Source organism: Musa acuminata, chromosome BXJ3-4 (genome assembly GCF_036884655.1).
Source record: "Musa acuminata AAA Group cultivar baxijiao chromosome BXJ3-4, Cavendish_Baxijiao_AAA, whole genome shotgun sequence".
Lineage (NCBI taxonomy): Eukaryota > Viridiplantae > Streptophyta > Magnoliopsida > Zingiberales > Musaceae > Musa > Musa acuminata.
This window is the reverse complement of record NC_088352.1, coordinates 1,875,749-1,936,696: the sequence shown is the minus strand read 5'-3', so window position 1 is coordinate 1,936,696 and position 60,948 is coordinate 1,875,749. Positions and strand designations below refer to the sequence as shown.

Here is a 60,948-nt window from a genome sequence, read left to right as displayed (position 1 = left end):
ATATGTAAACAAATATCATAGAGAGTTGTAAAGTGTCGGAAAAAAGAGAGAATTGTACAGTGTAGGAAAGAAGAGGGGTAGAGAGTACGTAGCAAGCACTATGCAAATCGATTCTGTCAGAGTGCAACCGTGAAAGTTTCTTAGAAATATCAGACCTATTAAAAATAATATTTTAAACAAATATATCATAATTAATATAATAAAATGATTTAAGTATTAACTTAATAATATAAGTCATCTTATCACAACTTCATTTGAAAGATTTCAAGTAGAGTGAGCTTCATGTGGGCATTAGATAGTGTGTTGGTAGAGTCAAAGCGTGGCGGAAGGTCTATCTCTTTTGGTTGCTGGTTTCGACTTCTAAGAGTTGAGTATGAAGGAAGTTTCCTTGGGCTCTCTTTGATGGTCACCATATGTCTGTGGTAGTTGTTTTCAGTAAGGAGGTAGCTGACTGTTTGCTGGTCTCGGTATGTTCCTTTCACGATGAAAGCACCTCCTTAGAGAGGTAGATCAATCGAAATAGTTTATCCTTTCGTATCCTTCAAACCAAAGAATATTGTACCCTAATCCCTACGAGGAGCTTCTTATATTTTTATCATGATATCGACGATATTAAAGTTTGACGTGAAACGATTACGTTGGATCCTTGGTGAGACGATTTTCTAAATTATCTCTCAAGTATTTAAACAAGTCAAATCAAATTATGATAATAAACAGTTAATAATTATGATGATATTTAGGATTGAGTAATCTTATTATTGCTTGTTGAATTTGATAATTTAGGTAACATAATTATCAATTAATTCGAGGATTGGGACTCATACGTAGTTCATTAGTGGTCATTCATCTATTTATTTATTTTAGTTGGCATACAAGAAAGACGACAAAGAAAAAAAAAGTCGCAATCGTCGTAGAAATCTTCAATCGAAAAAAGTTTCTCCAGCACAGTAACATAGTTCTACGATTTAGAATGCACGTCTTTCCGACCAAAATGCACTTTTGACGTAGCAACACCTCATACAAAGAAGACGATGACGATGATGACATTGATGAATAGGTCATCCTACTTTTTTCTCTTGTCCAAAGCTCTCGCCTTCATCTCTCATCGTTGTCGATGTTATCCATTTTCTCACAAGTCCTCTCCTTATCACTCTAAAATAAATATAGGGATGCTATTCGACAAAAAAATAATAATGAAATTTTTTTCAAAAAAAAAAACTTTTTATTATCTTAAGTTATTACACAATAAAAGTTTTTTCTCCCCTAAACGAACTAAAAGTTACGGAATAAAAAATAATGACGCATGCGGTCGCAGTAATCTCCGCCCGAGAAAATGACGAATAAAACCCTCAACGCACTTCTAGGGTTTAGGACGCAGGTACTTCCGGCCTAAACGCCCTCCTCTGTACGCAGCTACGCCACCTTCGCAAGGTTTTGCTGAAGAGAAGGAACGTACAAAGAAGAAGAAGAAGAAGAAGATGGCATTGATGAATAGGTCGCCCTACTTCTCTCTCTTACCCAAAGCCCTTGCCTTCGTCCCTTGCTGTCATCTGGCCGATGCTGCCCTTTTCCTCGCAACCCATTCTTACTCCGCCGCCTCCGGTGCTCCACAGAGCAGCTTTATGGCTGAATACCTGGTCAGCACCTGTGGCTTCGATCCTGATCAGGCGGCCAAGGCCTCGAAGCTCCTCGGCCGCGTCGAATCCCGCCACCAGCCTGACTCCGTCCTTGGCTTCTTTAAAAGCTACGGTTTTGACAACACCCAGGTGAAAAAGGTCATATCTGCAAACCCCCGGTCTCTTCTCCTCGACGTGGAGAGGACCCTGGCCCCAAAGTTTCGAGCTTTGCAGGATCTGGGCTTCTCCTGCTCCGACATCACCCACCTCGTCGGATCGAATAAACACATCATCAGCCAGCAAACCCAGACCATCGTGTCCAAGATCCAATTATTGCAAGGCCTCCTCGGGTCCAACGACTTTTTGGTGAAGTTGTTCAAGAGGAACAGGTGGTTTCTCGGGTTTAGCGCCGAGAAGAGGATCCAGCCTAACATTGAGATTCTAAGGGATTGCGGGATCACGGGTCAGAAGCTCTCAACGATCCTACGGCGCCACCCCCGCCTCATAATCCAGAAGGCTGAAGTCCTGAAGGCGTTAGTCAGGGATGACGAGAATTTGGGAGTAGATTGTGCCTCGGGGACGCCCATCCAGACTCTCAAGGTGCTCCACAGCGTCAGCAAGAAGAATTTCACGGCTCACTTGGAGTTCTTCAAGGGCTTTGGGTGGTCCGAGGATGATTTCCTTGCTGCATTCAGAAAGGCTCCTACGCTTGTGGCAGTTTCTTTAAAGAGTTTGCAGAGGAAGATGGAGTTCTTGGTAAATGAAGCTGGATGTTCTCCATCTTATCTTGCACTTCGGCCATTTTTTTTGTTGATGAGTTTGGAGAAAAAGTTGATGCCAAGGCATCGGATCGTGACAGGCCTGAAGTCTAGGGGAGTTTGCATCAGTAACCTTAGTATGGCTACATACATGATATATCCAGAGAAGAAATTTCTGGAGAAGTTCGTCAACTGCTACAAGGAGTATCCAGAACTCATTGAGTTGTATAATGTAGCCCCCAAAAACAGAACTGCACTTTGATCGTGGAAATGCATAATGCATAGCACAAGCTTTTGTACCAGCAAGATATGTTTCCAGGTTCCAATTTTCCACTATCTGCATAACATGATCTACAGTTTGCAACCAAATAATTCCTGCCATTTACTTCGTTTTCTGTGAATGTAAGATGAGTTTGGATGTAGTAAGAAAATGAAGAATGTCGAGAAGATTTGTGATGGTATTGCCGATAGAGTTAATTGCTTGTTGATAATCACTTGTGTAGACGCCGCATTGACACGAACTTAGCTGGTTTTGCCTAAGTCGTGCGGCACCCTTGCGCGTCCGTCCGCAAAGGTCAGCTTCCCCGAAGCCTCCCATTGTCCCTTAGGACCAACAAAAGAGAGAACGGGTTAAAGAGAACGCCTCAAACGGGATCCACAAGCAAACATGTCCGAAAAACACTTCATAGACAAAACAAATTACAAACAGACTTTACAAGCTCTGAACAGTGGCACAACAAAGGGTAAAATGGTCCATTACAGACCGAAAAGCTCTCGAGCGTGTCCACATGACACAACCTTTATTTACAAGCCTAAAGAGGCCACCAACCCAACTAAAATGGGACTATTAAGCCTTCGGCCGCCCCTTTACATGTTGTACAAGGCATGAACATGCCAATAGACACGGATAGATATAAGTATTACATCAAACACCTTGTTTAGAAGTTTGTCCGTGACATTCTCCCCCACTTATCCCTTCGACGTCCTCGTCGAAGCCTTTGTGAACACTGCAACTCTTCGCCTTTGCTGAGTCTTCAGTCTTCTGCTCCAGCTACAATGCACCTCCTGGCTCCCAGCTGCTCTCCGCTGCTGTTTTTGAGTAGTCGAACCTTTGATCCGCCATGCTGCTTCAACTCACCAATGACTCTGACTCTGGTGTGGGGTTGGCTGAGTTGTGTTGATCCTCGTTGATTCCTGTGGATCCACCAAATGAAGGAAAAGACCATTCTTACTGCGCCAGTTTCTCAAATTTTCCACATGCTACTTGAATTGGGTGGATGCTTGTTGGAGCTTTAACGAGCATCGCCTCGCAAACTTCTGAAGTTTCGGGTCCTTCCTCCACAAAATCTGCTCATTGACTCTTCTTTCAGTTCGTTGTCGCATCCAAGTAGGTTCGCATCACTTCCGCTTTCGATTGGCATTTCGTTGGGAAATGAAGCGGACAATCTACTCTTAGTAGCACTGATCACCGTTGGTGAGGATTTGACAACTATTGTCTTCCATTATCTTCGAAGGGTCTTTGAACTTGTGCAGAGCTCCTCTGCTTGATAGATAAGAGAATTGGGGTACTCGGTTTCGCCCATTCTCTTAAGGATTGAGAAGGCAAAGGTTACTTGACTTCGCCCGCCTCCTCGAGGTTGTACTTCACGCATCGAGCTGGTTACTGGCCTTCGCCTGCTCTTTGCTCACACTTCTGAAGCACTTGAAGTGTTTGCACTCCTTGCGTTGAGTTAGCTACTGTGATTCACCTTCTCAATGCCATTGAACTTCTGGAATGCAGGAAGTTTTCACCCCAACTTGGAGTAATTCTCTGATAGATGAGGTCGCCTCTGGGATTGTACCGTCTTCTCCATCAACCCTGCCGCCTACTCCACTGAGTAGCAAAGGTACAGCACCACGTACTGCCTGCTTTGTTCCTTGGTCGTGCACTCTTGCATGACCCGAAGTCCTTCACTTACGGCTATCTTGATGAGAAACTTGTTGACACCGGTCTTACGAAGTTTCTTGGCCTCTGCCCTTCAGCCTTGTCTCGGTACTTGGAGATTACCTCTGCATGCTCCACCTCCTCGGCCCCTTTCACGACCAAGCGCTCTCCCTCCGTGAGAGCAAGGGATCAATGACTTTGACGGAAGTCCCGCCTTTGCGGTACCATGGCGCTGCCATGCCCATGGCCCTACTATCCGTCGCCTCGCATCTGCATCCCTTTTCTTCACGATCAGTAGATATGTCTCCGTGGCACTCCTCTAAGTCCACCTCCATTCTAACTGATGCTTGATTTTGGGTAGCTAAGTCCCTCTGGACTCGTCGTCGCTTCCTCGCCCCTTTCGACCCCTTGCTTCAACACCTCTGTGTTCTCCAAGCAGTCTGTTTGGTCGATGGAAAGACAGACTGCAACTCCCATGCATGGCCTCTGCCATCGCGTTGTAGGGTTTGCACCAATTCTGTTCTCCTTAGCTTCCTTGGTAGCAACGTTCGCTTACTCGACCTTGTCCTCTGACTTGTCGGGCTCCCGTAAGCGAATATGAGCTCTGGAGCAATCCAACTCTCCAGCTGCTTCGATCATACCTCTGCATGATCAAGTCCCTCCCATGGGACTCACTGGTACTTGCATTCGAACTTTTCCCTTGGTGGAACCCAGCCCCCATATGCTGATGACCAAGGTTTTCATCCGATGCAAAATTCGGTGCACGCCCGGAAGACCCGCCTCTGCGGTACCATGGCCTTCACTCCTTGAATCCATAGCCCTTCTTGCCGTCGTGTTGTTCACCAAAGCGGAGCTCCCAGTAGCTCCCAGTAGCTCCCGATCATACCTCCATATGATCTAGTCCCTCCCGGGACTATGTCGTGTGTGTCGCATTGCCACGAACTGTTCCACCACGATCCGCTGCACCATGTCGCCTCCTGGTGACATCTCCATTGCATTCTGATCCTTGTGGAATAAACTCGAATTGTGAACCCTCCATGTGTGGCCTCTGCCAATACATCGCAGGGTCACCTCCATCTTCGATTTTGTTCGCTCCTTTGGCAATCGACCTTCATCCACCCACTCTTGGGTCACACCTAGATGAAGCACCGCTCTAGGACAGTCCGTCGCCTAGTAGCTCCCGAAGTCCACCGACTTCACTGTAATTTGTGCACCATTGTCTGGATCCTGGGCCTCTGCCCCTACCAGCACAATCTCCGCTGCACACCGCTTCCTTCATAGCAACTCGAATGGCAACACTGTGGCATATTCTTCAAGAGTACCTGCCTCTGCGTCCTCTTGCCCCGTGCTAAGGCCTTTTGAACTCAACTTCGCCTCCGCAAATTGAGTCGCCTTAGTTCCTCCATCAAATGCTCCTCCGAGATAAGGTGCATGTGTCCCGAAGCTCCCTTCGTCTTTGACACCATGCAAGATGAGTCTGCTCCGTCAGAATGAAGGACCCATGGAACATGATCTTACTCTTGCCTCTGCAAGAGTTCATGTCCTTGACCTCTGTCTAAGGAAAGCACTGTGCCTCTGCTCCATGTTCCAACTTCTATGCTGGCTCCCTTCAAGCGGCTTGAGTACTTCGCCAAGTTACACCCAAGTTGCTCCGCTCCTCGTTTTTGCATTGAGTCGATGGTGGCTCTCGCGCCCACCATTCCACGGGTCAGCCCTCCCTTGAGTCCGATCTCCACATCGACTCCAAGTGTGCCTTCATTTAAGTTGCTTTAGGTCGCTCCCCCACTTGATCTCGCAATGCATCCACAAATGCATTCTCTCAAGCGAGATCATGCGACGACTCCTCGCCGCTTGCTCAGTCCATCGAGCTTCGTGGAGTTGTTGTTTGTTGAGGTACTCCTCCTCAACATGTGAGGTCCGTCTCACATGATTCTCCCTCTGGAGAGCCGGGACTTATCCCTCCTGGATAACTGTCCCATTGGAGCAACATCTTTCTTCGTTTCGGAGACCACCATCCCCTTGGACTACTCCGATCTGCTGAACAAACTGTGCATTGTTCTGCCTCTTGCAAACGCACTTGCTAGATTGCGCCTCCACATCAATACAGCCACCGCTGCACCCCTCAAGGCCTAGCAACATGCTGAACTCGTTGCACACTTCAGCCTCCTCCGGACGTATCCTTCGCATGCCGAAGAGAAAGTTTCAATGCTCCATGGCGCCGAGTCTCGACCGCCTTGGGATGGCCACGAACAATCCATCGTCCGCATACAAGCCCATGCATGAGTACCGAATTCTTCGAGTTAGCAATTCCCCTCACCTCTGTGAGCTTTGCACAACTCTTTCGGTCGTTGAGCAACTCATTCCACTTTGCATGGTCTCGTCCTTTTGCCAAGCGCCTCGCTTGCCTTGAGCACCATCAAGTAAAGTTGTCAACGTTGAGCCGTAGCTCAAACTCAGCCATCCCAACCTTTGTGCGCTCCAAATTCTTCCAAGCTTGCCTGTTCTAGTGGTGCCTCTTGCGCGAAGGGTTGGCCATTCCTCTGAATGCCAAGATCAGATGCCCGCTCCTCTGAGCGACTCTTTTCCCTACATCTCCATGCCCGTTTTCCCTCAAACGGTCGCGCGTGTGCTGACTGCCCTCAACGTAGCCCAGCTAGGTCCCCCACGTTTGCATGTCAAGTGTTTCTATGAGTGCTTGTCCCGCTCTGATACCATATGACACGAACTTAGCTGGTTTTGCCTAAGTCGTGCGGCACCCTTGCGCGTCCGTCCGCAAAGGTCAGCCTCCCCGAAGCCTCCCATTGTCCCTTAGGACCAACAAAAGAGAGAACGGGTTAAAGAGAACGCCTCAAACGGGATCCACAAGCAAACATGTCCGGAAAACACTTCATAGACAAAGCAAATTACAAACAGACTTTACAAGCTCTGAATAGTGGCACAACAAAGGGTAAAATGGTCCATTACAGACCGAAAAGCTCTCGAGCGTGTCCACATGACACAACCTTTATTTACAAGCCTAAAGAGGCCACCAACCCAACTAAAATGGGACTATTAAGCCTTCGGCCGCCCCTTTACATGTTGTACAAGGCATGAACATGCCAATAGACACGGACAGATATAAGTATTACATCAAACACCTTGTTTAGAAGTTTGTCCGTGACAGCATGGAATTGTTATTCTTGTCCCATTCGTTTGAAGTCTACCGGAAGATATCAGACTTATGTAGGTTATTGGACACCTGAAGTTTTGAATTGATTTAACTATGGATATTTGGTAATTTAGGTTTCGAGTTTTTGGTTAATTTTTCAAATGATAAGAAGTAGGATTCTTTTGGATGGTATGGTAGGATGCTTTGGTGATTTTCAATTTAAGTGCTGGAATATACAAGTTGTCCTTTGCCAATTTAAGCATTTGAATACGGGGGTGGTCTAAATTTCATGCACTTCAGTTCAGACAGGCCAACTCCATGTGGTCCGGCCTGAGCGACCAAGCTCCACGCGGCTGCCTAAGGTCCTGCCCATTAAGACTGTTAGGGACTGGTTTGCAGTGTAATGAAGAAATGATTGTAAATTTCAAGGACTGAATTGTAAATCGATAATAACATTTTTGGACTCTGAATCCAATTTGGATGATCAATATAGTGTTAGGTGCCTCATAAAACCTAGATTCTCTTTATGCTGACATGTTGAAATTTTAATATGCTGTTATTAGTTCATATTTCTTTTGGCAATAAATTTTATATTGATGCGTCTATTGTAGCCTATAATTGATGCATATTAATATTTGTTAGAAGTGTCATAATGCATAAGTTGGACGCTTGAGCATGTGAAAGGATGTTGTTGCATGGCTGTGCAGCATGTTGATATATACATATATGGATGATTGAACAACAGTGTCATTATTATTAGGCAATTTTGAAAGGGACTAGTAGTCGTCAAACATGCTTATAAGATATTCCTTGCATCTATAGAAAGATGTATTTCTACTGTTTCCGGGCACCACTTGATCCTAGTAACGGACTAATAGCAGGGAATGTGATATGAATTTAGTCTATAAGGGGGTTGCTTCAACCTGAGCAGTCGGACGAGTTCCGATGCAGCAAAGTGCACTGATGGATGTGCTTTTCTCATGATGAATTTGGGAGATCTTTTATTCTAATTTATGCTATTTTTTCATTATTATTCTTATCTTTAGCTGATTGCATGAGACACAACTAGATTTCTTGACATCTTGTTTCTACTAAGATAATCCCTATCGATCTGAAAATTACATATTTCAGATGATCCATAGCTGGGGAGCTATGGATTGGAAGTGTTTGGTTTTAGCAAGGTGAAGATTGTTATCTGATATTTAATAAAAGTATAGTTAGATGTTTACTCCAGTAATAATGATAAGACTTGATGGGATGTATTTTCAATTATTGTCAATGAATATTATTACTGTGCTCTGTGCGTAACAGATGTCTGGATCATAAGTTTACAGAGGGTGTGATCTTCTCATTTTATGGGTTGGGTCGTATTGAGTGTTTGGTGCATAAAATGTTCTTATCAATCAAAAGTTCTTGATTGTTAGCTCCATTTACAGAGTGTTTGGTGCAAAAGAAGTGGATTAGCAGTGATCTTGGAAATTGCTATTTTAGTAGGTGTTACTGTCCAGAGGTTGTGTTGTATCGAGCATAAATTGTTCTTATCAATAAAAAAACTACTTGGGGTGTTAGCTCCATTTGCAGAGTGTTTGGTGCAAAAGAAGTGGATTAACAATGTTCTTGGAAATTGCTCTTTTAGTATGTGTTACCTTCCAGAGGTTGGCATCTGCAGTGTGCTAGTTTGATTACATTTGTAAGGATATGTTGAACAAATTGGAAAAAGGAAATATAATTCTAGGAGTTACTTTGCTAGGGAGAATTCAACCATTGCTAGCCTTCAGGTAATGAAAGAGAAATTAGACTTGCTGACTTCTTGTAGGCCAATTTCTCCCTTCCCAAAATGTATTTTGTCCGCTGTCAGATGACCACACCAATTTCAGCCTTCCTGAAATGTATTTTACCCACAGCCAGACTGAAGTCAAGATATTTCTAACAGTTAGAATCTTTGGTTATATTTATGATATGTAGTTATACTGGTTTATGTACTATGAAAATCCACATTTCAACTTTTTTGGCTTTTGCTACTATATGTTTCTTTTGCATCCTTTGTTCGGTGTCTTATTATTGTCAAAGCTGTAATAGCTATAAAACAAAAAGGTGATCTGGAAGTCTAGTTAATATGTCAAATTATGCAGGTTGTTTTTATGTTACAAACTTGTGCTTCAATGTGACAATAGAGCATCTCTAAATTTATTGCTTAATAGCAACATGTAATCTCGAATTTGATTCCAGCTCTTAGTTCTCCAGATTCTTATATATGCTATTCTGTTGTAGTATAGCATGCTAGTCTCAGTCATACGTCCGATTTTTTATCTTTTGGTGTGTTCCTTTTCTTAAGACTTTGTTGTATTGTTGTCTCTGGACAAATACATCAAAATAATATTTACCTGAGGTATTGTAGCATGCTAATCCCCGGTAAATGTTGTATGTGTCCTAGTTCCAATCTTTTGCTTTGTGCTTTTTCTCAGGTATTCATACATTATAGGCCTTGGTGAATTAACGCAGTGTCTCTGGCAGGTAGGCACTTGGTCAAATTAAACTGAAGCACTGCTTACACTTGTTGAGTTATCGGGATCAAGAGAAGTTTTAGATGACTTGCACCCTGACGCATGTAGAGATGTTTTCCTGACAAAGGCTTGACTCGTTATCAGGGAAGAATTATACATGTACTTTCCTGCCTCAGAACTAGTTGCTGGATAGGGTTACGTTCTTTCAGTAGGAAAAGACTGATGTTCTTTGCAAGGCTTGATAATTTTTATTTATGGGGTATTTTGTCTCTAAAAGGACTGAGATCCTTTCAACTTGTGGAACTATATATGTTCTAGGTTTTTTATGCGCTCTAAAATTGCTTGCTAAACAAGAAGATCAATTTATTTTTTCTCGTTATTATCAGGTTTTGTTGGTAATGCGGTATCATCCCAGCTTCCCGTATTTAAGATTTCTGATAGGTGAGATGTTGAATCTGCTCATTATGGCTTGCAATTATTGTTATTGTTGTGTGTTCTAATATACTTTAGACTAAGAAATGATGTAGATCTGAGCATAACTTTTTGTAATTAGATCAAACCAAGAATGAGATATCTTGTTTTACATCATATCAAACTGAACTTTCTTTTAAATTTGTTTCCACCATATTGATGGTGATCAAGTGAAGTATGATGTGGAATTTAAACTTTAAAGGCTGATTGATGTACACAGCACAGCTGTTCATTTGACGACTTATCAGTTGTTATTTCTGAAAACATAGATATTGGTCCTGTCTGCAGTCATTTCATTGATCTTATGCCCAGATTCTTTTCCCCTTCTTTTGCACCTATGAGATGCAAGTGAAGGGCAAATGGCATTCATTTCTTCACCGTATTTAGTGTCTGCAGCCATATTTTGCAGACACCAGAAGGAAATTTTGGTCATAGGCCTATATTCATGCTCATTGTTAGGTAAACAGGAGTTCGTCGGAGGGGAACTCTCTGATGCTGCAAAGTCTAAAAGATCCTACTACTACAGCGCACAAAACAAGGAATCAGTTAGCTAAAGTTTTCGAGCGTTTTCCGGAAGAAGGCTCACTTTTGTTATTATTTTTTTCCTAAAAGATGTCTCACGTTTCTCTCTTTTTATTTTGAATAATACCGAAAGTATCTCTTACCAGTCTCAATGATATTTTTCCCACTGGTTTCATAGATACCTTATAGACCGATCTATAGATGTGTGAATCCAAGTTGATGGATTGGTTTGTACAGTAGCATGATCTGATTCATATGATTTACATAGTAGTTTGGTCATCCAAATGAGAATCAAAAATTATTTTTTATAATATTTTGATCATCACAATAAAAATATTATAAATGACTCCAATAGACTCCTAACCTCAGTCAAACCAACTACACGCTTAAAAATTTAGTGCTGTAATGATCTTCGACCAACGATAATCAAAGATGAACAATTAAAAAAATACTATTTTTCAATATCTTTACACTTTATAAAAACACTATAACATTGTTTTAAAAGACTATAACTGAGAAATCCAAATACACTAGAAATCATTTGATATATCAAACTATGTATTTATAATAATTTAATAATAATATCATCCAAATAGGATTAAAAAATTAGTTTATTATAGTGTTTTTATTAGCCATCATAAGAAAAATATTGTAAAGCATACTGTAAGATGCATAATGATATCATAATGAGCTCCTAACCTCAATCAAACTAATTACAAGCCTAAAAATTTGATGTCATAATGATCTATAAGCAACAACAACTAAAGATGCATAATATGATGTCATTTGCAGTGTTTTTCACTACATAACCTCAATAAAAATACTATCATGTTATTAGAAAACAATGTAAGTAAGTCAAACAAAATCCAAATATACTAAAAATCATTTGATATATCATACTAGGTTTCATAAGTATTTATAATAGTTTATAAGTAATATCACCCAAATAGGGATAAAAATTTAACCTCTTATAATGTTTCAATCATCACAATAAAAAAATACCCTAAAATCTACTTGAAAATATTATAAATCATCTAAATGTTATGACATGTACAAATTCTTTTTCCAAGCTGGTATAAGAATTTGTGGAACTAATTACTAGCAAATCGGTAATGATATCTGACAACTGAAATTTGGTTTTGATGCATGCACACAACTCCATCGTATGCATATCAAAGCATACACATTTCACAAGTTATTAGCACCCCTTCAATCATTTTCATTATAGAAACTAAAACCTTGCTCTTTTTATTCTGTGCTAGTCAGTTTAATCTCATCACCACATCTCAGTGCATGGTTTAGAATGCTAACTTTATGATCAGTCTTTACATGGATACAACTCAGTCAGGTTTTTTGGGTTAGCGAAGTGCACTGATGATCCATTGTCTGTGCAGTACTAAACTTTCGAACTTAACTCTATTAAATGCAAATAGCCAAAGATCTTAATAGAGTTGTCTGTCACAGGATATTGTGTAGGTATGAAGAATTCCAAAAGGTACTTGTTTTGTCAGTAACCTGGAATTTCACAATAATCTAACGACAAATCATGGGAACTTATTTGGAACTTTCTTAAGCATATGATATATCAACTCGTACATCTCGTGTCTTTTATCTTCCTCCACTTAGATCAGACAACACAGTAGAGATCACACACACAGCAAGGGCTTCAAATCCTTGTTATAGACTGGATGGATTTATCTGCTGATCCAAACGAAGTAGTAAATCTAACAGTGTTATCATAAGAATATGATAAATTGAGATTGATCATGAATGTACCTGATGTTGAATCTCGGATTTTGATGATGAAATCAATTGATGAAGTCATAATCTAATCTATACTTTGAGAAAGTGATGCAGGACTAACTTTGATCAGAAAAGGTAAAACAATTAAAGCAAGAAGAGTCAAACGTTGGGTCGAAGTCAGAAATCGAGCATCGGGCCAAAGAATTGGACATTGCGTCAAGATCAAGTGTTGCGGGAGTCAACATGCCGAAGAATCGAGCAATATGCCAAAGGTTCAAACGACGCGCCGGAAGTTCGCTGAGAGTTCGAATGAACCAATGATATGCCAGACAACCTAGTTTTCTTGTCCTGTAATTGTTTAGGTCTTAATTATCATAGTTAGGTCGTAAATTGAGTTAGTTTTGGGTGAAACCCTATTAACTCAATTAGGGGCCCATTGGGCCTAATATGGAGTTAAGATGGGCTCATAAGGAGACCCATTCAGTAACCCAAGGTTAGGTTAGGCGATGGTACCGTCAGACCAAGCGATGGAACTGCCTATGAGCTGGAAAAGTGAAGTACACTTTTTCCAAGTTATATGGCGATAGTACCACTCAAACTGGGGGTGGTACAGCTAGTAGTTAATATTGTCAGACGATGGTACCGCCAGAGCTTGGTCTTCCAAGCTTTGTCAAGCGGTAGTACTGCACAGACTGGGCGATGGTACCGCCAGTTGTTAGGGGTGCAGGTAGTGGTACCGCCCAGTACTAGCGATGGTACCGCCAATACCCTTGACACCGGGGATGAGATACTTTTTAGCTCCATTTTTGAAGTCATTGGGGGCCTATAAATACCCCATACTTTCCTGCTTGAAATAGCACAAAAAAAGAATAAAAAGCCTTGAGATCCTAAGTTGTAAAAGTCTTGAAAAAGTGCTAAGTGTCCTCCTCCTCCTTAAAGTTTTGTGATCATTCTAAGAAAGGTAGGAGACTTGTAAAAGTTATCTCCTAAACCTGTGAAAAGGAGAAAGAGTTGTAAAGAGGATAGTTAGTCTTGGTCTATTGAAAGAAGATCGTTGGTAAACACTGATGGCCTCGACGAAAGAGGAATCAGGAGTGGACGTAGGTCGCGATGACCGAACCACTATAAATTCGATGTGCATTTCTGTTATTCCTTTTATTGTTATTACTTTCTGAGTTAATTGCTTAGTTCACTTACTCCAAGTCAATCACACTTTCATTATCGGTTTTCGTCAAACGAAATTTTCAAAACCAAAGTTTTTCTTGTAATTCAAGCACACTTTCATTATCGGTTCAATGGTTTTACTTTGAAGAAACCAGTCAATGATTACTAAAATAAAAGGATTAAAAGAAATGAAATGGAAGCAAGTCAAATCTTCCAACAAATAGATCTCCAATAAACTTGCAATAAAAATGCTTTATCTAAACTGTTCTGTAAAAACAATAGGTTAAAAGCAAAAACATGAAAAATAAAGAATACTAGCGGCCGAATATAGGATCAAAAAGGAACTAATCATATACACAAATAGAGAGAGAGAGAGAGAGAGAGAGAGGGGGGGGGGGTGGGGTGGGTAGGAGCAATAAAAATAAAATATAACAGACACATGTTGAAGATATTTTATGAGGGCTAATTGAAATGATTGAAAGAACTAAAATTGAGTCACATAGAAATGGCAAACAAAGATAATAATAATAATAATAATCAAAGTGGAGTACTAAATGAAGAAAGAGAACCACACAAATAGAGTGAAGAAAAGGTAAGTCAGATAAATAGAACTCTCCTATGTTATTGATTTCAACATATGAAAACCTCATACCCAGCTACCCATAGTCCTTTAATTTATGCATTCAAAAATTGGTAGCAGGCCTTGTGATGCCACACAACTCCTGTACAAGTTATCTGTTAGTGCCATTTTATGCTGTCCTAACGAGACTGGAGCTATGTTATGCAGACAATAAACAAATTCACTTTAAATAATAACAAATAACAAATTATTGTATTTGTAGTTAAAGCTTCACTCTTGTTTTACATACATGAGGATTTATTTCTGCAGGCCTCTGAATAAAATCCAACTTTCTTTTGATAAATGGAAGTCTCTCATGCATGACAATTATTGCCCTTTCGACATCTCCAAGATAGCACAAACACCAGTTAACAAAGACGAACAAACAGCACACTCTATTCAAGTTCTACCAATGTGACTTTAAAACATAGCCAGCCAGATTCTTTATCTGTCTATTCACAAGAACACTTGCAAGAAATAGACAAATTTTATTACACCATTGAGCCTCGTTAAAATCTCTGCTTCCTCAAATTTCAGTTCAACATGTTATGGATCCTTTATTAACCCTCAGTATAACTACTGTGATATTGATAATTAGGAAAAGCCACCAATTCATTCTAGGATAGCCGTTCTTGTTTAGTTGGCAAGATAAACATGAAACAGAAATAAATGGACAAAGCAAGTAATGGAACAACCATGACAGAGTAACAACAATTACAAAAAAAATTCCCAAATCACAGCACACACCCTATGAATTCTAAAGAAGTTGTCAGACTTTCTAATGAACAACCAAAATCCGAAAGATAAGATCCACATCAACCACAAAAACATAAGAGGTAAGAACCACATCAACCACAAATATAATCCCTTTTTTTTCATGCATTGCAACTACAATTTCTCAATTTGTCGTATTCGCGATCTGAACTATGATAATCACCCAACCGCACGAAAACCATCTCCTAAATCAGAAACATCGGAACCGGAAGGGTTTACATCGTATTACCTAACCGGAACCGACGATAATGTTGTTGATCGGGATAAAGATCAGCTTGACGAAGAACCCAACGAATCCCATCACCACGAACCCGATCGCCGTGCGTACCGCCACCTTCGTGAACTCTGCATTCCCAATCCGAGCAACATCCATCAGAATCCAACAACCAGAACCAACAGGCAGGGGAGCACCGGATCGAGAGGAGGACCGAGGTCGAGATGAGAGAAGGGGGAACTCACCCTTGCGGTCGGGCTTGTGGCACCGTTTGACGAGGCGAAGGCTGTCCTTGGCGAACTCCCGCAGGGGATCGACCACGGAGTCCAAAGCGTCCATTTCGATCGCGGATCGCGAAACCCTAAGCTCGAGATCGAGATGGAGAGACGAAACCGCAAGATCCACGGCGCACACAGGAGAACGCGACCTCACGCAAACTTTAGGGACTCCAACTTTTGATCAGATCCGTTCGATATGAGGCGTCCACTGAATCAACGGCCCCGATGCCACGCGGTAGCCAAACCATGACCAATCAAAATCCGTAGATAGAGAGTGTTTTTGTTGATAACAGTAGTATAGTTGTTTGATTTCAATTGTTAAGCAATGCATTTGACTCGCTTCAAACAAGCTTTGACTCACCACTGAGATCATCGGGTGCTAATACCCAAAGACGGACATCCCAGTCCTGCCAATAATAATACCTGAGATGATAGGTTTGAGTCAATTATTTGAATTAAGTTTGATTTGTTTATGAAATATTTGATTATATCATAAGTTGTCATACATCAATGTGTAAAATATTTATAAAGAATTATTTAAGAAGAAGACAAAAATAAATTAAGGGTCATCCACTATCCAAGTTATTCACTAGTTTTCTTATTATTACTCCTTTTCTCTTTATTTTCTGGTACTAGTATTAAAAAAAAAATTCTTAGGATGACACCTAACACCAAGTTTGTGTAGTTGGGGACATTCGATTGGCGTGGCATGGGAGTAATGTGATCGCAAGAAAAGATGAGAAAGAACAAATGGATGATCGTCGATAGGGTATATTATGATATCACCCTTATGGACGCGGTCAGCAAATATATCAGCTCGAACGTGGAGCTTCAGGATTGAGATGGAGCGTCATGTTAGATGTGTCACCTTGGACTCGGGACAACAATCGGCCCTTCTCGAATCGTCCGAAGTCGTACGAGACAACACCGTACGGTTGAGGGTGGCTCCGGAAAGCTCGGAACGGCACCGTGTGGCGTCATTCTGTGTAGGTCGATCGGCGATCACCCAAACGTATAAGCCGGTTGCCCGAGGAGTCGATCGTCATCATCAGATTATATACGATCGACCCTCGACCGCAAGTATAAAAGCCCCATGACCGATATCAAACAAGGGGGGACGATCATTCTATAAAAACTCCACTTGATACTGTCTTAACTTTTAGAGGGGTCAAGTCGAAAAATCTCTTCCCTCCCAATCTAGGCCTGTGTATAGGAGCCTGACAATGACGAAACAGATAGTGTGTCAATCGAAGAGTTGCGTGTGGAGCCAACCCCAAGCTCAACCCGACCCGATGAAAACCTTGTCGTAAGGACGATCCTGAACATCGATCATTAGACCAAGTCGTGCTGACACCTTGGTCACGACTAGAGAAGTTCGTTAACAACGACGAGAAGCATTAATGGTATTGCTAGCTTCGATTTAGGTTCTTCACAAGGATTTGGAAATCCGTCATGGGGTTGAATGCATCGACCATCTTGGAAGATAAGAGAAGCGAAGCTAAGTGATTGTCGTGCCTTCTAGGAACATACGGATCAGATGAATTGAATGGTAGGAAAAGTTTCGTTTCATGTATTCTGAACACTTTTCACATTAAAGAAGTCTCACTGAAATGATGCTTGTCTTTGATTTAATGGCTTAGGCATGCTATTTAAAGACTACTTGAATCGCAAAATTCCATACTTTTTTGTCTTTTCTAATTCATTCAAATTAATAGAAACTCTATCTTATGATCTTTTCATCCCTAGAATCCTTTATTATCTCTTTTTCATCAACTTCACGCAAATTTATAATAATGTTAGAATCCTTTTCTTTGATCATCCTTTATACATACACATACATACTTAAAAGTTTGAAATGAGATTACAATTGTGCACAAGCTCACAAACACATGTATGTACATACTTCAAGATTTTAAATGAGATTACTATTGTACATAAGCTTGTAAACCATCCCCTTTTAGAGAAGAAGGCCCTCCTCCCAATTTTACTTGGCTGTTTCTTGAGGAGTAATCAATGATAGTTTTCGTTTTAATAAAAAAATCAGTAAGCAATAAATTTAATTTGCACCAAATAAGTTTCAACCCATAGATTCCATAACTTAATTTTACTTGGTTATACTCACATATTCGATGGAAAAGATTCATATAAACGATTTCAACTAGTTAAATTTTAAGACTTATTATTGTTATATATCGATATATTATTGAAATTTTCAAAGATGATTGAAATCTTACAATAAATATGCTCCATATATCATATTATGATTTTAATTATATTATTGTCATGATAATGGTGATATAAGTGACATAACATTGATGATCAAATAAAATATTTTTTGTTAGTCACAAAGGTCGAGGTTACTTTTAAATTACTTTCATTATAAAATTAACGATAAAATTAAGTATGACATTAGATGTTTTATGAATTGTTGTTCTTTGTCTAGCCTATATATAGGCTTATGGCTATCCATCAAGACTTGTTATTGGACAACTATGGTCGAATATTACTTTATATTTCATTCAATATTTAGTTCATAGATTGTTTTATTAATATTAGTGGTAGGAGAACCATGTAACATAAAGCATAAATATTGAAGTGTTTTCTTGATAGAATCGATTTATTTGATTGTCTCATAAATTTTATTTCAATCGATATTCTAATTCTCTTATTTCACGACTCGTATCTTATGTTCATATTAGTAATTATACAATGGATTTATAGGTTTTGTCAAGATAAAACCAAATTTATGGTATGTATACATCATGAAATATGTTGGAATTAACAAATGAATTTTGAGCATATAAATTAAAATGATTTTTTATGTCTTAAATTATTTTACAAATATTAATGATTTTTTTGGCACATTGAGTTAATCTTTATTATATAGCTTTTAATTGAACTCCTTTCGAATCAATTAAAGTTACACCTTGCTACATAAGTTGAAATTCCTTTAAAAGAATTATATGACTTCGTCGTGTGATCTCAGTTATTTCTTATAGATATGATAAAGTAATTTTTAAGATGACTATAAAAGGATAATTGATAAGTAAGACTGTAATTGACTTGAAAAAGGATAAGGAGATAATTATCTTTTATGAGTTAATTAGAATAAGATGATAATTTGAATATTAATTTTTCTAGACTTTGGAATAAAAAATATTTTGGTGCTTTTATTATCGATTTTATTAATTAAAAAAGTAAAGTTTGAAATAAATGAAGTATATCCACAGAAAGGTTAGAATTTATATTGATATGAACTATCTATTTCATAGCATAAAGTTGATTATTTTTCTTGGTCTTGCACTGATGTTCTTACTCACTAATTCTCACAAAATCAAATATGCCACTTGAGAAAATAACATATGAGAAGTGGGAGCGATCCATTCGCTTAAGTATGATGTTCATTAGATTTTATGTTAGCAAGAGCATTCGAAATACAATAAGGCCAAAAAATTTATAAAAGTCATCGAAAAATAATTTATGACTCTAGATAAAGTATTTTGCTAATATCTTAATAAAAAGACTTTCAAGTTTGACAATTCTAAAAGTGTGTGTGAGCACATAATATAAATGAAAGATTTTAAGGTTGAGATATCTAAATCATTTTTAGATTATTTTATATTAACTTTTTTTATCACATAATTTGATCTTAAAATTTCCTATAAGACAAAGAAAAATGATCGGTTAATGAATTTTGATCGTGTATATATATAAGAGTATGAAAGACTAATATATGAGAAGCATGACGATGAGTACAGAAATAATGCTCATCTAACAACTTAAAAGAAGAGCTACAAGTGGAAAAGAAAAAGGTGTCCATTAAGAAAAAAAAATATTAATACAATATTAAGATAATAAGATTCTTTCTTTTAACTGAAGAATGAACGCATCAAGAATGATCGTAAAAAGTATAAAGGTTAGCTTTAAAAAAAATATATTTACATATCTCTAATGTGTCATGCATCATTGATACTCCAATGGATTGATTTTAGTTCATCAATCCATTTTGTGAACACGGGACTTTCTAGATCTAGTGAAGTCATGACAAAATGAACAAAATATTTATTCTAGTAATAGGATCCACTCTAACATGAAAGACATACAAACCTTTAAACTCATTATAAAAACTAGATTTATTTTGGATCTTAAAAATACTATTTATGTTCCATCATTCTCTAGAAATTTCCAAGACTTACAAGTCCTTTTTTTTTTGTGCATTTTGAAGGCTATGTTTAGCTTTTCACAAAATAAAAATGGTATTGGAATTGGATCTTTAGTTGATGGTTTATTTAAGTTTGATTTAGATTCAAAATTTGGGCTAACTAGTTTACTATGCATGATCAAAATTTTGGACTTAACCATGGTATTATCAATGAGCATTCCTCTAGTTTATGATACATGAGATTATGTCATATGTTCATAGAAAAAATAAAGAGATTAGTAAATGATGAAGTTTTATAAACTTTAGAATTTACTAATTTTTGCGTTCTAAAATTTTTAAAGATTATACACATTCATGCATACACACCTTTTACTTCATACCTCATTTTGAGTTGTGGAAATGGTGAAAACTAAGTTTAAGTCGTTTATGTCGGTAGATGTCCGATTGAAATGAGAATTTATAACTCTCATATAAAGAAATTAGATTCTAAAATAGTCGATAGTTTTTTTATTGATTATACTATTAACTTTAAAAGATTCAAATTTTATTATCGTACACGGGTTAATAAAGCGAGGAATGTTAAATTTCTTGAGTAGCTTGAACTTAGTGAGAGAGATTTTTTTCAAATAAATTTTAAGAAAATAAAGATAATATAAAGAATCAAATGATAATATTGGTTTAATTCTTATTGGCCAACCTTATCAAGTTGTGAAACTACTTCATGCAGAACAAGTTTATTCAGAGCCTAATGCTCTTGATTTACAAAATAAAGTGAATATTATGATATTGAGAAGATCTTCAAAGTTAGAGAATGTCAGTCATTCGTAATGGTTTCATTGGATACTTATAGATATCTAATTTTAATGTTGGTATTAGTGATGATTCTTGGTTACTTTTGCAAGCTATGAGTTGAGATGCCTATGAATTTTAATATGATGCAATGAAAGAGTAATTAGAGTCTATATGGCTAAAAAATAAGTTTGTGATCTTATCAAATTACCAAAATGGGCTATAATTATTAATTATAAATGAGTCTATAAAACCAAAATAATATCTTCGATAATATTAAGATATATAAAATCTGACTTATAACCAAAGATTCTACTCCAAAAAATAATGCATTGGTTATCATAATAACTCCCCTATTTCTAAGAAGGACTCATTCAAGTTATTTCATCTTGACTTAGAGTTACATCAAATGATATGAAAATAATATTTTTAGATGGAAATCTTAAAGAAAAAATATATAATTGTTGTTATGAAATTACTATATGGGTATTATTATAGTCACGTAACTTTATCTCATGGCTAAAAGTTAATCGATTTAATTACCCTATACATATACATGTATATGTTATAAATTTCACCTGATTTGCTAATTAATTAATATGACATAATCCTGCCCGCAAAATAATACATGTATAATTTCACGCAAAACAAACCAAAAAAATCTCTACCGGATCAAAGTTGATGCTCATGAGTGTTGCTGGGCTCCTCATCCACATCGTTGCCTGGACCTCCTTTCACGGCAGTCTCTTCCACTCCACGTCTCTTCTTCTTGCACTCGCCATAGAACACCACTTCCGCTGCCAACGCAAGCATGACCCAGAACGCAACACCCACCGCCGAAAACACAGACATAGCGACTCCGAAGATCGGTCTCCGGCAGAGGAGAGAGGAGGCTAAGTTGTGAGCTACAAAGAAATGTATACCCGTCTGAAACGCGAAAACTGAGAGTCGCCATGTCTGCGCAAAGTTTCCACGAACAAGCTGCAGAGCCCTCCTCAGAGCTGCAACACCAGAATAATCCTCCACCACTGAAACCACCAGTGCTAGAACCCACACCACGCGCAAGTAGTTCTGTAAAACAGACGCTACTCCTAGTACAATTCCGAAGATCCAAATCCCCACCGACATCATGTTCACAGATGCTAATAGAAGATTGAAAGCCAACTCCAGCATGGTTACCCATAGTCTTGTGATGAAACATGCCTTCAGCGACCGCATAACCCCGGACAGCGTCAGATGTGTCGCCGCGGCGGTGGAGTAGGCCGCGGAGACAGCATAGATTGTTACGGTGATCGTGGGCAGGTACAGCGTGTGCTCGACGAGTACGAAGATGGTGATGGCGAGTAGTTCTTTGATGTCATGTGTCGTACCAAACTCGAAGCCTCTGTAGTCGTCGAAATTCGTGGCCATTGGAAATGGCATGACGAATGGATCCAAGATGAGAGGACTAAGATGGGTACGAGTATCAAAGAGGAGGGCGGATGAAAGGATGGTGGAGAGGAGCATGATGGGGAGCAGTAGCTTCAAGTTGAGTTTCAGAAGCTTGAGGGCCTTTGCAAGGATTTGGAAGCTGGTCATGAAGTTGGATGCATCAGCCATGATGATTTCGGCTTGAAGATACGAGAAGACAAGCAATTGGGTGTATCTGCTGCTTCTGTGGTCGTGGCTATATAGGAACGCTTGTCAGAAGTTTCATTTAGTGTATTCTACAAGCTTTCCACAGGAAGAAGTTTCCCTGAAATGATGCTTCTCATTGATTTTTCTATGATTTTGAATGCCTTAGGAATGATACAAAACACTATTCAAACTGCAATTTCAAAGTCTCTCTAAACAATCCTCAACATTCCAACTTTTGCCACTTTGGTCAACATCAAAAGCACAAATGTCAAGAAGCTTCCTCCCTCTCAGTGGTTGGAACTCGTTTCCTTTTGACCACTCGGGTGCTGTGGGTCATCGGCGTTGATTGGGCTCATATGACAAGATATCCGTTGACCTCTCAGGTATCTTTGACCTCAGCAGGGCTAATACAAAAGAAATGTTTGACCTACAGGCCAACATACATCCAGCACAGCATCAATGAATTCTTCATGTTCTTGGTACAAGGCTATTGTTTCTACATGCATCCGTGATTAATCTTCCTTTTGTTTCTCATGCTTCGACGCAGAGAAATTCTTTTTCTACTGGGATATGCCGCAGAGTGAAAGAAGCCGACAGTCTGCGCATGCATCCTTCGCTCATAATTGCTCTTTGCAGTGGTATAGCGTTCCACCACTGCAGACTACTAAGACTGACACTGCTCATGCTCTTCCATGTTCTTCACTTCTGACATACGAAAGGTTGGTTATTTCCTTCTTCGATGGTTTATATGAGCTGTTGTTTCTGAAAATAATGATAAAAATGGATTATATGAGTTGTTGTTTCCGAAAATAATGATAAAAATGAGGAGATTTCTATTGGCATAGGCTAAAGCTGTCACGAAAGAATATTCTAAACTTGATGTTTCAGGATAAAAGCTGGAAAAGCTAAACAACAGCTTGAATGATGTTTTAGGAGCAGTCATGGACTCCAGAAAGAATGTAGAAATGACTTACAAAAGGCAGACAAGAGTTTGGCTCTCCGTAAGAGAAGATGCATGTCCAAGTTTAATCTTTGAGAGGAGGTGGGTTGCATACGAGCAAAGAGACAAATGGAATCAAATTTGGATCAAAAAGCTCAAAAAAACATCCCTAATCAGAGTATTTTAAGAGAACTCACATGTGTCTTTCCAACATGAAGGAATTCTGTATTTGAAACCATGCATGAAGATTCCCAGGTTCCTTTTTGAGCTTGTATATGTGATGACAAACATACCATAGTATTATCATCTTGAAACTGCATAAAATTCATCTCCAAGGTAAAACAATTAAATGATGTTGAAGGAGACAATTATATCCAAGATTTTACAGGATTATGTCAAACTTCCTATAGTTTTTACAGGAAGAAAACAACCTAAGTTCTGACCCCATTTCCAGACATTTTACTGTGTGGGCGCTGTCCATATGCCAATCATGGAGACATGCTTTTCTTTGTACGAATATTTGTTTCAACCCCCCCCATGTGAAACTCTGTATCTATCTATCTATCTATCTATGAGTTTCTTCCATTTTATTTTCCTTCTATTCTGCTTGGTTTTTAGCTGCCTCTATATATTACCAATGTTACTCTATCATTTTCTCTGTCCTTAGACCCATAAAAATCGATAACAACTATTCCTTCCTGTTATTGCAAGCGCCGTTTGCTATTCCATTGTCCGAAACATAGAAAAGGCGTCGTCTTTGGGCTGAATCCGGTCTGGAAGCAGGCCCGGACGGCAAAAAATGGCGACTTGGAGACGTTCTCTCGGTGATCTCTGCAAATGGTGGGAGATTTGTGTTTGATCCGTTGTTTCTTGGCAAAAAGAAGGGATCTTTCTAGCAATGTAAAGGATACTTTTTGTTCCTTCCCCGCTTCCTTGGATTTTTTTGACTGGGTCTTCAATTTTGGTGGAGATTGTTGTGGGTGGTAATCTCCCTTCTTGACAAATTTGAGTTGGTTGTTCTGAAAGTGATGGATCGAGTTATTCTTCTTCTTGGGTATAATTTACTCTCGGGATAGCTCTATTAGATCGATCTTGTTGTAGCGGGGAAGGGAAAAAGGAGTGATTTTTACCCTTTGGTTCTGTCGGATCTGTCGTCGGTTCTAGGAGATTATGGGATTTCTTGGAATCATGGGGAATTCCTTCGGGTGCTCCGCATCAGGGGAGCGTCTGGTCTCGGCGGCGAGAGATGGGGATCTGCAGGAGGCCAAAGCCCTCTTGGAATACAATCCCCGGCTTGCCCGGTATTCAACCTTTGGCGTTCGGAATTCGCCCCTTCATTACTCTGCAGCTCAGGGCCACCATGAGGTAACTGGTTACCTTCTCCTGTTCAATTTGATATCTTGTTCAGAATCTATTGGTAAATTTTTGGCTTTTGTTGGTTCTCATTTGGTACTTTGATGACTTTCAGATTGTCTCTCTTTTGATCGAATCTGGAGTTGACATTAATCTAAGGAATATACGAGGACAGGTAGAACCAAGATCCTTATTCCTCTTGATTGTTCTTGTTCGACCATCGCTTGGTTAGAAATCATATCATGCTGCCTTTCTCTTTTCACGATCTAGTACTCCATTTTTTCGGCTCAGGAAGTGGATGTTCAAGGTTTCCTGTGTTTGCATTAGTTGGTTTTTGAGGTTAATATTCATATTTGCTTCGGATGAAGCTTAGTATCAGCAATTTTATTTTGTTGCAGACTGCACTGATGCAAGCTTGTCAATATGGTCATTGGGAGGTTGTTCAGACTCTAATTCTCTTCAAAGCTAATGTCAGTTGCTTATTTCTTCCATTCTTCTCTTTCATTGTTCTTGTCAATTTATGTTCCACTGTAATCTCATAATAATTTTCCTGTAATATTTGTAAATTGTATCATAGATTCACAGAACAGATTATCTCAATGGTGGAACAGCTCTCCACTTTGCATCTCTAAATGGCCACGCACGTTGCATCCGTCTTCTCCTTGCTGACTATATTCCTAGTGCACCAAACTTTTGGAATATGATGAGGGGAAAATCAACCCGAGAGTCTTCTACTCCTGACTTTGACAAGAGGTACATCTTTATCCTTATGGATATTCTCTACTTCTTCCTGAGGAGAATTGTGACTTCCCTCTGGTATGTGGCAGTGCCTTGTCTAAGTTCGTTAACCAAAAGGCAGATGGAGGAATCACGGCCCTTCATATGTCAGCACTAAATGGGCATGCAGAGTCAGTGCACTTACTATTGGACTTGGGTGCTTCTGTTTCTGAGGTCACAGTGGAAGATGGGTCAACAATTGACCTGATAGGTTTACTTCTCCTGTTTCCTCACTACTTTTGTAATCTGCTTTCCTGTTAGAGTTACAACCTTTGTCCTTGGTTTACTGTCGAGAACTTCAAACATTATCAATTATATTTTATAGTTATACCTTTGTATATTAGGTTGTCATTGCTTTTCACCAACTATATATATATCTTGGAATTATCTGTATTTGTGTGGCCATTGTTTTCTTAAACTTGTTATCTTAGGTATAATTCTACTGTATCGCATATGTTTTGTATTTAGTGAACATTCATGTTGAATATAAGCTTATGTCCATGGCTAGTTAATGCTTGAGCTTTTTAGGAACTTTGATATTCTCAATGATCATTGCTATACTGAAGTTAGTCTATTTGTCCAAGCAACAAATAGTTTCATTGGGACTTTGGGCTTTACTTTGTGGGGATCAAGAGATGTCCAGTCTTAATTCCACTGTTACTGATGTTCTATGTATGTTTGCAGCCTTCGAAGCTTTGTGGGCTTTGACAGAATTAAATAGATCTTATATCCAATGATAGTCTATATTGACCTTCTATTGGATCTTGTACATAAGATTTAGGCCTTGTGTCCATAACTAAATAAAAAAGGGAATTGATCCACCCCCACATCTTTTTGGGTCTTATTTGAGGGACCTAATTGTTATGGCCTGAACCCATTTTAAGTATCAGGACTAGATAGGCTTGACATTGTCCTTATCTACCTAGGAGACAGTGTTAACTTGGTATCATCGAGTGGAAGTCTCTTGTTTTGAGCAGAGTGCAGTGTGCTACTGTGCAGTTTTCTTACCAGTGCAATGTTATGACAAATTTAGCATCAATTCCAGCACTATCAGCATTGTGTTAGAATTTATTTCCTAAATTTTAAATTCATTGCTTCCAAATACGAATAGGAAACATAGTTCAGAATTTTCCTGCTATGCAATTCTTTGTCGGCCTATTCCTCCGCTTACCTACTTGGATCACCATATTCTTCAACCTGATCTAAATATTAGGAACATCTTTCGTTTGGAAAAGGCAAATCTTGATTCTTACTTTAAATCTAGATATAATAGATGCTGCAGGAACCGGTTGGATAAAAGCAACATACATTTTGGTCCAACATTTTTATTAAATATCATTTGGCAGGTGCTGGAAGCACACCACTTCATTATGCTGCTTGTGGTGGAAATGCTGTGTGTTGTCAAGTAAGATAATTTCGTGTCTATTTGGTTTCTTCCTCTGGTATGCTAACTACTTTGCTTACTCATGGCATATGGGCATTCAGGTTCTTATTGCCAGAGGAGCTAGCTTGACTGCTGAAAATACAAATGGGTATGTTCCTGACAAGTTAAACCTGTATAGGATATTTATATTATTTAGCCTCAAACAGTGCTACATCTGTAGGACTAGTTAGATGCTATATCAACTCGATTACTATTTTTAGTTAGCTGATAAATTACTAGCGCAAGTTAAAATGGAAAGTTTTCATTTCAAGATCTCTTGTGTTGACAATTGACACCAGTTTGAATATATGTGCTTCAGTTAAATCCTGGCTGAAAGGCAAATTTGTGGATTCTTCTAGTGTAACCAAACAGGGAACTTTGAATGTTAATGTAGCCATTTTTTGTGGATGATATGAGCCGATGCTTGCTGGCTTTGTCTAAATATTCTGTGTCCTCTGCCCCCAATTTTCTATCTGTCTCATTTTACATATATTTAATGTTGCTTCATATCATCCTTTTGTCAGAAAGAAATGCATGCATAATTTCATATATTCATTTTTTGTTCACAGCTGGACTCCTTTAATGGTAGCCCGTTCATGGCATCGAAATTGGATTGAGGGCATTCTAAGTAAACGACCTGATGGTCGTATAAAGATTCTTCCTTCCCCATACTTATCTCTTCCCCTCATGAGCATCATAAGGATTGCTAGGTAAGTCTATTGTATTTTTGTTATTTGCTAATGTTTAACTGTACTCAACATTATTTTAGTGGCTCTGCTTTTATCTTTCTCATGTTCCATACCTTCATAATTGCCTGTTTTTCTGCCACAGAGAAGTTGGTTGGAGGGGCACAAATCAGTCACCTGCATGCATCGATCCATGTGTTGTTTGCTTGGAAAGGAGATGCACGGTAGCTGCTGAAGGTACAACTCTCCTAAAACTTCCGATTACATGGATTAGTACTTACAGTCAGCGGCTAGCAGGCAATTTCAAATAGCCAAAAAAGAAGTTTGTATACAGGATTTTCACAAAATTTGGGGCTTTTACTGTATCCCATTACTTATGCCCTCTTTGTTTCAAGCCTGAAGTGTTTCTTTTTGTTTATGATTATTATTTATCTTTGCATGAATTTATGCAGTCTGTACCCAGTAAATTTGTTTCGCATGTTAATTGCAGATCAACTGCATTCTGGGCATCCTCTCAACCGTTTATCTGAAAACCGAAAAGAATATTAAATAGAACTACTTTCTTCATCATATTTTTCTCCTTATAGGTGACTTTTTTAGAATCAATCCGTTTGTAACTGTAGTTCGTATATACATGCATTTGTAACTGCTGCTTGATAATACTCTAAACAGTGAGCCAGTTGACAATAAACTTGAAAGTCATACTTGGCTACTACTAGCAAGATTGCATCAGTTCACCAACAAAACCTGGCCCTCTCAACTATTAATGGCTGCAAAATGGTAAGGTTGGAAACCGATATATTATTGCTAAAGCAGCGCTAAGAGGTCAGACTCAAGTTAGAAACACCAAAAAATATCGAGTAGAATTTGTGCCTGTTTAACTGGTTTTCTATCTATGCATACTGATTATAGGACTACTACCGTATCGCAGGATGTAATCATGAGTTCTGCACCAGATGTGCCCTTTACCTGTGTTCCACCAATAGCACGTCCACTGTCGTGCCAGGTCCACCAGGATCAATACCATGCCCCCTTTGCCGGCACGCTATTGTCTCATTTTTCAAGATTCCTGGGATGAGCCCGATCAGGGAGCTGCCGCGAACAAGCTTATCCTTATCTCTGTGTGCTACGTGTCCAGCTGTGGATGGATCAGATTCTACCGCTTCCATGGCTACTCAGCTCTGCAAGCCTGACTTCCATTGCACACGGGTGCCACCTCTGGGTTCCTCTTCTTTCAGGTCATTGAGCTGTCAAAGGTTTCCATCCATGAAGCTCCACTCCATGCTCTGCATGGGAGTTCCTGAGACAAGCCCATGCCTAATAAGATGCTGCAGGTCCGGGTCCAGTTTGAGACGATCGGCTTCTCAGCGGGAGAGCAGCACCAGATCATGTCTTTTTGCCTTCAGCCCCATCGTCGACACTTCTAACGGCAGCTAAATTTCTCGACACATTTCTGATGCTCTCTGCACCCAGTGCTGATGAACTTGTGGGTTCATCTGTAAGTGTCATGGTTCTGTAAAATGAAGAATCATGTGCTTTTGTCATGCTGTATATCCTTGATTGTAAGGATGGTTTGTCTTGTTTCATTTTCCAGCTCCTATTGTAATCGAAACAAGTCTGGTTGTTTGGAGTCCCAAGTTGTTTCTATCCATCCACCTACCAAATTCAAATGCAATCATCCAAAATTTTCCTGCTATATTCTCGTACCAAATGTGCATCTTAGTAAGTAAATTGCATGCATGATTACTCTGAATCAACATGCATCAGTCTTTTTGATGATTTTACATTTGAGTTGAATGGCATTCTCAGCTGCATGAAAGCTAGTTGTTATAAATTGTGCAACATTCATAGTTTAATCTCATATTAGAAATGGGAAAATTTTGAATCGTGTTATAAAGTTTGACATTTGCATTATCATTAGCTTGAGACAATTTTGTATCGAGACAAATTGATATTAAATCTCTAATCTGCACTGAAATTGGATATGTTTATCTTTTCATTCAAAACTGAGAATATATACAAAATATACTATTTTAGTATTAATCAAATATTAAAAAGAAATTAATTTTTTAATAAAAATATTTTTATTCAATATTTCTATACCAAAATTATTATTATTATTATTATTATTATAAAAGATAAATAGTGAAGAATGGATTCGGGCTTCGGATCTTACGACATATACTGTTAACGTCTTAACTAATATAAAGGTATATGAATACGATGCTATCCCGGAATGACATGTGGAGGGTACAATTGTTATATTAAAATTAATAGGGGCTGATATGCTATTTTCTTAACTTTGAGACATTTGTCTTAAAATTTGCGAGGGTGCATATAAAATATTTGAACTGTGGAAGGATAGATATGTGAAAACAAGAGCGAACGGAGAGAACGCGGCAGGTAGCGCCGCCGCCCGCCGTTCTCCTCCCATCAGCCGACGTCTTCCACCACTCGATCCTTTGGCAGAGGAGCAATGGATTCTGGAGAACATATACGTTCCATCTGGAGGTGAAGCGCCGTATTCTTCCCCTTGAGCGAGAAGCCGGAAGTGGAGTTTACGGCAAGTCGAGCACCAGCACACCGAGGTGAGCCACGAACGCGTCGATTCCTTTGTTCTTCTTATTTCCCGGAAGTTATGCACTTAGGATTTCTCGACTTGCTAAAATATCAGGCGTAGAAGAGGAAACATTGCAAAGATGGTAGCTTGATTCGAAAACCTTCCATCATAAGTATTGGGATTCAAATATTCTTGGCATTTTATAGTTGTTTGAGAAAGTTGAGTTACTGATCAACTGAGCATAGCATCTTTCCATTGACACTTCTTGATCTGAGGCTGCTGCTGGAGAAATTGGGTGGGGAAATGGTTGTGTTGCTTTAGGTAATTTTCTCCAGTTATAACGATCGAGGCAGGTTGGTTTGGGACATGGCAGTAGTTGTACTTATGGAGCATGAAGGGAAGACAAGGTATGAGGTTATGGAGAGAGCCCTAAATTGCTTTTATGCTAAGAAACCAATCTTGGATGTTTGAAAGACAACTTTTTTCCCTTTCACAGTTGTAGTTTATATTGAGGTAGTTATATTTGACTCTGAATGACTAGTAAGTAGAGCCCTGATTGAATATAAGTTCATTAGTCTCTAGATGAAGAGTGAAGAAATTAGATGGAGATAGAGGAAAGCACCCATGTCCTCAGAGAAGTGCCATCTCTAGTAAATCTCACCTCGCTACCTAATAACTAAACACCCCATGGTTCTTGCAGGAAGAAGCTCTCAGATAGCAAGTATCTTGTCGCTCTAGCTTGCTTCAAGTGCTTTGACCTGATACATGATCAGGGCTCTTTATGCATACTCACTTGAAAACTTGGAAGGTTGCAGTCAACTGTAGTTCCATTTTCCAGTAAGCTGCTCGGCACTTTTATTTCAACAGAAATATGTTTTATCTGCCATTCTGAGATGAGCAACATGGTATGGTTATATAGTGCAAGATCAAGGGGAAGTCAAAAAGAAGAGAATTCATGATCCTTTTATATACTCAGATCTTATTAGAAAGATACACACACACACATGAATTTCGACGTATTGTTGATTATTGTCCAATCAGTGGCTATGAACATGGAAATGTAGTCAGAAATTTCAGATTATGGAAGGGGCACATGTCCTTTTCTGCTGAATGTTATTGATAGCATCAGCATATGATTAATGGTTGTGATCCATTTCTTGTAGCACACATAGTCATTGATCTTGAGATCAATCTTCCCTTGACTTGTCGTCATCTCAATGCAATAGGCTCCGTTTGCATCCTGGGTAGGTTCTCCAAGAGGGTTTGTGTGCAACTCATTTATAATACCTGTTTAATATAGGACTAGATGAAATTTATTTGGTACAATGAAGAAGGAATATCCGATACCGAAATATTCAACTTACATTCTGTTGCAGTGGTGAGGGCCATTAGCATATTTATCTTTTTGACTTTTATGATAACTTTGTCATCCTTGTTCAAGATAGCTGAGACTGATCTTAACCTGCATTTACCTGCTTCAAAACAGGAGAAATAACAAGATGGGTGTCATTAAAAAGAAATAGCTTGCCTCTGATATTGGTACTAGGATCTTCAGTATTTGACAGCATTAAACATAACATCATTAAAGTAGATCTACTGGACACCTAGGATATGATCTAAAATTGTATGTGAAAGAGCTATTGGTGAGAATCTAGATAAGTTTCTTAGAGAAGTCCAATAGAAAATTAAATGAAGCACATATAAAATATAACTAGTACTGTGAAATGTTATTTACCATCTGATGTTGCAACAAGGATCTCATCACCCTTTGCAAGTAATGCTCTGCACCTCTCAAAGTTGAAGTCAAGTTCATCACAAAGAAGTGTTGGTGAGCTACCCTTTATCTTTTTTGTGTGACTTTGTCTTCCCCTAAGTGTGGCTACACCTCTCAATGCTGACACAAAAAAGAGAAGACTGTTATTACTTTTGCAACATGATATGACATCACCTTAAGGTTCATAAGCTAACATTTGGAAACAGAAATTTGCTAGGAGATTGTTGGACCTCAGATCATCTATAAGAAGCTGGAGAAAATAGTTATGATACTTCAATGAGTGAGTCTCTGTGTGGATTATAGGGATAGGGGAATTGAGAATGAGATTACATGTTGCTGCAGCAGCAGTTAGAGTGATGATGTTACTTGCATCGGTCACAGTTACAGCTTCATTAATAGCCAAGGAGAGCTGTTCACGCTTTGCGCCCACAGCTTCTGCAACTTGGGCACATTGTGCTGCAACTAAAGCAGCTGCAGAGGCAACTGCACTCTCCTTCAGTGACTTCTGTTTGTTGGCTTCTGTGTCTTCTGCTGCAATGGCTGCAAGAGCTGCTGCAACTCCTGCAACTGAAATGGCTGCATGCACTTCGGCTTTATGCAAGCGCTTCTCTTCCTTGCGCTTCTGCTTCATTTCCTTTAACCATTTCTTAATTGAGATCCCATTCCAAGATGCGATTTTTCTAAACTGCAAAGAAGTTCTTTTCTATCACTGTTATGTAGTAATTCCAGATATTGAATTTGTTTTGCATGTGGAGAACTGTACATCAGGCATCCATCCTTCAAGTGTTTTCATATTTTTTGAGAACTACACATTTGATTGGACTTTTTTATAAGAATGTTCTATGACATTTAGTTTTCTAAAATATATACATCAAAATAAATTCCTTACTTATTGCAGTTATTGTTTGTTGGCAATATTCTTTTAAATTTGAAAGGTAAAAATATGAGCATTAAGTGAAGCAGATAACCTGGCAGTGTTGTCGAAGAGTAACTCTCGAATGTACTCAATGGTGTGTGCTTATCACTGTGCTTCAAATGATGGTAGACATGTTCAAGATTGGAGGTTAGCAATAAAGTGATCCAGATTAGGTATCTTGCTCAGGTTTAGTCCAAAAGTTAAATGATGAAAGATAAAGATGGAATATAGCATGACAAGTCTCAAGAAATTTATAGGAATTGTGTAGCTTGGGCAAAGGTGAGGGATATGTCTGATGAAAATATAAATGTGAAACATGTGAATCCAAACTGGTTTGCTTGACACTACACTGAATCTTCATGACTGTAGAAAAAAGGAAGGAGCAATGGTAGTATTGATTTATGAGAACAAAGAATGTCCACAAACTTGAAGAGGACAACTACAGAATTGATTCAATAAAAGTATAGCTGTAATTAGGTTAGAAAACCTACTTAGTTTCGTAAACAAGTGGTGAGCAAGATATAGATTTGCAATGCTTATAACATGGAGAAATCAGAATGAAATGGAAAGAACACAATAAATTACGATATGTTCACTTTTTTATCCTAATCATGTTAAGCATATTTCATTGAATTCCAAGGTAACAAACCCATTTGAATTATTTGTTCAGGTAAGTATTAATGTTTAGAGCCACTAAAAATAAAATGGCTTATTTTGTTCGCCCCTCTTTTTCTCCTTAGTAAATATCTCTGATGTAATAAAATGCAGGCAGAAACGATATACTACTAGTCCAAAAGATAGGGATTGCAAGGTTGGCAAGGAGGATATATTTGTTCGATGTAGAAGATGGGATGTCATTGGCACAAGCAATTAAGCAGGTAAATTTCAACTCCGAACTAGAATTTAAACTCCATACCCATTTCTGCCTTGTGCACATGTCATAATCCAGTTCTGGATGTATTGCTTTCTGCAGCCATATCCATGACTAAGGAAGAAGGAAACTCTGATCAGTGGAATTGGTTTTACTTCCAAGATCAAAATAAATCTGATCGGTGCAATAGATTCTACTCCCAAAGATTAACCAGTATGTCTTTCTTACCTTAAGATCATCAAGTTTTATCTGTGGAGTTGACTTGAAATCACCTTCATCCACTTTGAAGCTTCTTTCACCCTTCTGCAGCTGAGTGATCGGTGCTTATATTCATTGCTATGTCAAAACAACCAACACTGCTTGTCTTCTTCAACAGGGAAGAAAAGTAGGGCACAGAGATCAACTCACCGACGAAGGAGCTCTCTTGTCATTCTCCAGTGCCACAATCTGTTTATCCTTGAACATGCTTGAGCATTCATCTACAGTTGGCTTAAAAACTTGGATAGCAGAGTTGCACCAGGCATGAGAAAGCAGATCGAGGGATGCTTCAGGCCCTGTGGCTTTCATCTCTAAGTCCATCCAATTCAGGAAGCCGACAACTCCAGGAGGATCTGTATTGGTTTATGAGTTCTATATACAATATACAACAGAATGAAGTGGGTCTACAGGGAACCCGATGTTTCCTATAGTTAATGAGGTGTTCATGCATCTTTGAAAGAACAAGGTTTTCCACATGACCAGCATAATTAGTGCATCAGGAAAGCTATTAGCTATGACCCCTGCCTAGAAAAAGGGAGCACATAAACAAAATGGGATTAGAGATGGGATGGATCATTGCCACCATCCATGCTTGTGTACTTAAGAGTAGGATGGAATCAAATGGGACCCTTCTGGATATGAACTATCTGTATTAAAATGGTCAGACTATGCAGCCACCAGTCCTTATTCATGTCTAAACACTTTGTTGGGAGCCACTACCTTAGCCACCTAAAATATGTGAAAGCAAAAGGAAAAGGTGTGATACATGGTGTTGCGGAGCTCTCGAGCCTGACAGCTGAACATCTCCAGAGAAGATGCCAATGATTTGTTTATTATAAAGATGGTCCTTGGTCATGAGTTTCTTGATCATCTCATTTTCAAGCAAAGCTCATTTCCAACTGTGGCTGATACATCTTGAGTTGCAAGAATGAGTGTTACCTTTGCATCGGTTGGCACATTTTTTGCACGATTATGTTGGGCAAAGTGAAGTATATATAACCTGTCTCTTAGTGTTTTGAAGAGTACTACTTGAACTTATGGATGTCATCATTGTCCAACCAAATGCAGTGTCATTTGGCATCCTAGAAAATGTGTATGTGCTGCTGTGGTTATCTGTGCTTATTGCTTTATTAGGTGATGGAAGGACAACAGTGCTTATTGCAGTAGCTACTAGAAAATTGCTTTACATGTGGCTGTAAGGCTTGGTGGTTAACCTTTGCTACTATATTTTACTTTCCTACAACAATGCCTTTTTTTGTAGCTAATCACATTCGACTTGAAAATGCTTGGATCATAATACTGATCAAGCATGCATATTAAGATTAGGTCATGGGATCTTGTTTAATAGCTTCTTGCTGTAACTCCATGGTTCTTCTGATTAGTATGATACTATGATGAACATTTGATGATATGGAAAGTTAATCATGTCCTTGAGCTATATCTTCAACTATTGAGCTCATAATAAGCCCTATCAAGCCTAGGATGCTTTGCCCAACCAAGTACTTGAGAACACTATGTTTGGCTCCCATCATATTAATTGGGACCATGATTGAATCTTGTGCTTCCCAACCCAACTTGATACGGACTCTTTCTTAGGCTTTTAGCCCTTCATGATTGTGCAGCATGCCATGTCGCCATGTTGCTAAAATGTAGCAGATAATAAGTTGCATGAGCCCATACGAGCCTTACCTCATAGTGATGCACTAAAGTATGACAACAGGTGAAAGAAAATTTCTTTTTCTGTGAGTACTTGAAATCTATGTTGCTCACTGGATTATTAGAATACCTATTAGTCGATAACTTATTGATTGATCCTGATTCATAGATCTACCGAGAATAAATTAAGAGGTTCAAACTATTTCTTCTAACTCTTCAAACCGATTGGTTTATCATATATTCTTTATAATTATATGATTTCACACACACACACATCCTTCACGGTGGAAAGATGCCAAGGAGATGTGAGCTAAAGAATTGAGATCAAATGGACTAAGAATGCAGTTTCCTTTATTATTTCTTCTGTTGACATTATCCATGAAGAGGAAGCGATCTATTTGAGATGCTTTGCTAGTCGATAGGTTTTGAATGGGAATTCATAAGCATCATGACCTCTAAAGCAAGTACACAAGGAATGATTTGTCTACATCAGCTATGATATAATTCCTGGTCTACACATCTTGTAAAATGCAATCATCAACATTTCCATTCATTGCTAGAGATGGAATCTCTCTTACATTTGTGACAACAGCATAATATCATGGAAAACCACATCAACCAGAAAGAAGCAAGAAAACAATGCTGCTGATAGAAGGTCACTACTGTACACTGCTCAACCATTCATCACTGCCACTGTTCATCCCAAGCCCAGAAATATATTCAAAAATAATAATAATAATAATAATAATAATAATAATAATAATAATAATAATAATAATAATAATATCCTCACTAAATCTTTATGAAGTAAAATCTCTCTTCATCCCTTGTACACATTGCACGATAACAAGAGAGATTAGAGACTACTTGATGATAATAGTATGTGTAGCTGACACCTTTAGAAGGTTAAATCTACCATTGGTGACAAACCACGGTGACAAACTGCATTCACAAATGAACTAGTCATATTTCCTATTACACATATGTTCCACCTGAATTATTAAGATACAGATGTTTGCCGACAAATCCTTTTCTGACAAGAACAGGAATCTTTGCTGAAAAAGAGAAAAAAGGGATGGACAATCATTTTACATACACCACAAAAGAATGAACATGTTATGAAAATGCATTAATGACTGAAGTGCCTCGGATTGATTTTCACATGAACACGAGTTAATGAACAGCACAGACAATGCAGCTCAATCAGAGTTCGAGTCGTAGAAATCACTTGGGCATGGTGTCATCACCTCCGACTCCAACAGTTTCACCACTCTATGCATCGTGGGCCTATCCTCAGGAGACGATGACACACATTGGATAGCAACTGAAAGTAAAGCATCTAGGCTTCCAATCTGCACCCCCTCACACAAGGGGTCAATGATTTCTCTTTGACGGTTCTCCACCTTCAGGAAATTCAGCTGGAACAGAAAAACGAGAATGATGTTCAAGCCATTTCCTATCCGAGAATTGACAATAAAACTGATGATGTTCAAGACAATTTCCTACCCGGGAATTGGCAATAAAACTGATGAAACCCATTTGATGTTTATTTTCCTAACATAGGTTTACAAATAAGACACAAGTTTCACTACTTCCAACCCACATTATGCCTGTGCATGGATCAAAGATAGTAAAATCATTTTTTTCGTGAAGTATAACTTGTGACTACTGCAGTAGAAGAAAGATTCATGAGTTTCTTTAACTCGCATGCTCTCTAAAATTTTTACAGGAAACTAGTTAATGAATTTTTTGGTTGCACGACAAGAAATCATGTAAAAAATTGTAATGCCATTAATTAATTCAACTATTTGCCATAAGAAATCACAGAAAAACCTGATTATGTTTTATACAAATATGACAATAACTCACATGCTCTTTAAGATTTGTACAGGAAACTAATTAATGAATTTTTAGTTGCAACAACAAGAAATCATGTAGAAAGTCATTATGGCATTAATTAAACCAACTATATGCAGTAAGAAATCCTAGACCAAATTAATTAGGTTTTTGTAGATATGACAACTAGCCCTCACTAGGTCTCTAATGTTTCAAGAAATCCTAGACTCATGAATAGCTCATGCTTGATACAATGCTCAGCTCAAACTCAGCTTTTTCCCAAAGCAAACCAACCAATCTTGAACAGCCCAGTTCCATTTGATGACTTAATGAGCCAAGGCTTGATTCACTCAGGCTTGGCTCACTGATTCATTGGGGTTTTTCTGCTTTTCTGTTTTCTCCTCCTCCTCCTCCTCCCTCTCTTATCTAATATGATCTGAGCACATTACCTATTTCCCCAAAATCTTAACCTTCAGTTGTGATGGAGGAAATGAAAAAAAAAAAAAAAAGTGGATTTGTGATCTCACCTTTGGTTGTGGAGGGAATTGAAGAAAGCAAAAAAAAAAAAGCAGTGGATTTGTGATCTGCAATCCTGATCCTATATCTTGCCAAGGGCAGAATCATTTCTCCTTCTCTGTGGGCGAGCTGGATTCAAGCTGCTAGAACTCAGTGCAAGCCAAAAGCCTAAACAATGGCTTTAAAGCTCCTACCAAACACAAGCTGAGAATAAACAGCCACACAAGCGAAGCAGAAAGAGGCCCCCTGTTTGGCTGTGCTGAACAAATGCAGGGGTTTGTCTGTTCATGTGCAGCTAGTTTATCTTTGGCCATCAATCAAAAGGCTTAACTGGGATGGCAAAGAAATAACTCCAATCTGAGGACAAGTTCCAGTTCTCAACAAAGCCACTGCAGAAACACAATCATCTCCATGCAATACCCAGAATGGACATGCATCCATGAGATAGCAAAAGGCCGCCAAGAAGCATTAAAACAAGTTGTATTTTTGACCTGGAAAATTGTTCTAAAAACTTGGCTATATTTTATCCAAAGAAGGTAATCACCTTACATTAATAGCATAACATTTAAGAGATTATGAACTTAGAAACATGTATTGTTTGAGACAAATTATGCAGAAAATGTCCAGATTACGTAGTAGGTTGAACCAAGATTTCAAAACTCAGTCCAGTTGATAGCGGGACCGCTACAGTATTGATATGGATTGATGTTAGGTGTATCTCTAAACCAGAGAGAGAAGAGGCGGCAGAGGAAGAGGAGATGGAGGACACATACCAAGAGGCAACATGCACTGAAAGAGGAGGTGGATGCAGGGGTAATGGCACACAGAGAGAGAGAGAGAGAGAGAGAGAGAGAGAGAGAAGAGAGAGGAGATTGAAACAGCAATCTCCTTAATCTGAAATCTGGGTATTGCATTAAGAAAATCAGCAATTGAAACAGCCACCCAAAAGTAACAGAACAAGATCATAATAACACCTGATGCATGCACAATAATCAATAAACAGCATCACATACATTTTCCTGCAATCAATTCCAGTAGAAAATGATCAATCTGGAATACAAGTTCATTTTTCAAAAATATCTATTGAAGAAAATATAATTCTGAAATCAAGAAAGATTAAGCAAGCGGGCAATTCAAGCAGACCAAAACCTGTGACTTTATAGCCAGGGCATATGGATCATAACTAAAAGAATTTTAATTATGACTGATGACAGAACCATACCCATCCAACTATATTTAAACCTTTCTCTATAAATGATGAATCAGTTGGTCGTTTTCCACTCAAAACTTCAAGCACCAGGACACCAAAGCTGTACACATCAGTTTTTTCTGTAGCTCGACCACTCTGCATATATTCTGCAAATAAGATAATCAAAATTCAATTGCTAGCAAAAATGCTGCAATTTGTTAATCGCCATATCTGTTTAAGAAAACAAAAACACTATAAGAAAAGCTTGGATGCATATAGGTGACCAAAAAGAGAAGGAACTGCCATTAATCTTACACCATAACATAGACATGTTGAGTACACACATGGAACTCAATTTTGCCCCATCTGTACTTATTGGTCCAGACGAGAACCAGTATGCAAACCTGATCCATTTCAGGCAGTCTGGTTTAAATAAAAAATACATATTTTTGTTTAAACTTTGAAAACCCCGATTCTTTAGGGCTTGCAAGTTGCAAAATTCGAATTCTTTGATTTAGATAGGTAAGCAAAAAAACCTAGTTAGAGTTGAACAAGGCTTATTTCCAGTTGTAGGTTTAAATTGTTTGTTTTGAGTCTAATCATGTTATTAGGCCTGAATGAGTCAATCTATTTTTGTAATGAGCTGTACTTGAGTTTTAGGTTCATAGTTGGTATCTTGTCTTAGTTGGGTTAGAGCCCAATTGAGAAGTTTCTAACCGCTGATATCTTAATTGTATTGCTGACAGTCGATAAGAACTTAGAAATGTTGCATCTTTTGGAAAGATCCTGGTTAGAAAATTTTTAGTTGACTGTGAGAAATAGAAACAAAACTTAAAGCTTTTAAGCATCCTCTTCGACTAGTTTCCTATTTATGAGTGCCATCAAGGAAACCAGCCAAAGACCTTAGGGTAGGTTTGATGAAACTCTTGTTCAGATGTGGAAAGGATCAAAGGAAAGCTGTATATCACTAAAATAGTCATAATTAGGCTGTTTTTCAGTCACAACAACAATTAAACAGGAATACAGCCAAAAAGCTTGTGTTTATCAGGAAAGTCATCACACAAAACATGTTAACAAGATTATTTATTTTAATTTCTTCTTGTTTAAGACTCATTCTGCAAGCAAAAGATCTATGGGCCTTCAGCTAGTAATAGTGGGTTCGGTCTTGATATACTATATAAAGATGGATTACTCATAAAAATATGACTCCTCTGTGCAGCCGATGAAACTTAGGATTTCCTTACTCTCTTCAATTAAATATCTCTTCTCTCCTCTTTCACAGTATTTTCTCCTACATCCATCTCCCACAAACTATCAGCCACACATTATTTCACCACCAGTAATAAATGGATGCATAATTAAGTAGTATATTATTATAATAATAAAAAAAAGAAATATGTATTACATAGAGAAAAGTACATATTGTACGTGTATGGCAAATGTAAACAGCTGTGGGAAAAGAAGCAAAATTCTGGATAGCATGAAGACATACAATTGTGTTCATAAGCTCTCAAAAATTGAAACACTCATCATGGATTATTTACATACATTGGTTGGATAAGATTAAGATGAAAGCCTTGTTGGAAGGAACAAATAATGAATGTATGGTTACAGAAGCTAGCTAAGTAGTTACTGGAATAAGAGTTCCTTAAAATATAAAAAGAAACAAATTCCCAAGATAGTTTAGCATTATTTTAAAATGACAAAAACCTTTATGGGTTTCTATGCCTACTGCACAAATGAACCCATATCTAAAGAAACATGAAGAAATGTTGGTGATAAGTTGCAGACAACCACTGAGCAATATCCAGTATGGTTTACACTACAAAAGAAAGATCTGTACATGTTCAAGCAGCAAGATCTTAGAGGCCTGAAGAGGAGTTGGCACGATGATATAAAATTCATCATCATGAAAGCAAATTTATGTGATGCATACTGAATGAAGTACCTGGAGCAAGATAACCAAAGGTTCCAGCAACTATTGTGGTTATATGTGACTCTTCATCCTCCAATAGTTTTGCAAGCCCAAAATCAGATACCCGAGATTCCAAGTTACCATCAAGCAATATGTTGCTTGACTTGATGTCACGATGTATTATTCGAGGTGAACAATCATGATGCAAATATGAAAGACCTTTTGCAGCCCCCACGATTATATTAAGGCGTGCATCCCAGTCCAGTTGTTCTGATCTTTCTGCTCAAGCGACAATTATAAACGTCACATGATTTATTTCCATAATATGATGAATGAACAACCAGGAGCATCTTATCATGCAGAAGGAATGCCTAAAAATTATACAATAATAACCTATAATATTGATCCAGATAAACATAGGAGCATCCAGCAACATGTATGAATTCAACAACAATATATACCAATAACATGGCATAAAAATGCATTCAGCAGATGATAATGATGAAACTGAAAGAACCATATACTTGCAAGAAAAATAAAATCCACAGATATTTTGTATATAAACATGGTAAATTGGTAATAACAATGATACTTTTGTAATAAAAATAATTGGTAGAAACTGCTAAGAAAGCTGATGGTGATAACAATGAGGAGTCACTGTCCACAACTTTGGGTTGGCTGTATGGACCCTTTTCCACAGCTGACTCTGTTGACAGTAACATCACTCATTAATTTTTAATTTAGGACCTTTCAAGTTGCAAATCATCTGGGTGATGAAAACTGTCACTTCTAGATGATGATTTGATAAGGTACTCAGTAAAGTTCCACGTTCATGTTTGTTCTAAAAAGGTTCAATCCTACCTGTAGAAAATCTTTGTTCAAAACAATTATTATCAGTATGTTTTGGAAAGGAACAAATGAACTTTTCCCAAAGAAACAATGAAAGACAAACTTATCCACCAAGGCAACAGCTTTCCATTCATAATAAGGATATATATCTTGATACTGAGCTGTACAGCATGTGGTGCAGTTCAGAATATTGTGATATATACCTTAGAACAGTATGATATATTGCATATTGGATATGGTTGAGCCGGTATGGTACAATCAATACACCATGATATTTGAATCCATGGCATAAAAACAAATAGGTTTAGAACAAATCTAGAATCAGCATAGTCATTTATTAAATAATGATGCACATGGTTTCAAATACCCAGGTCAACAACGCGTACCGTACTAGTAAACTAGTGTATGACCATGTCAGCTGGTGTTGAAAGATTAACAAAATTTCAGTTTACTGTTTATATTGGTATAACAATGTATATCATATGTACCAATTGGCATGTGCCAATCCTATAAGATTATGGTACCAAAGTTGGGATGCACAAACCATGTTTCAATGTCGAAGGAACAATGACAAAAACAACTAAACTCTAGATGCTAAACAACGTGCAAAGAAGTGGCATGGTCAACAAGATTATACAAAATTTCTTCCACAATAATGCCTAATAAATCTAGAAAGCATAATACTTAAAAATGTAAACTAAGTTCGGTATGATAATGCATGTAGAACTTACCATGTAAAAAGTCATCCAAGCTTCCACCAGGTAAAAAATCATAGATTAACAACTTAGATAAAGGGGAATTGCAGTATCCTCGGAGATTGACTAAATAACGATGTTTAATGCTCCCTAAGATCTCTAGTTCTGTATCAAAAAATCGGTCCAGGACTTCATTTGTCTTCATTATTCTTTTCAATGCAAAAGTATTGCCATCATCCATGGAAAGCTTGTACACAGTTCCAAAGCCCCCAGAACCAATGATGTTTTCCTCATTTAAGGTCTCCAGCTTTCGGAGAATATCTTTCGATGAGTAGGGCAAGTCCCCATGAAACATTACTATGGATGCACCTGAGATAGAATACTGTATCAGAATCTCCCACACCGAACACCAGAATCAACAAAAATAATATATGTCAAAATGCTCATAGCAACAACTCAACAAATTTTGGTACCTCCACTGACATCCATTGCTGGACCACTGACATCACTTTTACCAAATTTCTTATAAAGGAAACAGCCCCAGAAACACATTAGTGCCACTAACAACAAAGCTCCCACTGTTACTACTGCACTTGTAACAAGCTTAGTCGAATTCTTTGCTGGCTGTTTTACTGGACCTGCACAAATATGTTACCATCTCATAAAAGACAATAGGAGTATGAAGTAATGAAACAAAAGAAGTCAATAAAAATTACTGTGTTCATACTTCCAACATTCTCTAGGGTCAGAGTTCATCTTGGAAACATTGCATAAGCAAACAGACTCTAGAGTGAAGCCCTGAGTGCAACAGTATTTTATAACAGGAGGACAGTTGGAAATTCTAAATCTAAATGTTCAACAACAAACAACAGCAATCCACAATGTCCAACCACTCAGCTATGGCTACATGGATCCTTTTGTTGATAATGAAAATGATCGAGATCCATTCTCACACAATTTGACACAATTTCATGCTAGTTATCCGCGGCCTAATGCAACTCCCTGTTTCATTTGAGATTGAGACCACCCTTGATGGTGTTAAATTTTAAATTTAACATTCCAAAATGAAAATATGTTAATAAGATTCTATCCTAAATAAGAAAGCACTCAATGTAGATATATGTCTTTATACAAAAAACACATTCTCCAAATTAATAAAGGAATGAAAAGTTAGTAGTAAGTAGTAAATCTATACAAAGTTGTCCAGATGCAAAATATCAATGCAGCAGCCTACAGCGGATGTTGTTATGACCCAGATGATATTTAAGATTAACATGGGACTTCATTAAATAGGCTCACAGATCTTAAGTCTTTCTTTCTTCAAAAATTTGAAATATCTGGAAGTAATGAAAAGTAGAAAGGCAAATCAATTGAACAGTAGATGAATAGCAAGTTATAATAAGAATATAAAACAGTTATAACTTAATTACTTCATTTGTAAAAGACTACAAACATCATTATTTCAGCAAAAAGCCAGAAAAACATTCCCGAATTGTAAGAGCCACCATGTTACCACTAGGCTCGATTTCTCAATTTCCTTAGAAGGAAATAATGTTTCCCAGACATAGGTGCAATTGTTGGATTCAGATGCATACTGGAGCATCCAACTCTCCAAGTGGGAATATAACTTAAAACATTAATCATTTCACAGTGGAAGTAGTGAAAGATTACATGTTTTTCACAAGCTAATTGTCAAATTGTCTCATCTGTCACTTTCAGCTAATTAATTCATAATGGTAAAAAGAATATTTAATTCATAACACTAAGTCACTAACATTCTGCAATTTCCTTTTTTTGTGTGTTTGTGTAAGTTGAGCCATATATTTTTGTAAATTGACTATAGATGCAAGATTTGGAAAAAGTTCATATGTGAACCTGAAACATAAAATTGAAGTGTTAGTTTGTTTATGCATGCACTACAACATTGAAGGAATAAGGCATTTACTTCATAGCAACAACATTTCGAGATTTGTGATATCCATCAAAAGTTCTTAATACATATATCATCAAGAAAGAAAAAAAGATCTTCAAGATGTCAAAATATAATCTTATTTATGAGTTTGACTTAAAGAGTTCAATTGGCATAATCTTCAAACTATCAAGATTATTGAAGTGCCCAACATGCTGACATGTGAGAACACAACCCAGGTAACAATGGAGATTAAAGTGTCAGGACATCATTGATGCTTGGAAGAAGAGTGTGATGAGTATGAAACCATTGTTCAAGAACACAATACTGTCCAATATTCACCAACATGCCAACATGTCACTGTGAGGACACAGTTTACAAGAGAATCCAGGTGATGTGGAATTGAAAATTCGAAGGAGTTTGTTGATGTTAAATAGCTTATTTGTGACTGCGTTTCATTCTCCTGATACAGATAATTGAAAGATGCAATACAACTCAATTGGCGATTGTAAATACCAGTTCAAGCTGGATATTTTACACATCCAACAACAGAAAGAAGATGAAAGTTTCCAACCATTTGAGGTTGGTTACATCAGTCCTTTCCTGTCATTGAGCTCTGAGCTCTCCTGACAGCAATATCGATAGTCAAACCAAAAGACAACAAATCTCTATTTATTAACTCAAATAAAGTTTTCTTAGATTGCTTTTCCTCACACCAATGATCCTAATTGGTATCTATAAGTTTTTCATGTTAGAGATTATAACATCAAAATTTAGACCTCATGGTACAGTCCTACCTGATTTGGATCCAAGGATAATATTGAAAGCTTGAGATCAGGTGATCTCAGAAACATTGTTCAAGACTATTCTGGGCCTCTGGCTCTACAAATTACATACTCTGAACAAGAAGATCTCAACAATACAGACTAAAAGATTTTTTTCTTCATAGAATACAAAAAAATAAAAGTTTAACTATTGAATAGCTTTGCATAACTATGAAGACAGGACTAACACATTTCTTAACAGACACGGTGATACAACATAAGATTATATGTATCGAAAAGACTGCACAAAACCTGCATAAATTGGTTGAGAATCTCCTGAAGGTGATGGAATCTCATCCTTGCAGACAACATCAATTTGCTTCCCGCATAATCCACGGTTACCAACAAAACTGCAGAATGTGGCTTGTATCAGAGGTTTAGTATGATTTGCATGAGTGCCCAGGAATTTTCTTTGGATTTAATCCATATATGGCTCCCTTTCCAATTCTATACATGGGTACAAGGAACTAAATCTCAGGTACAGACCCTGTACTGATCAGCCTGCAGGCCAGGACAGTCTAACAGCATTGTTGTGATCTATCACTGTAAAAACATAGATCAAAAGTTGGAAGTTCCAATATGCTCCAACACGATATAGTGTATTGCATACCAGAAAGTGGTTTGCCCACTATGGTATTATCAGTAATACCCAAGAAAACAACATGCTTAAGCATTTACATGGGACCTTTCACCAACTATGCTGAAACCAAATACAATTAATTTGAATGATAACTTAACCATAAAAATAGCTTAATTACTGCACCAATTGCAACTTAACATTTAAAAATAATGAATTTTTTCTCAAAAAAAGTAGCAAAAACTGGTCTAAAGTAAAATTTTGGTCTTAGACATTGATTATAGTGGCATGCATTAAAAGTGAGGATGTAGTTAACTTACAACTTGGTCTAAACAAAAACTTGAAAATTTTAGTTTGAATGATAATTTAACCATAAAAATACTTAATTACTGCATCAATTGCAACTTACCATTTAAAAATAATGATTTTTTTTCTCAAAAAAGGGAGCAAAAACTGATCTAAACTAAAATTTTGGTCTTAACATTGGTTCCAATGACATGCATTAAAAGTGATGATGTAATTACTTACGAGGTTTCGTTAAACTTGAAGAATGCACCGTCAGATGGTATTCTTCCAGTCAGGAAGTTCATAGACACATTGCTTCAAAAGATTGCAAGAATTAGTTTTCAATGATCAATAAACTTGTTTACATATTTATTGTTGGACATAGAGAATCACTTACAATGTTGATAATTTTGTAAGTTTGTCAAGAGATTGAGGAATAATTCCACTCAAAGTGTTGCTAGAGATGTCCCTAACAGAATACAGAGGAATAAATGTAAAACGAGAAAGCACAATTGTCATAGTAATGCACCAGTCTCTACAAAAAGAAATGCTGAATCTCTTGATATCCATAAAATAGGAGATGATAGAAGAGCATTCCATAGTCAAATTGCTTTTAGAATCAGAAGAACAAGCTAGACATGACATTCTGCATTCAGGACTAATAACAAATATAAAGATGTATAGCAAGTTCAAGATATGCCAACAATAGCCAAGGACATTAAATTGATTGATGAGAAACATACTTATTTTTTGTTTAAAGCAGCTTGATGCCATGACAAGATTATGAATAACTGGTACTTCACTGGCACATGCATAGAGAACGCACATTTTCCATGATGTAGTCCATATCAGTAACCACCCACATTGCCTTGATATACAATTATGTAATTCTTACATGTCATAAACATATTGCATAATTCAGAAGAGGTATGTTGAAATTTGTTTATTACAATCAAATAAGACATTAAGCTATACAATCTGTGAAGCTCACATCATCCTGTTAAATAGTTGCCAATATATGTAACTATAAATGGAACAACAAGAATGCAAACTTACAATATATGCAACATTAAAAGATTGCCTAACTCTGAAGGAACAAATCCACTCAAGTAGTTACCGTGCAAATATCTGCAAACCAGTTGATAGTCAGAGAGAACATTACCAAGTTGACGATATATCTCATATTGTAAGATCATACACGAGTACATTTGTAAACAACAACAACAAAGGCATAAGTCCCAACTATTTGGGGTCGACTACATAATTTTTTTACCATCATTGAGATCTGTAAAAATGCTCTAAAATAACAAAGTACATTTGTAAACAAATGCTCTAAAATAACAAAAGCATACAAGAATTCATAAACATGGTCATAATGATAGTGTAAGTCAACTGAATCCTAGAATTGGACACATCATTGCAATAAATTATTACCAAACTCATCCAAGCTATTACATTATTCATCGTGGAGGAGAAATTGATGACGACATTAATTACAGAACTAAAACTGGGTTGCTAAAAGTGATGGACATTAAAAGTTTTGTATGATTTTCGGGTGCCTTTAAGATTACAAGAAAAATTTTATAAAATAGTTCTTAGGTCAGCAATACTTGATCTAAGTATTGTACAGTTTTAAAAAAATTATGTAAAAAAAGTTTATATTATTGAAATCAAAATGTTGAGATGGATGTGTGAAGTTACTATGATAGATTAAAAAAATATTTCTATGTGAGAATAGCTCCAATAGAGAATAACATGAGGAAGAATTACTGAAAATGGTATCGATATATTTTAAGGAGACCTATAGATATTGAAGTTAGATAAGATGAGCGAACTAGTATTGCTAGTGTGAAGAGGGATAGAGAGACTTAAGAAGATTTTACTAGAAACTCTAAATAAAAATTTAACTGTTCTTAATATAACTAAGCATATTGCTGTGCAAAAAGCTCAGTGGTAGAAAAATATCGATGTAACCTATCCCAAGTAACTAGGACATTATTTATTGTTGTTGATGTTGTACTCCGACTACAATAAGCATAATTATATTATGGATCAATAAAAAATTAACTAAATGTTAGAACTAAAATAATCATTTCAATGTTGGGTCGAGGTAGCTTCCCTCACAATCTGCTCTGTTTGTTTAGTTTTACCATTTAACATGTTGTACACCAAGGCTTCATTAATAACACAAGTGCACTCCTTCAAAACAAGTATCGGCCAATAAAGGACTCACATTATGCCACTTGTCTCGACCATACTGTCACGAACTTAGTTGTAATTGCTTAAGTCGTGAGGCACTCTTGTGTTATCCATCCACAAAGGGTCAGACTAAGTGTAACGTCCACAAAGGATTAGCCTAAGTGCAACCCCGCACAAGTCCCAAAGGACCTATAAAACAAGAAAAGTTTAGTTAGTTTTAAAGACAGGGGGGTGGCAAGTCTAGACGTCTCACTCAAAAGAATAAAACTCAAGCAATTCAGCAAACAGTTCAAATGCAAGCATAAAACGAAGACTTAGAAGGAAAAAAGACAGCTTCAAGTCCACAATGACCACTCAACCGGGTGTTGGGGTGTTAGGCAGCCTATGCACACTTTGTGTACAAGCTTGTGTATCCAAACAAGGCCCAACACTACCCAAAAGCCCTATTCAGCCCTGTGCCACCTAGGATTCCAAGGGGTTGAGATGGCTGATGTTTTGCGCCGCACCGTAGGCTTGAGAAATCAGGTCGCAGGAAGTGAAAACGGGCAATTTTTGCCCAATTTTGCGTAGTTCGGCAAGCGATCATTATGCAGCCTTGCAAATTGCCAAACAACTATACAAGCAAAAGCACACAAAAAAAAAGCAAAAACTAGGCAAAACACAGTGCCAAACAACTGTACAAGCAAGTCTAAGCAACGAAAGGTCCATTGACAAAGGTGTTGCAGGTGCACAATGATCGTCCGTGACATTCCTTCCCCCACTTAATTTGTTAATACCCTCGTCGACGCTTGCTAGTAGGCTTTGATAATTGTTTCTTCATGTCGCAAGTCTAAGATAGTAGGCCACCTTCTAGCTCCCAACAAACTTTTATTCTAGGCAACTTTCGCCACTTCACCAAGTACTCGATCTGCTCCACTCCGTTGGGTAGTTTTGTTTTGTGATTCGTTAGCATGGCTTCAACTCACTTTTCATAAGATGCTGGCTAGATCTGCTTCAACTCACCACTTCCCATCAAGTTTACTACTTGGGGATCACTTTACAATATCCTGGAAAGAAAGTTAGATTGCAACTGACTCGCTTAGCCTCCACCTTCTAGTTGCACTACATTCACCCACTTGACCTTTTTACTTAAGGCATTGATCACGACGTTTGCTCGTCCAAACTTGTACTCCATTACCATATAAAATTCAACTAGGAAGTCTTGCCATTGTGCTTACTTTAAGGAGAACTTCTGAGTCTAAAAGTAACTCAATGTGATATTGCTCATCCTTAGCACAAATCGCATTCCGAGAATGTAGCACCTCCACACTTGTACATAGTGTAGCACTGCACCACTTCTGACATCTCCCCGTGCATGAGATATTGTCATGTGATCTCATTCAACTTGCGGCTCTCAGGATGTATTTAGGTACACATTAGTATTTTTAATGTGTATTTGGAGAGAGAGGTTTCTGTGCAGTTATGGAATGCTTTGAGCGTTTGGTAAACAATTGATAAAAATTACATTTTAAATGTGCATTGACGTACATATTATTTAGTAAAATTAAATTTCAAAAGTCCATTGAATACTCTGATAAAATTACCCATCTAATATTTTTAATATTTATTTAAAGTGAATACATATTTTTCATTTAAATTGATAAGAAAATAAATAAAATAAATATATGTAATCTTACAAAAAAAAATTGTATGGTCTAGATATATAATAAATAAAAATATATAATCATATAAATGAATGTAAAATAACCTTTGAAGATATAAATGAATAGAGTTGGTACTGTTCTTAAGATTAATCACGCAACAAAGCAAGCGAATCAGCAAAGTACGCAACGCGACGAAGCAGGCGACCCAACGGACCAAGCATCCAACAATGGCATGACGGACTTATGAGAGGAGTCGACGACGATAGAAATCGAGAGAAGGGGAAAGGAAACGAGAGTTAGGGTTTTTATTATGCAGTGACAATCTTATGATTTTAGAGAATGTCATATGATACTTTAGGAAATTTGAAAATTTTCATTAGCATCCCGCAAATGCTGAAATGCTAAAGCTACCATAAGGTAGCATCAGCATTTGAGCATTTGCAATCTAGGATTCAGATCAAATGTGATTTGAAAAAAAAATACCAAATATCAATTCACATTTAAAAAGTGCATTAGGCCTTCAATGCACATTTAAAACATGTTCCTAAATGCACCCTCATAAACCATTAAGTGACCTTCTTGCATAAAAACTCCTCCGAGAGAAAAGCTCAAAGCATCCGTGTGAACTTCGAAAGGCTTCCCATAGTATGGTAATATGAGCACTGGTTCCTCTAACATAGCAGCCTTTAGGTCTTGAAATGTTGCTTCACACTTTTCTGACCATCACCAAGGCTACTCCTTCAGCAACTTCATCCATGGAGCTACGTGCTTCGAGTACCCTGAGATGAAACGTTGATAATAGTTGACAAAACCAAGGAACGGTCTCAATTCACTCTCTTTGGTGTTCATTATTCCATAATAGCTTCCACCTTGGACTTATCCATCCGAATCAACCCTCTACTGGCTCGATGCCCGAAGATTAGAATTTTCGTCTATAAAAAGTAGCACTTCTCCCCTTTCACGAACAAAATATTCTCCTAGAAAATCTTGAATATTGTTCGAAAGTGCTTGACATGCTCCTCCAGAGTTCAATTATAGATGACAATAACGTCTATATAGATGAACACGAACTTGTCCAGATCTTCCCTGAACAGTTGGTTCATTAACATGCAAAACGTGGTCAAAGCATCGGTTAAGTAAAAAGACATCACCAAGAACTCGAACACTCAATACCTAGTCACACAAGTAGTCTTCGTTTCGTCGTACCAACCAATAACTCAATCAAAGGTCAAGTTTTAAGAAGTACCTTGTCTTGCCCAATTGTTTGAATAAGTCTGCAATTAGTGGAATAGATACTTGTTCTTCGAGACTTCGACGTCACATTGTTGAGGGCTCGATAGTTGACACATAATTAGAGACCCCATCTTATTTCTTCTAGAAGAGAATTGGACCTCCTAAAGATGCTTTGAAACTATAGATAAGACCCTGCTTAGCAACTCATCCCGCTACATCTTGAGCTCTACCTTAGATAGGGATATGCAGTATAAAGGTCAAATTGGAGGATTTACTCCAGGCTCAATGCAATAGTCCACGCCTCTACGTGGAGGCAGAGTCATCGGCAACTTGGGTGGCATAGCATTTGTGAACTCCTTTAAAACGTTCACCGCCATAGCATTCTCTTGAGCGATCTCCAATTCAAGTGACTCCCTTCGCTATAGCCATAAAAGTTAGTTCACCTTTATGTACCTCTTTATTTAGTTGTAGCGTCAAAAGTTGTTACAAATCCTTGGTTCCTTCTTAAGAAACTAGAACCACACGGGGGTCATTACCGCCTATCAAACACAGAGAGTTTAGGAACGGCATCAGCACCATCTTGGCCAAGTGCATGAACTCTATCCTGAGAATCACGAAGTTGTCCAATGGCACCACCACCATGTTAGTGCTTTCGCTCCACGTTCTAATTTTAATAGGGTTCCCTTTGCCAATGAAGATATTTGTTTGGCCTCCGAGTTCATAATCTTCATTCGACTTAGGCTTTTATCTAGATTCAACCTTGGTCACCTTGCTTCATGATCGACTATGAAGTTAGGGGTAGTGCCCGTCGTGTCCACCACCACACCGGTTATTCGACCATTGAGTTTGATGTCCCACCATCGCACGCATTGTTCAACCATTGAGCTTGATGTCCATATACATCTTACAGCTCTCTACTTTGTGTTGCTTTACCTTAACTTGCTCCCCACTTGATCCCGCACTGCATTCAACAAACGCATCGGTCTTATCAAGTCCCTGCAACTCTTCTTCATCGTTACTATATTATTTTTGCTACTTTATTTTGAGCTGCTCGAACTAAAGGCAACAATCTTGCCCTTATCAAATTTTAAGGGATGGATTGATGTTGTTAGCGCGTTGAGTACCTGCTTTCGAGGGCACTCTCACCATGTGTGACCCTTCACACAAGAAGCATTAGTTGGATATTAGGACTTTGTCTTTCGAACTCGACCCCTTTTATTAGTTCTTTCTCTTCTCATGTATCCACCCAACACCAACCTTGTTGGATCTCTTGCCATTGGGTGTGCTACCAAAGTTTCAAGCCCTCATTCAAATACATGATCGCATTTGACACTCTAGTCACTTCAAAATCAGATCTCATTGCCCAAAAGTATTACTCCATGTCGAATAGAAAATTTTCAAGTTCCTTTGTGCCCTTATAGCCAACTCGAGTACCTTCAGATTTTGTGGCGAAGCGATGCTGGTGTTGCCCCCTCCCGCATGAAGAGCTATTGTTAGCACCGTAATTCTTGTGGTGAGATTAGCCACGACTCGGGACTCCATCATGTCGATCTGAGATTCTGCCTCTCTACCCCAAGGAGTCGTTATTAGCTATGGTCGAGTTCCTTTAAGCTCGCTTCAAGGACATAGAGAGAGTTTTCCACTATTGCAAGCCTCTCCATATGGTTCTTTTACTTTCCCATAGTCGATATTCTGGATCGCACTTCCTACGCTTGCGGAAAATTACCAACTTCTTACTCGTCATTCTAGCTATCACGCTCCTCTTGAGCGGCTTCAATAGCTTGAGAGCGAGTTTGCACTTGTAGTCGCTTATGATAGCTACCCCCTTTGAGCAGTCTTACTCGATTCACCACGGTGATTCACTAATGGCAAGTGTGTGAACTTTCACTGTTTGCTTAAGTCACTTGCCCACTCTGATACTAAATGTCATGAACTTAGCTTAAATTGCCTAAGCCATAAGGCACCCTTACGCTATTCGTCCATAAAAGGTCAGCCTAAGTCTAATCTAGCACGGGACCTAAAAGACTTATAAAATAAGAAAAGGTTGGTTAGTTTCAAAGACGAGCGAGTCCCAACATCTCTCTCAAAAGCACAGCACTCAAGCAATTCAACAAATAACTGGAATGCAAGAAAAAATCAAAAAGTTTGGAAGGGAAAAAGATAGCTACAAGTCCATAACAATGGCTCAACAGGGTGTCAGGGTGCTAGGCAAGCCTACACACACTTTGCATACAAATTTGTGTATTCAAACAAGGCCCAACACTAGCCCAAAGCCCCATTCAACCCTGTGCCACTTGGGAGGTTCCAATGGGCTGAGATGCCTGACATTTTGTATTGCACAGTAGGCTTAAGAAATCAGGTCATATCATACGAAAATGCGATAGGTTTTGGTCCAGTTTTGTCGAGTATGATGAGTGAATGCTGTGCAACCTTGCAAACTATCTAGATTTACAAAAACCAAGCAAAAACACATAAAAGCTAGGCAACACAAAGTGTCAAATAACTATACAAGCAAGCATAAGCGATGAACAGTCCGTTGATAAAAGGGTTGCAAGTGTGCAATGATCGTCCGTGACAGTAGGACATATTGTTGTAACAAAATCACATTGTGAATTGAATAATGAACCATCACCTACCAGTCCTTTTAAGTTACAATTGCTCTCTAGTCCTACCAATGAGGACAGCTACTATTTTGTACATATTCTGGACTATTTATGAACATTAATGCAGTGATACTTGGAATTTCTCAAAAGAAAAAATAATAAGCATTCTGTGATATTTTAATTATAATAAACTGAAAGTAACAAGCTAAGCTGTAATATAATGATACATTCAACAAAAATAAAAACTTACAAATATTGTAACTCTGTGCAATTTCCTAGTTCTGGAGGTATGACTCCATATAAACTGTTGCCATGTAGAGCTCTACATAAAAAACGTTAAAGGCAGCAGTAAATAATTATTGTTTTAACAATAATGACAGATGATTAATTTTGTTTGGACAATACTAACAACAGCTTTAAGTAGTTTAGCTTCCCTATTTCTGGTGATATTGAACCAATCAACTTGTGATAGGCAAGTCTCCTGAAACAAATAGCACATCAAACCAGTTACATGCAGACACAACCTCAATATTCATAAATTAAGGAGGACTAAGAAACAAAATATGTTCAAGTGACCAACATCCAAAACTCCATCTATGGCATACTCCACTGCATACACAAGAAGAAAGAAGACACTCACAGGAGCCTGTGTTGTAGGTGTCTTCTGAACATAACTGTATTATCATGGCCCTTGGACAGCACTCCACCATGAATCAGGTTTGAACATAGCCAGACAAAATTTATCCCTTTGAGGTAAAAGATGGACAATCATTCATACTTGAGAAAGTATATAATGGTGTTTACACAAAGAGCTTCGCCAAGCAGTTAGGTGCTCCCCATTAAATATACAAGCCTCCTCACTTGATACAAAATTCTCGAGGAATACTAGTTTTAGGTGCACAACAAGAGATGCTAGATTCAACTACTAGTCAAGTATCACAGGATAGAATTGTATTCGTGATTAACTGACTTGACCAAAAATTGACTGACCAAACCGGAAGGATTTGATAAAAATCTGCTAGAGTTGGTATGAAATCAGTTGATATTGACACGACTGGCTTGGGAAGTGTGGGAAAAATGACTGATCCCACCAAAAAAGGCTCAGATTATGGATCAGACTCAACCAATTCAAATCCTAATCAGCGAAATCAGATTGAAAAAAAGCCTATCTTACTATAAGTTGGCAACATAATTCCAACATGCACTGAAGCACAAAAAACTGCACAGAGAAATTTCAACATATACTTACAGATAAATAATTCTCTTATTACTAGTGTCACATGTTACACCCTTCCAGTTACAAGGATCTGGATCTTCTTGTCTCCAATTGAGGAAAATACCATCTGAACCAATAATTGCTGTTTTGATGCTAAGCAGCACTTCACCTGTGCAAAAATTCAGATTAAAAGCTTCAGATAAAATAATAGAAGCAACTCTTAGTAGTCTAAATGACAATATCATACCATCTGAACTTATTGCATTGCTCATATTCGTCATAAATAGCACAATTATGATGAATAGTAGCCTCTGAAATTGCATCAGAAATCGGCCCATTGAAGTGCTCGTCAAGCATAATGACACTGTTAAACAACTAAACAGCACTCATCTACTGCATCAAGCACATAATTACATTAAAAATAGTAACTTTTCATCAACTTGATGAAACTTGGAGAACAGGTAAGAGACAGATTATAGAATTTTTGCATGAATAGCATTGTCACCAAGTCTGAGGCATCATGTTATAGAATTCAATAAATCATTGAATTATTGAAAAAATGAACAAAACTAATTACCACACCTTTTTATTCTTTTCAGGATAATAAAAGGGATATTCCCCACCATAAGAATCACCTGAGTCAGGTACCTGGACACCACCTCCACAAGGCTTAAAGATGAAGATGGAATAAACCACTAGGCCAGTGCCTGGTTGGTAAATTTCTCACTTCTGATGTTGACATTGTGAAACACTTGTGCTAGAAGTTGACATCAAGTATAGTGACTGGTTTTTGACAGGCAACTCAAGCAAAACTGCATCAACATCCTCTAAGCAAGGTTGAATGGACCCAGATCCTGCCTAGCAGTAAGGATTAATGTGGCGTCTTTAGGATAGGAATCACATAATCGATAAGCTTGATCTACCAGGAAGGAAGCATTTGATCTATCAATAGAGTGAGGAAACAGCCTGAAATGACAATTTGGTGGTAATAGGGATTCTCAACCTAGCAGGGTCATGAACTTCAGTCAAAAACAGAGAGTGCAGGGAAGAGCATAAGATTTTAATTAGAACTTTAACAGGATTAAAATTAGACGAATATGAAACAGGAATCAGGATGGTCAAGTGAAACTGCAAGCATAAGACAATTGGTCATTCAAATAGATCACTGATTCCATATGAATGACATGCAAATCCTGTAGTCATCGCAAGATGAATGACATATAATTGTTAAAAGATTAGCACCAAGACTGGGTTTATGCCTAAAGGAAATTAATTCCACAGCATATCAATGCTTCCCAAATAATACTGGTTTTATCATTCTTCAACAGGTTCGTTTCTTTGGGAAATATGCAATAAACAGATGACATGCACGTCTGAAATTCACACATGGCACACAAAACGTTTAGGAACTTAAAACATAAATTATATAATGTAATCAGTGTAATAGCGCCCAAATCTGCCACACCACTATTCAAATTCGGTACTACACAACTAAGTTGAGGATTTCAAACGTAAATGACCAGATGTAATTGTTAAAACAAGAATTGGCTGCTATTGTTTGTCGTAACTGTTCGAGTAAATTGGATGCTGAGCTCACCTTGTCCATCTAAAGTAGCATCAGATACATTTTCAATTCTAATATTTGGTGAGAAAGATGTTTATATAGTGGGAAAGAGCTTTCTTTCATAATAGCATAACATTAACAAGGAGTCCCAAGTCTTTCTTCACAAGATAAAGCAAGACAACATCTTTAGAACCGAGAAAATCAAACCAACCACGAAGCAAGACCGAATCTTTAGAAATTAGCACAGACAACAAACATCAGGAACCAAGAAAACCATAATCCCCGAATGAAGCAAGATAAAATCCTCAGAAATAGCAGAGACAACAATCATCGGGAACAAAGCAAACCAGAAGTCCAAGGAAAGCTTACTTCCTGAAGATCCAATTCCACCAGAAGCAGCAAAGGAGGAGCTCGGGACAGCATCAGAGCTACCACAGATCTGCAGAGAAAGAAGAAAAACGGCACGGCAGACGGCTCCCCGGAGATCTACCAGAAAAATGGTTGGGCCAGCGTAACGAACCCAAATTGGCCTTCCCCCACCGGCGATCGGGGGAAATTGAAAGAAGGCGCCGGCGTCGGGGCTTCGGGAGGAGATGCCAACACCGGCGCTCTCTCGGCGATCGCCTATGTCGGCGGAAGGAGAGGAGGGAGAGTGTCGTGGAGCCTGAAGTAGAAGGGTGGGGGTGATATGATACTGGGTATCCACTGCGCTGAGATGGAAAATGGCAGTGGACGGCTGAAAATATTCCCGCATAATATTTTTTCTATGCGTAAACGCCAATCCAGCCGTCCGTTCCGTACAATAAAGCTATTCACCGTAGAAAGGAGAAAATTATATACGATGTTTGTGTACAGTGATACTTTGCGGATGTCTTTTTCTACGGATGTGGATATATATAATCCATTATTTTAAAAAGGTAATTGTATTTTTCTTATAAAACACTATCATAGGCAACATTATCTTTGGACTAGAGCAAGTAATTTAGGAATTAATAGACAAATTGGAAAGAAACTCATATTGCAACATTATCACCTAAATGTATTTTTCTCCAAAGAACATTTAGGTGACAATGTAAAATAATATTTTGACTCATATGACAAGATTCAATCAAAAAATATATATCACTTTTCTAGCACATATATTGATCATTTGTCTCTGTAAAATGTGGTACCAAGCATCATACTTCTGCAGTAAGGCTTTCATTGACAAGTGTAACATTGGTCAGATTTTTATGATATTGTAGGTCTATTAATTATTCAGGTTTCTGATTTTTTGAATAATTTATCGAGAAAAAAAAAGTTAATAGGCTTTTATAACCACCTCATATTTGATTTTTATTGAGGGGTGTTTTTTTTTAACTTTGATCAAAATACTTTTAATTATTCTTTAACTATATTTGATTATATTTTTAGGATTAAATTGATTTTTTTAATGAATCATACCAAATCGATTGAACTAAATCTTAACTATTTAATTTAATTTAATTTAATTTAATCTTAGATTACTCTTTCTTTTTTTTACATTATCCCTATCTCTACTCCTCCCACTCTATTATATTCGTCTTCTCCTCCCACTTTACTTTATCGTTGTCTCCTTCCCCACTCCTTCACCTATCTATCTCTCCCCTTAGCTTTCTTCTCCACCTCTCTTCTCTCACTCTTCTCTTACTCCCTCCCCTCATCCTCATATTTTTCCTTTTACTCCTCCACTATGCCCTCTCTCTCTTCCTTCTACTCCCTTATCACCTCTTTCTCACGGTTTATTTACAAAAGTCATTACACTCTTATACTCATTCATAAAATATATATATTTTATACATAATTATTTTATATTTATTAACAAATAAAAACCTAAATTATCATTAAAAAATTATATTTTTATATAAATTTATCCTAAATTATCTAGAAAAATTATTATGCTCAAGTTAGACCGGAATCAAACTCGGATTATACTCGAGTTATACTCATTCACATGACATATTAACCAAATTAATTTTTATATAAAATTATCCTAAATTCATCGTAAAACTAATCTTAAAATTTTACACTTTCAATTTGCTATTTTCTATATTGACATAGTTACACTCAAAATTAAAATAAATTAAATTTGATTACCTAAAATATTTTAATATTTATTAATTTATTAATTTTTATATATTTTTAGGATAAATAATTATCAAAACTTATGAGAATTCTATAATAATTTGCTTCTAACAAAAATTTTACTAGTATTTATTTTATAATGAATCTAGAATAAGTTTATATAACGATTAATATATTTTAATAGGTGTCATGAATAAGTGTAACTCGATTATAACCTAGGTGATCTGACATTATCCGATCCAAAAGAATCTGACTCAAATATGGACCAAAGAAGCCTGTGAATCAGTTGACTTTGAAATAGTATGATTTAAGAGTATTATTAGAATTTTTTTAAAAAAATTATGCCCCTTGATAAAAATCAAATGTAAAGGCACCATCCTATTAAAGCTCATTATTATGGACAAATTTTTCATAAATTTTCCCTTTTTTTAAGTATGCAATATTTAGACTTCAGTTTTTGCTTTTAATGTTTTTAGAGCTCAGCTCATGAACAGCAGTAACACCTAATGCTAGTGGCATATTTTTATGTCCTCTGCTATCTCAAATTAATCATCTAAAAATTACATTTGATGCTACTATATTCTAATTTAGACAGAAAAAATATCATTAATGTCTTAGTCAATCTTATGTGGTTCAATCTCGAATGCGTAGGACTGTCCAAGGTGTCTCTCAAGTGAGAACATCAAGCTCCCAAAGTGTCACATGCATAAGGACAAGATCCGAAGAGATTTCCTGACCTAATCCCTCGTACGTTCAAGTTAGTAACATAAGATATAAGAGTATGAACTAACTTGAGATATAAGAGTATGAACATCAATAGTTTAAGAAAATTTTCCTTTTCTTATTGTTAGAGGTGAGTCTTTATATCCAAGTATGAAAGAAATTTGTGATTGTCTTCACCGCCATAAATGATGAGAAGAAAACTTATGATTGTCTTCATCGTTATAAATAGTAAGAAGAAAGTTTGTGATTGTCTTTCTCGTTATAAACGACGAGAAAGAAGTTTATGATTATATTTCTCATAATAAATAACGAGAAGGAAGCTTATGATAGTCTTTCTCACCGTAAATGGTAAGAAAGAAGCTTTATTTTCTCTTTCCTCTTTAGGCGTCATGTGGTTGTGACGTATCGGATGATAATGTATCCCCTATTATTTGTCCCCTCCCCTCAAAAGGTGGGTTTTGAGGCTTTTTTTAGATGAGGCTCGAAGTGTGACATTTAGTTCATTCAACACATGAGCATTTGAGATTTGCTTTAGCAGGTTGAGTTGTCCCAACGGATGTGCCTCGGGTGTATTTTGCTTTGTGCCTTTATCATGGCGGATTTCCTTTTACGTAAGTCGAGTTTTTTTTACTTATGCACTTCGGGCATATTTAGCATTGCGCCTCTATCGTGATAGATTTCTCCTTACGTGGGCTAAATTTTCTCGACTTATGTATCTTAGACACATTTTGCCTTGCACCTCAGTCTTGGAGGATTTCTTCTTACACGGGTCGAGTTTTCTCGACTCATATGCCTCGAGCATATTTTGTCTTATGCCTTTATCATGGCTTAGTGTGAGGACTTCTCGCTCAAACATTTGTTAAGAGGGCTTATAGGTAGACGTTTCTACGATATCAGGCTCTCTTTTTAGTACCAAAATATTTGAAAAAAATATTGTTGATATCTTAGTTAGCCCGACATGGTCCAAACCTAAATATGTAGGATTATCCGGTGTTTCTAACGTGAGAACGTCAAGCTCTCGAGGTATCACTTGCATAAAGACAAAGTTAGGAGAGGTTTCTCTAGCCCCTTCGATACTCAAATTAGTAACATGAGGTATAAGAGTGTAGAGATTAATAGTTTAAAGAAGTTTTTATTTTCTCTATATTAGAGGTGAGTTTGTATAATGGTTGTAAAGGATATGATTCATCATAAATGATAAGGGTACCAAAAAATATTGTGATTATCTATCTTACCATAAATAACAAGAAGAAAGTTTGTAATTATTTTTTTTTTTCCTAGAAGAAAGCTTATGATTATCTTTTTCATTATAAAAGAAACAAAGCAAGAAAAAAGCTTTGTTTTCTCTTCTCTCTTTCAGTTAAATGATAATATCCCTGTCAATCACAAAAATTGAGGAGAATATAGAAATGTGATATGTGTTTATGTAGAGATCTTAATGATCATATATATATATATATATATATATATATATATATATATATATATATATATATATATATATATATATATATATATATATATATATATATATATATATATATATATATAT

At 37.5% G+C, this 60,948-nt stretch overlaps 6 protein-coding genes across 16 annotated transcripts; 2 read left to right on the top strand and 4 right to left on the bottom strand.

The window, feature by feature from the left end:
• The first annotated feature begins 1,361 nt into the window (after positions 1-1,361).
• LOC135634647 (transcription termination factor MTERF15, mitochondrial-like) lies at positions 1,362-10,322 on the top strand. Of its 2 annotated transcripts, XM_065145100.1 has the most exons (3): positions 1,362-2,693; positions 9,961-10,174; positions 10,235-10,322. In XM_065145100.1, the coding sequence occupies exon 1, from the start codon at positions 1,479-1,481 to the stop codon at positions 2,634-2,636; it is 1,158 nt and encodes a 385-aa protein (XP_065001172.1). In that variant the 5' UTR covers positions 1,362-1,478; the 3' UTR covers positions 2,637-2,693; positions 9,961-10,174; positions 10,235-10,322. The 2 variants fall into 2 exon arrangements, with proteins under 2 accessions (XP_065001172.1, XP_065001173.1); XM_065145101.1 differs by lacking the exons at positions 9,961-10,174; positions 10,235-10,322 and adding an exon at positions 9,912-9,926.
• A 4,995-nt stretch (positions 10,323-15,317) lies between these two features.
• LOC135634646 (protein transport protein Sec61 subunit gamma-like) lies at positions 15,318-15,888 on the bottom strand. Its single transcript, XM_065145099.1, has 2 exons — positions 15,703-15,888; positions 15,318-15,588 (listed from the first exon to the last, which is right to left on the bottom strand). Exons 1-2 carry the CDS (start codon positions 15,794-15,796, stop codon positions 15,473-15,475), a joined length of 210 nt encoding a protein of 69 aa, XP_065001171.1. The 5' UTR covers positions 15,797-15,888; the 3' UTR covers positions 15,318-15,472.
• Positions 15,889-21,249: 5,361 nt separating this feature from the next.
• Positions 21,250-22,364, bottom strand: LOC103980289 (uncharacterized). Its single transcript, XM_009396637.3, has one exon. The coding sequence runs from the start codon at positions 22,283-22,285 to the stop codon at positions 21,359-21,361; it is 927 nt and encodes a 308-aa protein (XP_009394912.2). The 5' UTR covers positions 22,286-22,364; the 3' UTR covers positions 21,250-21,358.
• A 1,423-nt stretch (positions 22,365-23,787) lies between these two features.
• LOC103980290 (probable E3 ubiquitin-protein ligase XBOS32) lies at positions 23,788-29,178 on the top strand. 2 transcript variants are annotated; one of them, XM_009396639.3, is made up of 11 exons: positions 23,788-24,608; positions 24,712-24,771; positions 24,995-25,066; positions 25,174-25,349; positions 25,424-25,584; positions 26,720-26,778; positions 26,859-26,905; positions 27,366-27,506; positions 27,628-27,719; positions 28,414-28,720; positions 28,817-29,178. In XM_009396639.3, the coding sequence occupies exons 1-11, from the start codon at positions 24,414-24,416 to the stop codon at positions 28,917-28,919; spliced, it is 1,413 nt and encodes a 470-aa protein (XP_009394914.2). In that variant the 5' UTR covers positions 23,788-24,413; the 3' UTR covers positions 28,920-29,178. The 2 variants fall into 2 exon arrangements, with proteins under 2 accessions (XP_009394914.2, XP_009394913.2); XM_009396638.3 differs by having other exon boundaries at positions 28,414-29,178.
• Positions 29,179-30,986: 1,808 nt separating this feature from the next.
• On the bottom strand, positions 30,987-34,800 carry LOC103980291 (uncharacterized). 2 transcript variants are annotated; one of them, XM_018824752.2, is made up of 7 exons: positions 34,012-34,800; positions 33,832-33,906; positions 33,649-33,717; positions 32,147-32,501; positions 31,778-31,936; positions 31,407-31,514; positions 30,987-31,329 (listed from the first exon to the last, which is right to left on the bottom strand). In XM_018824752.2, exons 1-7 carry the CDS (start codon positions 34,180-34,182, stop codon positions 31,121-31,123), a joined length of 1,146 nt encoding a protein of 381 aa, XP_018680297.2. In that variant the 5' UTR covers positions 34,183-34,800; the 3' UTR covers positions 30,987-31,120. The 2 variants fall into 2 exon arrangements, with proteins under 2 accessions (XP_018680297.2, XP_009394916.2); XM_009396641.3 differs by having other exon boundaries at positions 33,832-33,912; positions 34,012-34,793.
• A 1,635-nt stretch (positions 34,801-36,435) lies between these two features.
• On the bottom strand, positions 36,436-57,252 carry LOC103980292 (LRR receptor-like serine/threonine-protein kinase FEI 1). Of its 8 annotated transcripts, none has more exons than XM_065147972.1 (15): positions 56,940-57,061; positions 55,589-55,864; positions 55,254-55,399; positions 55,040-55,175; positions 54,200-54,271; positions 54,041-54,112; positions 47,169-47,240; positions 46,510-46,581; positions 46,356-46,427; positions 45,503-45,600; positions 42,991-43,155; positions 42,554-42,886; positions 41,007-41,252; positions 39,092-39,225; positions 36,436-36,935 (listed from the first exon to the last, which is right to left on the bottom strand). In XM_065147972.1, exons 3-15 carry the CDS (start codon positions 55,342-55,344, stop codon positions 36,717-36,719), a joined length of 1,782 nt encoding a protein of 593 aa, XP_065004044.1. In that variant the 5' UTR covers positions 55,345-55,399; positions 55,589-55,864; positions 56,940-57,061; the 3' UTR covers positions 36,436-36,716. The 8 variants fall into 8 exon arrangements, with proteins under 8 accessions (XP_065004044.1, XP_065004045.1, XP_065004043.1 ...); XM_065147973.1 differs by having other exon boundaries at positions 55,254-55,370; positions 55,642-55,864; XM_065147971.1 differs by having other exon boundaries at positions 55,254-55,370; positions 55,655-55,864; positions 56,940-57,060.
• Positions 57,253-60,948: the final 3,696 nt, after the last annotated feature.

Bases quoted from the DNA above. Each gene is read 5' to 3' on its own strand.
- LOC135634647 (XM_065145100.1), top strand. From the start codon at position 1,479: ATGGCATTGATGAATAGGTCGCCCTACTTCTCTCTCTTACCCAAAGCC.
- LOC135634646 (XM_065145099.1), bottom strand. From the start codon at position 15,796: ATGGACGCTTTGGACTCCGTGGTCGATCCCCTGCGGGAGTTCGCCAAG. The intron at 15,589-15,702 runs GTGAGTTCCCCC...TTGGGAATGCAG, and splicing joins CCACAAGCCCGACCGCAAGG to AGTTCACGAAGGTGGCGGTA.
- LOC103980289 (XM_009396637.3), bottom strand. From the start codon at position 22,285: ATGGCTGATGCATCCAACTTCATGACCAGCTTCCAAATCCTTGCAAAG.
- LOC103980290 (XM_009396638.3), top strand. From the start codon at position 24,414: ATGGGATTTCTTGGAATCATGGGGAATTCCTTCGGGTGCTCCGCATCA. The intron at 24,772-24,994 runs GTAGAACCAAGA...ATTTTGTTGCAG, and splicing joins TAAGGAATATACGAGGACAG to ACTGCACTGATGCAAGCTTG. The intron at 25,585-26,719 runs GTTTACTTCTCC...ATCATTTGGCAG, and splicing joins GTCAACAATTGACCTGATAG to GTGCTGGAAGCACACCACTT.
- LOC103980291 (XM_009396641.3), bottom strand. From the start codon at position 34,182: ATGGACTTAGAGATGAAAGCCACAGGGCCTGAAGCATCCCTCGATCTG. The intron at 32,502-33,648 runs GTATGGAGTTTA...ACTTCTTTGCAG, and splicing joins TGTGCACAAGGCAGAAATGG to TTTAGAAAAATCGCATCTTG. The intron at 31,330-31,406 runs GTAAGTTGAATA...TATATTAAACAG, and splicing joins CCTCACCACTGCAACAGAAT to GTATTATAAATGAGTTGCAC.
- LOC103980292 (XM_009396649.3), bottom strand. The intron at 43,156-45,502 runs GTTTTGTGCAGT...ATATTTGTGCAG, and splicing joins TTCTCAACCAATTTATGCAG to GTCCAGTAAAACAGCCAGCA. The intron at 36,936-39,091 runs GTATGGTTCTGT...TTTCTGTTCCAG, and splicing joins GTTTAAATATAGTTGGATGG to CTGAATTTCCTGAAGGTGGA.